Genomic DNA, 72,089 nt, shown 5'->3' with positions numbered 1-72,089 from the left:
TGTCTCGGCCTCCTGCATGCTGAGATTGCAGGCCTGAGTCACCACAACTGGTTTTATATTTTCTTAATGGACACATTGCCTTCCAACCTAAGTGTTCTGTAGGCAGTGCCTTTCTAGTCATAGCAAAGGCATTTCAGTCAAAACTTGGTGGACAGGCTCATACCTAAAATCCCAATACACAGGGGACTGAGGCAGAAAATTAGTTTTCGGCCAGCCTGGGCTACATGTAAAACACAAACAGATAAATGAAAAGTCCCCCCAAAAGCTTGGCTTGGTGGCTCGCATCTATAGTCCCAGCACTCTAAGGCAGAGGCAGAAGGAATGAAAGTCTAGGGTCGTCCTCAGCTACACGGTGAGTTTGATGCCAGTCTGGGTTACACTGAGACACTGTCTCAAGATGAACAGAGCCAGAACAACAAAAGCAGCACGATGAGTGTATTTTAGCCAATCATCTTCCAGTGTTCACTGGGAGCCAGATGCAGGCTGGGAGAAACAAATAGAGAAGAGAACCCACGAGCCTGGAATCAGTAGGAAATAATGGGAAAGTACCACAGCAGATCCTTAATTAAAACACAGACCCAGAGAGATTAATTAAGCATCCCAGGCAAGGGCAGGAGCAGTCAGCCCCACAGCCATGCTCAGACGGAATGACAAGTCATTTTCCTTTCAGTGCTAAAACCTTCAGTCCAATAGAAGGTCCCTGATCTGACTGGCCAGAACCTAAAAATAAGACATGCCCGTTGGTAACAAAAATTTATAATTCTACACTAGAAGCCAAAGTTTGCTAGTTATGTTGGGGAAAATAATTTAATGAGGCAAAATCCAGTGCTGGCTGGCAAGTGGTGGGACTGACCACAGGCAGTACACATGACGCCATGACTCCACGCGCCCCTCCTGAGAGGCAGTGTGACAGCATCCCAAACTTACAGAAATGGTGGCTGGAGAGATGGCTCAGTGGGTAGAGTGTTTGCTATTTAGATACAGAGAAGCCACACCAGTGCCATGTGGGTGAGGAGACTATGTGCAGTCCCAGGCAACAGGATCAGGAGGACAGGGAACCCTGGAGCAAGATGGCTATCCAAATTAGCAGGAAGGGCAAGCTTGGGAGGGACTCAGTGAGCGACCCTGCCTCAAAATGCAGGGTGAAGAGCAACAATGGAGACATCTGACATTAATCTTGGGCTTTTCGAAGGCACATATGTACGCACTTGAATTTACACATGTGCCTACTAAGATTTTGGGGTTGTTTCTATAAATCCCATCTTAACGAATAAATAACTTTCAGTGTATCTAAATACTAGTATCCAAAAGCAACGGCAGGCCAGTGAAAGGAGTAAATCTCTTATCGCCCGATCTTGTCATTACTCAAGCTCTATCCCTAGAACCCATGGTGGAGAAAGAGAATCAGTTCCTGAAAGCTGCTGACTTACTTCAGTGTCGCATGCACACAAACACGACCAGTAAACACACACACACACACACATACACACACACACACACACATACACACACACACACAGAGAGCAATGGATGGCTGGGGAGTTTTCATAGTCAGAGGCAATGCTGCTGTGGCCTCACCCGCCCTCCTCAAGTCCCAGCTTATGAAAACTCCTGTATCTTTCACTGACCCCTTACCCCTCCAGAATGGCACTTCCCCGATCCACACCGGCTCCTTGTCACTGAATTCAGTGGATTCCTCTTAGTCCTGGAGCTTGTCTTCTCAGGGGGAGGCATTATCACCACGTTAATACTCCATCTTGGGCTCCTTGGTCCCGTCCCACTGCCCCATGTGTGGTTTTTTTTTTAGGGACCAGACACAGGTAACCTCCTCCTTTCTCTCAGGTACTAAGAGTGACACCCCCACCCCCAATATTCTTTTCCAAACCAGTTTCGACTTCTATGGCCAAGCCAAAGATTTCCCAATGGATGACTTTGGATCGGTCTCTTCTCAGGACTTCAGGCAGAGCCACCAGCCCGTGGGATGTCTCCATTAGGATCCTGCCCACGTCACCTTCTAAACCTCTAAAACAGAAAGCTGCTCACATAGTCTCTCTTACCCTTTCTACTGGATCCATTCAGCATCTTTTCCTTGCTGGACAAGAGTCACAAGTATCTTAATTCATCCCTTGGTCCCCAGTCTCTGTCTATATTGAATATAGCCGGCAGTTAACTTCCTAAGCACAAGCCCTGACACGCCATGCCCCTGCCTGACGTCCGTCCCTCAGTGGTTCTCTGTCTGCAGGCTTGAGCCCACCTCCTTAGCTGGCATCAGAGTTTGCAAATCAGGTTTCTATGGATACCGCAGCGCCCCTCACACCCTGCCAACCGAGTACCAAAACTCTTGCTTTAGCACACTGAACCCAAAGCATCACCAAGCCTTAAGGGTCTCTGAATGAATCCGAGAACCACTCCTGCAGGTTCCCAGTGAGAGGGCTGCCCTCTGGGATCTCATAACAGCTAACTTAACTTCCTGTCTTTCACCTCACTGATCTTGGTCCCCAGATCAGGGGAGAGCCTGGTACCCAGGGCAGTGAGGTGAGAGGAGAGGTGATACCCACTGACTGCTTGTTTTCCTGTTTTCTTATTTTGTCTTTTTTTTTTTTTTTTTTTCCCAGAGCTGAGGACCGAACCCAGGGCCTTGCGCTTGCTAGGCAAGCGCTCTACCACTGAGCTAAATCCCCAACCCCTCCTGTTTTCTTTCATGTCTAATGTACAGAGTATGCCATCTCTGTACGTTTCAAAATCAAAAGCCAGTAAAGTGGCGCACACCTTTAATCCCAGCACTCGGGAGGCGGAGGCAGGTGGATGTCTGTGAGTTGGAGACCAGGCTGATCTACAGAGTTGCAGGACAGCCAGGGCTACACAGAGAAGCCTTATCTCAAACAATAACAACAACAACAACAACAGAGTCCTGCTGCCCAAGGGCTGGCCTAGCTCAAGTTCTTCTCTCTCAGGAACCCTCTGGCTCCTCAAGATCACACTTGAACTCCACAAATTCAAGACTGGGCAAAGCAGGAAGGCTTGCTCCACCGTTTTCGGCAGACAGGAGGACCACCCACACATGCTCACATTCCTTGGCTTTAGAAAGGCTACACTGCTCTGGGAGTCTAGTGCCAAAACACATTTTTGAACAAATATTAACCAGGGCTTCCCTGTATTCACAGGCTGAGTACAAAAGAAGACGTACTTTGAAAGACCTTTTTTCAGACTTATAGATAGGAATGGGAGCACCCCTCCCCTAACCCCCACATCTAACACCATGTTTCCCTGAGACAAGAGGGAGGGGTGATCCTTGGAAATTCTCCCCTCCCCCACTTTAACCCAAACTTTAATGATCTTTGAAGTTTATGAAAAATAATCCAGTCATACATATAGTGTTCACTTGAACATCCATTATTATTTTTTTCCTTAAAAGAAAAACAAAAACCTGATTAGTTCCAAAAATAAAACCCAAAGGGGGGGGAGCTCAGACAAGAAGCAGGGCTCGTGGCTAAGCAATCGTCACTGTGATTAATGGTGCGCGAGTGTTACCTGCCTCGTGGGCTCCCATCTTAAACATAATTAGCACAATTTCCCTGTGGCTCCCCACCGTCCTTAGCCTTTATGCCAAGTTCTTGAAGCAGCCACTTTAATAGCAATAAACGACAGGAAAGCTCTTGTGGTCTATAGGCAGACTCAGGTCTCAAGCAGGGAGCTCCCCCAGACGGATGCTGTGCCCTGTCAGCTCAGAGTTTCAGGATGGCTTTTCTCTGCCCTCTGAAGTCACCATGAAGCCCATCGTGACAGACGAAGCAAGCAGAGCTGCTCCAGGAAAGCCATGCCAGATGCCACCAGCCAGTGCTTGTACGGATGCGTCTGCTATGCTGCTGAGACCTTGGGAAAGAATTTGTGTACAGGTGGAGAGTGGGGGGTTAGTAATGATGGTGCAGAGAGAATAGAGGTGAGATGGGGGAGAGTCATGGAACTTGTTTGTTAGAACCGCAAGGGCCTAGCAGGCATTCCTGCCACTGGCAGCAGACTGAACACCAGCAACACCGGGAGTATAATTAGCAAGACTTCTGATTCAAATTTGCACACAGTTCATGCCTATATGTATGCATTATCATTAATTGGAATCTAATATTGATCATATTCTTACCATAGAGTAGTAGTGGAAAAAAAAGAGAATACCCATGAGCCTGAGGAACCACGTGACTGGCTCATGGCCACCCAACGACAAAGGCAGTACCATAGCCAGGAGACAACTTTCGAGGGCAGGGCTCAACTCCAGGGTGGCCACCATCTTGCCTGTACAAGGCCGTGGGTCCATCCCCAGTACTGGGACAGGGTCTGCTTTATCCACCAGTCCTTTAGTGCAAAATGAAGCATTAGCTTAGAAGTCAGTCAATCAAGAAGAGACACAGAAGTCAGTCAGCTCAACAGAGTAACGTCCACTGCATATCAAACAAGAGCTGGGTTTCAAAGTCAAGATTTATTAAGTCTTCAAATGTTTAAGCTATACAAATTCTGTTCTGCGGATGTGCATACAACATGTTTACAACAAAACATAGTTGATGTTTAACAAAATATTTATCTCCTTAAGGACTGAAGAGGCCAAAAAGCTTCAACCACGAGTTAAATGCGGGATACACATTTATAGGTATTACCAAAAGTCTGACATAGATACATATGTAACACAGCCATGAGAAACTGTGACCACAGGATCACACACGCTACTACATCTGTATTACAGTATAAAACAAGGTTACATCACGTAGACTAAGCTGATTTAAGTACTCTTTTATCAGGTGACAAAAGCTGTGACCATAAGCCATCATTTCTCTAAGACTTAAGCATACAATTTAATTATCCTAAGTCACACACAGACGATAGCATCCCCTTACCCTCCCTCTATGCCATCTCCTAAACAGGCTGACACAGCACACCTGACCCCTCTTGTGATATCTGCAGTGACCATTAATGGTGGCGGTCGGTCAGTCATGGAAATAACAATATTGGGCACATGCCCATTCTACCTCGCCACTGCCATTAAGGAAAGAGTCGATTAAAACTGACTCAAACCAACGCCTCCTCTAATCTGCTTGATCACTTTAAACAATAAAAGCTAAAAGCACACAAGGGTCGCCTCTTCCATACAATCTTTACACGGTGAAGTATTTAATCCAGGTTTAGATCACCCAAAGTCAGACAGTGATTCTCTCCTGCATGCATGGATTCTGTCGGGCCTGACTCATGAGGCACACGGAGAGATGAGTCATGGGCAAGCCTATTTGACCATATGAGGCTATTTTAAGGCAAGTTCTCTCTCTCTCTCTCTCTCACTCACTCACACACACACACACACACACACACACACACACGCCATTCATCCACCTATGGACTTTATCATATGACAGTCCTAGGTAGGAAGCTGAGGTACAACGTACTCAACGTAAATACAGATATCAAACTGCAGAGACGTTCATGGCTACATCCCTCCCATAACTAAATGAGAACCCTTCCAGATGTTTGTATATGACCCCAAATACCCGAGTCTGAATTCTAGAAAAAGTACTTTAAATTAAATTCTCCAATATCTTTGCAATAAGGCTTTCCACACAAGGCTAATTTTACTATAAGGTTACTTTGACAGAATTCTATAAAATAACACAAATGTGCACCAAACCTCAAGCTATTCTGTACTAAAGAGAGAGGCCTCGGTCTTATAAGGGATGGCAGGGTGATTCATCGAAATTATTCTTACTCCAAAATAAAAATTGAAATACATAGAATTAAATGATTATTTTTTTTAAGCTTAAAAGCTGAACTATCATGTTACAGATGGCCAAACGTATAAAGCACTTTATTTAGTGCAGACAGACACACACTTTACCCTTACATACATAATTCAACTAGAACACGATTCATAACATATAGTTTACAAAATTTTAAAAAATCTGTATAATGCAAACTTTGCAGAAGTCAATCTAGTCTTTACTTTCAAGTTAGAAAAGGCCTGACGGGTTCTCTTTGGGCATTTCCAGGCGATGGCTTTCTGAGATAAAGAGTAACACAGATCTGAATCACAGGGCATTTGGTGCGTTCACATGCGAGCTATCAATCTGGAGCCCTGGAGGCTAAGCACGATGGCTGCTATACACTGCAGAAGAAAAACCAAGAGATTTCTGCTCTAAACCGAGACTTAGTCTCTGTAGTTTTTAATTACTGGATAGACTGATGGAATGCCAGTCAGTAAAAATTTGATTACCAACTAGAGTCACATTCAAAATGTTTTCCTTAAAAATGGAAGGAGCTCCACAATGTTCCCAATACAAAGATAAACTGGTAAGTAAATAAACTAGTGATAGGGAGAGCGCTTTAAAGTTAGACAGTTACCACACTCATTTCCTCGACCAAACTCTCGCTGACATTAAGAGAGAAAAATTCTAATGATTTTTTGCCCAATAATTTAATCATGTACTATGGAAAAACGTTGCTTTAGGGGTAGGTTTGGCAGGAATCGCTTATTACGCTTCCAGATTAGATTAAAATAAGAGAAACAAAACAGGATTAAAAAAAAATTAAGGCTACCTAACTGAACAAATAAAAATGATGATGGTGGTGATGATGATGGTGGTGGTGATGCTGCTGCTGCTGTTAGCAAATGCTAAAAGAGCTGCTCACTGAGCAACTGTAGAGATTCACAACCCAAATTCCCCTCGTGCAGGATGCCAGCTGCCATCAGGTTGTGAGGTCCCTGCTCATTCTGTTGTAGGAAGATGTAAAAGCATCCTTGGGGGCTGGCGAGATGGCTCAGCGGGTAAGAGCCACTGCTCTTCCGAAGGTCCTGAGTTCAAATCTCAGCAACCACGTGGTGGCTCACAACCACCCATAATGAGATCTGATGCCCTCTTCTGGTATGTCTGAAGTCAGCTACAGTGAACTTATGTATAATAATAAATAAATCTTTGGGCTGGAGCAAGCAGGGACTGAGTGATCGGAGTTGACAGGAGCAAATGGGGCCAACTGGAGCTAGCAGGGTTGACCAGAGTGAGCAGAGCTGCCCGGAGCAAGCAGAGCCAACCAGAGAGAGCGGGGCCGACCTGGGCGAGCAGAGGTTCTAAAAATTCAACTCCCAACAACCACATGAAGGCTCACAACCATCCGTAACAGCTACAGTGTATTCATATACATTAAATAAATAAATAAATAATCTTTTTTTAAAAAGCCTTGGTGGGTAGCACTGGTGCCAATCCCAGAGCTGTTCCTAGCTGTTCCGAGGCTGGAATGTGCTAACCGTGAAGGTGGGTGAGGCCAATTACAGTGTATGTTCTCCGCTAGCTGGAAAGATCTGAAGTCTACTTATTTAGTAATTAAATAAACAGCCTCCACTTCAATTCAAGCACACTTGCACTTCCAGACACAGATACCAACCAGCCACACCTTCTGCCCATGGAATGAGTCATGCTTCTTCTCGGAAGGAGAACAATTAGGAGACTTGAATAAAACCCACTTTCCACTCTGGGATATGGCAGGTGGGTCACCTGTTATGACATCTAAGTAACTGGCTGCTTCCTGTTCCTCTCTGCCCAGGGTCACGTGCTATCAGTGCGGAGGCCAGGTTTCAGGCGTATGCAGTGCCACATCATGGTACTCCCTACATATCCTTGCAAAGGAAACCATCCATAGTGACTTTCTCATCCCTCTAAAACTGCCTGGCTGGGAAAACCTCTTCCCCAACTGAGGCGATGGTAAGGCCAAATTGATGTCCCTGGCCATCAGAACGGGAAGAGGGCAATCACCCAGGAGAATCCAAAGGGTGACGATACTGAGGATGCCACGTGGGACAGGATCATGGCATCCCTGATCCCTGACCCCGAGGGAAAGGAGGAGACATGCTCAGCCAGGTGGCTGCTCCAAGTTCTTACAGTAACATCTGTGTCCCTGGACCTAATGAGTTTGTAAATATAGGGTTATAGATATTGCCACTACATGCACACACGCAAGCATGCACAGCGGTAAGTAACACTTCCCTGAGACCTCGGCATTTGGAAGGCTGAAGCAAGAGGAAGGATTTCAAGCGTGAGGTCAGACTGGGCTCTCTAACCTCAGATTTGAGACCGTCTCTGGAACAAAAGCAGGGAGACAGAGCTAACCAAGGAGCTGGTGTTGCACGGTACAACAGTGCTAAGCCCCAGCGCAAACGATGCTCTTTAATAGTTATTTGTTTTTATTCTGTTTGTTTCTTACGTGTGTGGGTGTTTTGCCTTCATATGTGTATGTGTACTACATGTGTGTGGTCCCCAGAAGAAGGTGTTGGGTCCCCTAGAGTTGGAGTTACAGACAGCTGTGAGTAGCCCTGTGGATGCTAAGAATCAAAACCTGATCCTCTGGAAGTGCAGCCAGAGCTCTTAACTGCAGTCGTTTCTCCAGCCCCCAAAAGATGTGTCTCTAAGACTTTTGGCTAGAATAATCTTTTCTCTACACAAATTTTATTAGAACAGTAAGTAGGGTCAGATATTTGTTTTCAGAATACTCATGAATATTAAACAAAAAATAATAAAACATCAGTACATTATTTTTTATTTTAAAAAGTTGCTGTAATTTTCATTACTCTCTAAATGCTAGGAATTGTAGTCATTAAACAAGCATTTGGTAACTAAGAATTGGGGAATCTATTGATTTTACAGACAATTGTTATAAACAGTACTGAATGCATTTATCCTACTGTTGCAGCAAAGTATATCTGTATGAATGCTTTTTCCACGAAACTCGTCTTATAAATATATTGCCCGTCAGTGTAACCCAAATCTAGGTATAAGACCCCACTTGGTTTGCTATCCATGTTTGCACTGGAGATCAGTAATATTTACTCAGCATATTCATAAGATTTATTAAAAAATATAGCCATCAGCCAAAGCCCTTCGGGACATATGAATGAAATTAGAGAAATGTGGTGTTCAGTCAAATACGACATTAGCCATGTCACTCGTGAAGATTTGTAGGGGGGTGGCTCTGATGATCTGATCGGGAATCTGTTTATTCACTCTGAAGGTCTTCACCCCCCCCCCACCCTTAGGCTTTTTTAATAAAGATGCCATTGACCAATGGCTGGGTGGAAAGAAAGAGGCGGGACTTCCGGGTTCCCACGAGCTAGGAGAGGGGAAGAGAATGGACAAACCTGGGGGAGAGAGAAAGTGGACAGACTTGGACCTACAGGGGAGATCTTTCAAACTGCAGGTGACAAGGGAAAGAGGCGGGGAAAGCGTCCTGGGCTGCAAGAGCAATGGGCTTCACTGAAGGTACCCGAGCCACAGAGCTGGTTTAGAGGAGTTGGGCTGGAAGTGAAGGTAAGGGCATGTTAATCTTGGGATGCTTACAAGTGCCCGGCCACTGAGCTAAAAAGTATATTAAAAATAAGTTAAATGTATATGTGTGTTCATTTCATCCGCAGATCCGAGATAGCTCCTGGGCTGGTGTGCACATGCGACTCCACCAGTAGCTCAAAGCGGTGTAGACAAAACTAACTACAACAAAGACTGTCAGCAGGAACCTATTATAAGTCTGTCATGCTAACACACCTACAAGTGGCCTTCAGACATCTGAATAGCTGTTATGTGCAGATAATAGAAATGTTTCCTTTACTTCTTTCTTTTCTTTTTTATTTTTTTAAAGATTTATTTATTTTATTTATATGAGTACACTGTAGCTGTCTTCAGACACACCAGAAGAGGGCATCAGATCCCATTACAGATGGTTGTGAGCCACCATGTGGTTGCCGGGAATTGAACTCAGGACCTCTGGAAGAGCAGTCGGTGCTCTTCACTGCTGAGCCATCTCTCCAGCCCCCTTTACTTCTTTCTTAAAGGGATTTCAGGATGATTAAATTCATGATGAATGACAACAATTTAAAAAAATCTAGACTTAGTATTTATATTTTAAAAAGCCTTAAACCAATGAACAGATGATTATAAAATGTTTAAGATAAAGAAAATAACTATGGGGTGGGTTGTACACATGAATGAAGGTGTCTGCAGAGACCAGATGAGGGCATCAGATCCTCTGGAGATGGAGTTATAGGTGGCTGTAACTCTTCTGATGTGGGTGCTGGGAGCTCAACTTGGCTCCTCTGCAAGAACTTAAGAACTGAGGCCATCTCTCTAAGCTCTTTAGACTAAACCAGGAAGAGGGCTTTTCAAGGTTCACAGCTTTCTTAGACAGTATCTGCTAGTGTGAGGGCAGGTAAGAGTCAGTTTTGTGCACCCCCACAGGCATAACGGTGGCTACACTCTTCATGGCTTGAGATAAAGACTGTCTATGTAGACCAGACTGCTCTCAAATTTGGAATCCTGCTGTCTTAGTCTTTTGAGTATTGGGAGTATTGCGTAGAATGGCTGCATATGGTAGCAACACCCATTAAGCAAAGGCCCCTACTGTGAACACACGACTAAAAGAATTAAAGAAAAAAAAAATTAGCCAGATACCTGTGAACACATTTAGCTCAATTTTCTTCTAAGGCGGGTTAACTATTAAGTCTCATTTTTGAGACACTTCTTCCTTTAGAACTCAGCAACATGTTTCCTAAATAGAAATCTATTACGGATAGATACAGGCTTTAGTTCTACCAGGAAACTCAATTTTCAAGCTTTGCTATGGTGGCATCCCTAAAACATGCAGAGAGATAGAGAAAAGAGGGAGGGAGGGAAGGAGAGGGAGGGGAGGGGGAAGGGGAAGGGGAAGGGACTCACTACCACTACTTCAAGGGTGACAAGAGGCATCTCAATTGTCTGAATCTTTGAGAATCCAAGGTCAGGTAATAAAGACGTACTCAAAGGAAGCAGCCGATAGAAACAAGTCATCTTGTATCCATGTTCTTGTGTCTCTGTATCCTTAGGCAAGTGAACACAACCTCAAATTAACTTGAGTTAATGAAGAGAGTCAGCTTAAGAGACTCAGAAAGCATTCAATGTATATCAATTGTGGAGCTGTTTAATGCCATTAGTGAGCACTTGTACGTCTTCCCACTTGATTTGTACCTTGTAAGGGACATAGGGACTCATCAGCAAAATGTTTCTTGACACGGGCGGCACAGCTCAACTGCCCATAAAGCCTTCCCATCTGTTCCTGAAAACACAGTTAGGAGCTGATATCCTGTCACAATAAAAACACCATTTATCTAGGAATACAAAGAAAATTCCCCAATCTGAAGGGTTCCAATGCCAATATTACACCAAGGGTAAAGAGCGGAAACTTCCCTTAGGGAACCGGAGTAAGAAGAGAATGTCACACTAGCCACTTATATTTGAGACATTGTACTGGAAGTCCCAACAGAGGCAATTAGGCAAGAGAAAGAATCAGGAAATGTCTAGATTGCAAAGAAAGAAATAAAATTACCACACTGAGGATGTCATGACCACGATAGCAGAGAAAAACCCAAAAACCCTTCAGAAGCTGTGAGAGTTAACAGGAATTCAGCTAGGCTGGAAGAGCCGACAGTGCTCTAACCACTGAGCCCCTTGAAAAGATACTTACTTCCTGATTTCTAAACTTACTAAAAGCTGTTACCTTCTGTATCTTTCTACTGTAGAAATAACTGGAAAGGATGTACTTCAACAACCATAAAAGAAACACTTGGCTTGGATATGAATTTAGCATTTGAAACTGGGACTATTACTTTTCCCTATTGGAGGTGAAATTATCCAGACAACTGGCTCATACAGGAGGAAAGTGGACTCCCACTGGAATGACAAGACATAAACAAAAATGTATATTTACTAACTCATTGTATATTAGTATAAAAAAAAATAATCAATCTGTCACTATGTGTCCAGTCCTGGTTGGTTTCGTCAACTTGACACAAGCTAGAGTCATCAGAGAGGAAGGAACCTCAGATGATGAAATGCCTCCATGAGATCCAGCTGTAAGGCATTTTCTCAATTAGTGATCGGTGAGGGGAGGGCCCAGCCTATTGTGGGTGATGCCATCCCTGGGCTGGTGGTCCTGGGTTCTATAAGAAAGCCGGCTGAACTATCTATGTAAACAGCACTCCTCCATGGCCTCTGCATCAGCTCCTGCCTCCAGGTTCCTCCCCTGTCCCTTCTTCCTTCGATGATAAACAGTGCTGTGAAAGTGTAAGCCCAGTAAACCCTTTCCTCTCCAGCTTGCTTTTTGGTCATGGAGTTTCATCCAGAGAGACAGAAACTCTAAGACATATCCTTTCGCCAGGCGTGGTGGTGCACGCCTTTAATCCCAGCACTTGGGAGGCAGAGGCAGGCGGATTTCTGAGTTCGAGTTCGAGGTCATCCTGGTCTACACAGTGAGTTCCAGGAGACAGCCAGGGCTACCCAGAGAAACCCTGTCTCGAAAAACCAAAAAAAAAAAAAAAAAAAAAAGAAGACATATCCTTTCTTACAAAACAGATAAGCACTTTGACATTCACGCTCTGCAAATGCCTCTGTTCTGTTATGTGCAGAACTGTAGACATGGAAAACAATACCAGTAATTGAAACCTAACAATAGGCATCTCTCTTTATGGCAGCATTATGGGGAGTGGTGGTTTTAACGGAGCAGGCATAAGTGAGGACATGGCGTCGTCATTGCTTGGAAGTGAACGTCAAATAGCATTCTCCATGGCTTTTACCCACTAAATGTTGCTTATTCTTTGACTTGGGTTATGCAGTTGGATTCACGGTGATATTTCTAAATACCCACCAGAGCTACTAAATGAAATCTGGGCATAAGAATGGGTGTGGTGGTGGGCGTCTATAAATCCCAACAACAGGAGCATTGCTACACAATCGAGGCCAGCCTGGGTTACAGGCAAGACTGTCTCAAAAAATTCCCGAAAACATGATAAACTAAAGGGCACTATAAATGCAGATTATCACATTCCATTCCCTAAACTGCCCATTAAGCCTACACAAAAGGCCAAAAGCTAAAGTGCACTTCTGGGAAATGTAGCTCAGAGGGAGTGCGCTTGAGGTCCTAGGTTCAGTCCCCAGGAAGAGAAACAAGGGTTAAAGTGCTCCGTGGGAATGCCTGAGAGAACTAGGAAATCTAAAAGTGTCCCTGTGAAGCTGTCACCTACCTAGTGGAGCATCATCACCATACTTAGTGGCACTTCACAGGTCTAGGGAACATTCCACAACAAACAGGACAGTAAAGCACTACTTTTCTTTCTGAAAAAAAAAAGAAAAAAAAAAAGAAAAAAAAAAGAACTGCTGTGCCCATTCCCAGGGGTACAGACGGGTTCTTGAAAGGCAGGAAGCAAACACCATATGAATGCTTGCTGAACAAACAGAGCAGTGTAGGCAACCTTCCTCACCAACTGGAGCCTGTCCAGAGTTCTTGATTAAAGCTTCCTGCTCAGCTGTGACTCTCCTAAACAATGCAATGACAGTAACCAACTGCCTGTAGCACACATGTACAACACACACACACCCCACATGCTCATAGGCATGCATTTTTTTGAAAATTCTACTGACGGGCTAGAAGGGTGGCTCTGTGGTAAGAGTGTTTGCTTAGCATATATAAGGTCATTTTCCAGCACTGGGGGTGACAGTGGGATAAGAGATCATGAGAAAGAAAAAGACAAAACATCTCTTAAAAGTATGAATTCCTTCTGTACATTGTAGCACATGCCAGTAATCTAAACATTTGGGAGGTAGAGACCTGAAAAAAATCACTAGTTCAAGACCAGCTTGAGGCCAGGAGGCAAAGACAGACAGATCTTTGTAAATTTAAAGGCAGCCTGGTCTACACAGTGAGTTCCAGGATAGCCAGGGCTACATAATGAGACGAGATAGATAGATAGATAGATAGATAGATAGATAGATAGATAGATAGATAGCGCTGACTAGGATATGTGGAATCCTATTTCATAAATTCCAAACAAAATCAATAAACAAAATAAAAAATTGAGTTTCCTAAAGCACGGCATAATTCCAAATTTTTAAGGCCTCTAAAAATAATAACTGTGTTTAATTAGAACTAAAAGTGAGGAAGGAATCTCTAAAGCATTGAAGAAAAATGTTTTAGAGTATGTATGTATGTACGTATGTATGTATGTGTGGCTGGTACCCTTGGAGGCCAGAAGAAAGAATCGGGTCCCCTAGAACGAGAGTTAGGAAGGGCTGTGGGCCACGAAGGGGACGGTAGAAAACTGAACCCAACTGGTAAGAGCAGCCAGTGGTCTTAACTGATGAGCCATCTCTCTAGCCACTAAAAGCATCAGCAGTCTGGAATCAACTTTCCGTTGCCTATCCTAGCCTGACACAATTAAAACCATTCCTAACTCATACCCCAGTGGAGCAGACTTAGCTGCTCCTAGAATCTGGGTGGGATAAATGGTGTAGAACCTGCGGTGAGGTAGACCAGAAGGCTGCCCATATCTGTTCAGCCTTGACTTCCTGTAACCCTGTAGATACTTACTGCAGGTCTGACTGGGAGATCAGTCTGCTGTGTTACACAAAGAACACATACCTATGTCAGGTCAGAGGGGTAACGAAGGGATACTTTGCCACTGTGTGTTAAGTTAAAGTTGCAAAGCTTAGCTGTATAACAGAACTAGAAGTTTTCAGTTGTTTATTCTCATGTCTATAGAGAAAAAGGAAAACAAGCTTTTTCTAGGAAATATCCAACCAAGTAAGATAATTAATTCTCCTCACATGAACATTCAGATCTATCCCACTTCCACTCTGCAGGATCACAGAGATGTAAGCAAGACATGCGCCCAAAGATTTAGAAGGGCTGATGAGATGGCTCTGCAGGTAAAAGGTGATTGTTTCCAAGCCATAGAATTACAGGTACAAGTTCAATCCCCAGAAACCACCTGGTGGATGTATTGGGTTGTCCTCTGACCTCGACACACATACAAGCATGCACACACGCACACATGCATGCATATGCACACGTGTACTATAAACACATAAAATAAATAAATGTACTTTAAAAAAAAGAATATTTTGACATACCGACAACTACTATGAGTGAATCGATTTTAACATTTTAAAATAAGAATTTGCAAATGTGCAATCACATGTAACCCCAAGAATAAATAGAAGTGTGTAAACCAGCAACTCAATAACAGTAATAAAAAAAAATCAATAAAGGGGGTTTGGGGAGCATTGGGCATGGTGGCCCATGCCTTTAATCCCAGTATTTGGGAGGCAGAGATAGGTGGATCTCTGAATTCAAGGCCAGTCGGGCATCTAGAGCAGTTCCAGGACAGCTAGGGATACACTGAGAACCCCTGTCTCAAACAAACAAACAAACAAACAAACAAACAAACAAACAGAATTTATTAAGTTATACACTCAGTTTTACATATGCTCCCTAAATTTTGTTCCCCTATCTTCCTACTCTCTTGTTTCAGAGAATACGAATCAAGTCATGTGTAAGAGGAAGGGATCTGATACGCTCAAACAAAGTACACTCAAAATAAAGATTCGGGCGTCCTTCCTTCTTCAGTGTTCTGAGGATAGCTGACTCCCTGGGGTGGGGGTGGGAGAGCATTTCTGCCATGAAGATCAGAGTGTGAAGACTGATAGAGTGCATCTCAGAAGGAGGCTCCACCTCAGCAATTAAAAAAAATATATCATTTCTGTGGTGTGAGTGAGTGTGTATGTGTGTGCTGTGTGTGTAAAAGTGCCGTGCAGAAGCTCACAGAGACCAGAAGGGGGCATCAGATCCCCAGGGTCTGGAGTTCTCAACAGTTGAGAGCTAACACGGGTGATGAGAACTAACTCCAGTCTTCTACAAGAACAGGAAGTGCTCTTAAACACTGAGCCATCTGTCCTAGGGTTTTGTTTTTTAGAGCAGCTGGGTGTTGTAACTTGTACCTGTAATTCTAGCACTTGGGAGGCACGAGGCAGGAGGAGTGTCACAAGTTTACGGTCAGCTTTATCTACACAGCAGAGACCCTTAACTCAACAAACAAACAAACAAACACAACACCAAAATAAGCAAATATATACAATGAAATGAAATTAGTAACATTCAGAGAAAGCTGCTTCTAAGAAGCTCCAGCGTTCTAAAGGACAAAACACTCTGTTGTATTTTCTCATTTACAAACGAACCAGTTCATCATGTCTCATCCCCTTGCTTACAAACAGGTAGCTCACTGCTGTTACCAACACCCAAGACGCTTCTTAATGAACGCCAGCCCCCACGAACAGTCCAGCATCATCACCTGCTACCTCAGAGCAACTCAGAGCTCGCGTGGCTTCCCACGTGTGGCTCTCCATGCGCATGTTCACACGTGTCCGTCTCCTCGTCTACCTCAGGCCCCTCTGTAACGGACACTGTGAGGACCTGGTGACCTGTGTGTGCCCTCGAGGGTCCCAGCTCAGTGGAGTATGAAGTTGCTTAGGGATGGAATACATATTCACACGGAGAGTCACTCAGTGCCAGAAAAATTAAAGGCTACCATATCCTTACTAATAATATAGATGAGCTATCATTTGCATACGATTTGCATAAATCACAAAGCTTAAAAATAAATAACACCAGGCCATATGCTCAGTTAAAACGAAACAAAAAGTATATAAATATCAATCTAGTGTGTAAAGCTATACCAGCGAGGGTACTAGGAAAAAAATGGTGAGGTTTTTTTTTTTTTTTTTTTAAATGGGCAGTATCACATGAATTTAAAGAAGGGAACTGGGGTAAAAGGAAAAGGTTTTGCTATTATTGCCTGATCATGGCAACGAGAATGAAATGTGGCCTATGCTAGTTTCTGCCAAAGCTAGAGGCATGTGCGGAGCAAACTGCTGGGCCTGCTTAAAGGAGGCTAAGATTCCAGCCCCAACTGCACAGTCACCGCACACTCTCGTGCCTTGGCTTTTCTACCCGTAATGATAAACGCTGGACTGATGGCTAAGGTTCCTTTAATGGACACTTCTGGCGAGTCTTTCTTTGAAAAGTATATCCCAGTCCCTAACCCGTTCCCTTCAACCCTGATAACCACAGTGCACATACTAACGTGTTCATGAATCAGTAACTCTGATCTGTGTGTGTGTGTGGGGGGGCTGTTCAAGTGTTATTATGAGTTATTGAAAAAGCAATATTCTAATTCATACTGTAGAAACGTAGCAGTGAACAGCCAGCACTTTTGCACACCAGCATTCTGGACGGAGTAGCAGTGTCTGATAACTTTACAAGAAGAGACCCAGTGTATCCGTGCTTCACAATGGTGAGGAGTCAGGCCAGAGAACTACATCTGCCCTGCTTAGCAACACTGGACTAAGACAACAACGTTTCTCCTTTTACGACAACCTAGTGGCAGCGTGTTAAGTATGGCTGTTGTGCCAAAAAAAAGCTCAAGAAGTATCGTGTCTTCTTTACGAGCCTCGTGGCACTAAGGGAGAAGAGCTACAGCCGAGGACTCCGGCTCGAACCCTGAAATATCACAGCACTTCTCTCGTCGTTTTATGCTAGCAATGCTCTTGGCAATCTGAATGCTAGGACTCTGAGTCACGGCAACCGACTCTAACATCACCCGACAGAGCGCTAAACAACACAAGGTCTCTCCGTGACATCATGCACTCTTTGGAAGCTATTTCAGTAAATTGGGGGCCTAACCGGAAATAGAAAACACACTTAAGGGTCCATAAAGTTGTAAGATAAGAGAAGTGACAGGTGTAAAAATTAAGCCAACGGTAGGCTAGAGAAGGGTGCAAAGCTTTTCAAATAATATTTTTGCTTGCCTCTAGTTCCGCGACACAGTTTAGATTTGGGCCAACTTTTTAAAGTATTTGTTAAACAGTTCCCCACGTGTGGCATATGTTTCCAGGATACTTCTGACATTGATATGAGAAATTATAAAACATTTAGAAACGAAAATGTTAGTCTCAAAAATAACACTGTTAAGTTCCAAGCTTCTTCTGAATTCGTTAAGATGGAAAAGCATTTGGGAAATAGTGCCTTTCTGCTTTAAAGTGTTCAAATAATGTGCTTAAGAACAGCCTACAACATTGTAACTGTGCGAGGCAAGGTGGAGGGAGACGAGAGGGAATAAAACCAGGTCCTAGCATTGCCTCTGGTGCTACTGTCCTGTGTGTGTGTGTGCTCCCGGTCCTGACTACTCCGTAAGTGAACCGCTCTAACCCTTGAGATGGGAAGAATCATGTCACCCTTCCAACAGGAGGACACCACCACTGCAGTGCTCACCCAGGGAGAAACACACGAAGAAGAACTAGTGTCAACTCTACCAGATGAAGTGTGCACAAGGACTGGTTTGCAACACATTAATTCAGGAACTCAGCCGAGAGGCTCCTACTATATCTAGCTGATCTAAACTTGAGCTCGTGGTAGCACTGCACAAAGCTATGGTAGATGAAAGTGATGGGTAATGCCAACAGAACAATCCCACTGACAACACAAACTCCTCCAAGAATTCTTCCAGGCACTGTGATAGGATACATATCTCCATAGCCAACTGTAGTCATAGAGATAATCACCCACCAGCAGGCAGCGGGGATGCTGGCGAAATCCTTGTTGGATGTTTCCAGGTCCAACCCATGTTCAAGGAGCTGAGAGAGTGCACTAAAGATTGCCATGGCAACACAGATGAAGACAAGTAACATAACCATCTCTCGGTAGCATCGCTTGAGAGTCAAACCCAATGTCTGCAGACCAATGAAGTGCCGGGCAAGCTTAATCACCCAGAAGATCCGCATCATTCGGAGGACCCTCAAGGTGACCCCAGCCCTCTGGAGTTGAGAGTTCTCGCCTGTAAACACTGTCATTAGCACAGAGATGTAATAGGGTGTGATTGCCAGCAAGTCAATGATGTTCAGGGGTCTCTTGACAAACTCACACTTGTTTTTGGAGACGATGAACCGCACGATGCACTCCGCGGTGAACCACCCTATGCAGATAGCTTCAATTATCCTGTCAAGAGAACAAAGGGGAGGATTGATCATTTTATTTTTAAGCATTTTAATAGCTCTTTGGATTCTTCGGATAGTACTACACTGACATATTAATTCAGTCACAGTTCCAGAAAACACGAAGAACAGACAGTGTTAACATCACCAGAGCCACCAGGACGCAACGGGACAATAAGGACTCAAGTTCAGGTGGTAACTGAATTCCAAAAGGGTGTTAAACATTAGCCTATATGAGATACTGTTAAAAATGAGTACCCCCCACCCATTAGCTCTTGGGGGAAAAAAAAACTGTCCTATTTAGTGGTGTGAATTTAGCTCGAGCTGATCTAACCACAAAGTAAGATGTCACATATTCTTTGAGGACAGTGGTTCCCAACCATGAGTTTACAGTGGAGGGTGGGACAGAAGGGATGTGTCCCCACAAGGTGAAACACATCCTATAATGTGACTCTTCTCTACCCTGCAGTAGGCCTGTGTGGGAGGCGCTGTGTTGGGGAAAGCTTTAGAAACTGCATGGATGGATGCCCACTGCAGGGGAGTACCAGGCCCACTTCCCTCAGCCTGGAAAACAGGCTAAGGATGCCTGGGCTGGTCCGAACCATTACTGCCATCTTCCCCAAAGACCACAACTACTTGGTTTGTTACTTTCACAATGACGTTGATGTAGCATATAATTTACTTTCAGATATATTTATTTTTATCTTGAGTGTATGGGTGTTTGCCTGCATGCATGCATGTGCACCACATGTGTGCAGTACCCACATGCTCCTGAAGAGGGCGACAGACCTCCTGGAACTGAAGTTATAGACAGTTATGAGTTGCTATGTGGGTGCTGGGTACCCAGCATGAATCCTCTGGAAGAGCAGCCAGTGCTCTTGGCACCTCACCTGTGCAGTGTAGCTCTACAATACAAACAGTTCCGCACAGAGTCACTATTCCTCATGTGGCTGCCCATGATGAAAATAATATTTGTAGAGCATCCTACAGCTAAGGGGCAGGCTCCTTAGAAGAGGGTGCTACCTGAAGGCTTTGGACACCCTCACATTCACCCTGATCTACACTCTAAGGTTGAAGAAATCCAATCTTAGCATACTGGTTAGGAAGCCTAACTTGGAAGGACAGCTAATCCAGATGTAACTGTAAATCGACTTAAACATCTGTAGTGGCTATTCCTGGCTATCAACTTGACTATATCTGGAATGAACTACAATCCAGAAGTGGAAGGCTCACCAGTGATCCTAATCTAGAGGCTGGGAGAGAGAAGTTTCTGACCTGGATCTTGGTATGGAGATCTTGAGGCACAGTGGCTATGAATTCCAGAAGATTAAGACAGGGAGATCTTTGAGTTCAAGGTCATCTGGGATTAAAGGCGTGGTGGCACACACCTTTAATCTGGGCTACACCTTCTGCTGGAGACCTACATAAGAACACTGGAAGAAGGAAGTCTCTCTCCTTTGCTTGTCATGTGGGACTGAACAACTGCTAGATCCTTGGACTTCCATTCACAGCTGCTACTGACCACTGTTGGGAGTTGGACTACAGACTGTAAGTCATCAACAAATCCCCTTACTATATAGAGACTACCCGTAAGTTCTGTGACTCTAGAGAACCCTGACTAAGACAACATCCTAATTCCAAGTTAAAGTTATCATTGGTATTCCATCCCTCACATAATCAAGGCAGTGGATGGAAGCAGGCAGACAACACTGTAAAAGGAATCACTCTGCCGGGCGTGGTGGCGCACACCTTTAATCCCAGCACTTGGGAGGCAGAGGCAGGCGGATTTCTGAGTTCGAGGTCAGCATGGTCTACAGAGTGAGTTCCAGGACAGTCAGGGCTATACAGAGAAACCCTGTCTCAACACCCCCCCCCCCCGGCAAAAAAAGAAAAGAAAAAAAAAAAGGAATCACTCTAAGACCACTCCTCAGAACCCAAGCTGCCCTGATGCCACTTGAAAATATGTAAATACAACTAACCAGGTTTTTCCTTATTAGGAGGCTTTCCAGGGCCACAAACATCAACTTTAGTAATCTTTACTTTTTTTGAACAAGTATTTATATTCACCTGGTTCAAAATTACAAAGCTGTCCAGGCATGCTGGCACATGACTGTAGTCTCAGTATTTGTGGGGTGGACACAAGAAGAGCGGGAGTTCAGGACTAGCCTCTGCCACATGTAAGTTAAAAACCATACCTCCAAAAACATGGAACTATACCCCCAAATCAAAAGCACAAACCAAAAGACTACAGAGAGAAAAATCTCAGCCAGGAATACTGTTGTGTGCCTGTAGACCCTGCAGCCATGGTAATGTGTGCCTGTAGACCCTGCAGCCATGGTGGTGTGTGCCTGTAGACCCTGCAGCCATAGTGATGTGTACCTGTAGACCCTGCAGCCATGGTGATGTGTGCCTGTAGACCCTGCAGCCATGGTGGTGTGTGCCTGTAGACCCTGCAGACATAGTGATGTGTACCTGTAGACCCTGCAGCCATGGTGGTGTGTGCCTGTAGACTCTGAAGCCATGGTGGTGTGTGCCTATAGACCCTGCAGCCATGGTGATGTGTGCCTATAGACCCTGCAGCCATGGTGATGTGTGCCTGTAGACCCTGCAGACATAGTGATGTATGCCTGTAGACTCTGTGGCCATGGTGGTATGTGCCTGTAGACTCTGCAGCCATGGTGGGTGTATGCCTGTAGACCCTGCGGCCATGGTGATGTATGCCTGTAGACCCTGCAGTGTGGAGGCTGAAGGAGAATCATTATAGCTCACAAGTTAGGGACCAGCCACAGGAAGACTCTTAAAACAGGGGGTCTTAGTCTCATCCTGTTTCCAAGCCACCCATTTACTCTCCCTGGAGGCAAGAAATCAAGTAGTTTCTTACGAATCCTTACAGAGCTATTTTATGTGCAATATAGACAAATAATATTTGTAGTGTGTGTGTCCCCATCATCTCTTGGGGATCATTTCTTTTTGTTCTGTGAATAAAAAGTTTTCTGATGGGGGGATGGGCAAGGCACAGGTATACATGGAGGTGGGTGGGTATTCACATGGGCTGTGTATTCACAGATAATGGGAGGGGTACATTTACATATATTACTCTCTACCTATATTCCCTTGAGACACCATCTCTTGATGAACGTAGAGAAAAGCCTGAGGTACGATCAGCTTGTTACATGTGTGTTGGGGATTTGAACTCAGGTCCCCACACGTTCACAGCAAATGAGCTTACCCACTAACCCAGAGGTTCTCAACCTGTGGGGTCAAGACCCCCTCTCACAGGGGTGACCTATCAGATACCCTACATATCAGATATCTACATGCAATTCATCGCAGTAGCAAAGTTACCAACGGAGCGGTTTTATGGTTGGGGGCCAGCACACCATGAGGAACTGCAATAAAGGGTGGCAGCATCAGGAAGGCTGAGAATGACTGGGCTAAACCATCTCCCCAGCAACTGAGCTTTCTCAATTACTATCAGGTATGATGGCATATGCAGAAAATACATGCTGAGACCTTGCCTCCAAAATAAAAGACAATAAATAAATACATAAGTAAATGAATGGAGGAGAGAAGGTGGGAAGAAAGAGAAGGATGGGCTGGAGGGGGGGCAGGGCACACACGCTTGGGGAAGAGCAATCTGGGCACACTAATGTCAGCAGCTGGGAGGCAGAAGGGTCAGAAGGAGTCTAAGGGCTTCAAACTAAAATATTTTTTTAAAAAGCTTCCTTATTTTTTAAACATGGCTCCACGGAATACCTGAATGTCTGTTTATGACTAGTTCAGACAGTCTCCTTGGACATCAGGCAGTGTCTGATCCCCGGCTCCCAAAACAAGTTCTGTGTCTAGTCAGGCTCTCATGGACTGGCTTTAACCGCACAGTAATCCTGTCACGGCTTCCTTCATCCTGGGATGACAAGTAGAGGCGACTAGGCACAGCTGAGTGTCTCTGCCTCTACGCCAGCTCACGGTTTTGCAAGTATAACTGTAGGTTAAATCCTGGACTTGGGAGACATTTTTGGTAGACCTTGCCCAACTATTCCCACAGTGACTATACTAACCTCTCCTCCCACCAGCAACACGGACAGTGCCCACAGCACCCCAGAGTGAGACAGCATGAGACCCGGAGACTTCTGCCATGCTCACCCAGAAGCCATGGTCTTGTCTGAAAGGATGCAGAGGATATTTTCACGTGCCAACAAGTCTGCTCCGTGACCTATGCCACTCGCTCCAGGTCTTTCATCTACTCGCACACATGACAGAGACACCTCAGGGCACAGAGACTGTCAGATCAAGTCTGCTGACTTCTCAGTCTTGGAAACCTGCCCACGGGCTTTGCCTATAAATCTGTCATAGGCAGACAGCGAGTTCTACGGCCTGTGGTCTAAATACTTCCGGCAGTCTTTTTTCTTTTTGGAGGGGGTGGGGGGAGAGATGACATTTTTGAATGGTTGGAGGGAAAAAAAAAAACAAAACAAAAGAAAAAGAATTGGATTCCATGCCATGTACTAACTCTCTGAGGCTGTAATTTCTGTGGCCATAGTCTCACTGGGACACAGCCGGTCTAGCTTGCATCAGCTCATGCTCCTTGCACGCTACACTGGCCAAGCAGAGTGATCATGACAGAATGAAGATGGCTCTGTAAGGTCCCAGCCTGGGCATCGGGACCTTCACTGTCTCTTCTGGGTTGGGTGACTGTTTTCAGCCCACCACACACTGTCACCAGGACAGTGTAAGTAACCTTATGTTCCTGTGAGGGAGCCAAGCAGATGACCGTCACAGCAGGTGACATTTCTCTTCTGTTGATCTATCTGTTGGACTCACGGACTGTTTGATCGACTGAAGCATCCTTGTCCACACCAGACTAATGGAAGCTGCCGCCGCCAAGGCTTTGGTAAATCTGGGGGCTTAGAAAACTGGGCAGGTTCATAAATCTTGGAAGAGATGAGAATCCCCAAAGTAGAGTTTTCAAAGAGTCTTTTTTAACAAGTATAACATAACATTATGTCTACCTGGTTACAGTCGTTAAATATCCCACAGCTTCCCCATGTTTCTACGCCTCGAGGCTGGGCAGGGTCATGTGACCTGCTCTAACCAGTGGGCAATGAGGACCAGTGGTGTGAATGTCCATTCTTGCCCGCTGTGGTAACCTGAGAGCCAGGCACTCTGATTGGTCAGTGCAGGATGGTGGGACCTCTACCAGCTCCACTCTCTGACTCTCGGTGCACTGCAGAGCACAGGCACTGTCCACCCCACCCAGACCGGACACTGCATGTGATCAATTACTGAACCTTCCCCATGCCGAGCCTCTGGGACCTCAACCTTGCTTGCTATCTGTACTGGCTAGTTGTGTGTCAACTTGACACAGCTGGAGTTATCACAGAGAAAGGAGCTTCAGTTGAGGAAATGCCTCCATGAGATCCAACGGTAAGGCATTTTCTTAATTAGTGATCAAGGGGGAAAGGCCCCTTGTGGGTGGGACCATCTCTGGGCTGGTAGTCTTGGGTTCTATAAGAAAGAAGGCTGAGCAAGCCAGGGGAAGCAAGCCAGTAATGAACATCCCTCCATGGCCTCTGCATCAGCTCCTGCTTTCTGACCTGCCTGAGTTCCAGTCCTGACTTCCTTTGGTGATGAACAGCAATGTGGAAGAGTATAAGCTGAATAAACCCTTTCTACCCCAACTTGTTTAATGGTCATGATGTTTGTGCAGGAATAGAAACCCTGACTAAGACACTATCCTAGGTCGGCAATAAATCGGAGACTCCGGTAACCCAGGCACTCAGAAGGAACTGCAGGAAGACACTGTAGTGCCGGATAACCATCTGTAGCTGAAGAGCCAGAAGCCAGAAATGCCCAAGAATCTGACATTTGGGGAGCGTTGACATGATGCTCAACATGGAAAATCCCACACCTGACTTCATGCGACAGGTTACAGTTAAGATGCAGGGACACTAAAAGTACTGCATTAGATCTCCTCAGGCTATGTGCATATGATACACAGGAAACATAAGTTAATTTGGGATTTATCTGTAGGGAAATATCATGAAATCTGAAATCCCAACCATTTCCGGTCTTGAGCATCTTGGATAAGGGATAACTGATGAACTGTATCTTCTCCCACCAGCTCTGCACTTGACAGCAAGAAGCCCATGTATGCTCTTCTCTTTGATGGGTGAGTCCCATCCACCAAGTACCAGCGTGTGGACGGTCCTGGGGCCCCATCAGCTCTAAAATCCTATGATCTATTACTGCCAGAGGAGCAATATTCTTAATTGTGCCCAAAGAACCAGAACACTTTCTGACTAATTATTTCCACCAGCAGCCAAAGTTGCTTTAGATTAAAACGGAGGAAATTCCAAGAGGCAAGCTTGTCTGTAATGAGGTCCTGGGGGCTTCACTGTCTGCCCCCCAAGTCAGATGAACTCTCTAGATTCACTCTGAAGGGATGAATCAGCCAGGAACCCCAAGCTCCCAAGACTATGCCAAGGCAACCTCCATCAACAAACACCTGAAGCCTGCCAAAATCCCCCAGCTTCCAAAGGCTTCCAAACGGCTCTCACCAACACACCAACTGTGGGGAACGCAGGCAGGCACTGTTTGCTGAGCATGGTGGCAAACAATGACACACTTCTGAATGCTACGTCCATCAAATGCAAACAGAACTGAGATGCTACTGGGACGCGTAGGCCTTGGGAGCCTGTTCTAACTGCGTTGCTAATAAAAACCGTTTCCAACTTACTGAGGCCCTTCAGCTGGGTACTGGTCTAAGCACTGTACAGACATCTTGGGAAATCCTTTCCAGGATTATTCCGCCTATATCCCTGTTAGGGATGGCAAACCCGAAATTGGCTGGGTATCCATGTCTTCCAACATCACACCATCAGAGACTACTGCGGCACAGGCAACCGAGCCCAGACCTACAGGCCTTTAGAGCTGTATGAACATTTTATGACAGTGCTCACTGTTAATACAGAATGGTTTCCATATCTTCATTTCTATAGTGTCTTAGTTCGAGTTTCTATTGCCTAAGACCAAACTACATAGCTATTCATCAGCAAAGGAAGTCAGGACAGGAACCTGGAGGCAGGAGCTGACAGAGGCTATGGAGTGCTGCTTACTGGCTTGCTTCCCATGGCTTGCTCAGCCTGCTTTCTTTTTTTTTTTTTTTTAAAGATTTATTTATTTATTATATGTAAGTACACTGTAGCTGTCTTCAGACACTCCAGAAGAGGGCACCAGATCTCGTTAAGGATGGTTGTGAGCCACCATGTGGTTGCTGGGATTTGAACTCTGGACCTTCGGAAGAGCAGTCGGGTGCTCTTACCCACTGAGCCATCTCACCAGCCCCTCAGCCTGCTTTCTTATAGAACCCAGGACTGCTAGCCCAGGGATGCCACCACCTACCATGGCTTAGCCCTCCCCCATTGACTACTAATTGAGAAAATGCCCTACAGCTGGATCTCTTGAAGGCGTTCCCTCAACTGAGGCTCCTTTCTCTCTGATGACTGTACATTGTGTCAAGTTGACACAGAAAACCAAGCCACACATGGTTTCTCAGCTCATTAGCAGTTCGTTATCTCAAGAGTGGGCCCTTGATGAGAGGAGAAGAATGGGCCAATTTTCTGTCTTGGCCTCTACCTCCTTGAGCAGAAGCTTGAAGGTCTCTGATACATTGGCCCTACGTTTTTGGAATTCCCTACTAAAAACTTAAGAGCCAAGTGAATGTCTGTCTGATACTCTGTAACAACAGTATTAGAAAGCACTGCCACAGCTACAATGTAAAGTCTTCCTCTCTCTGGTCCCAGAGGACTTTAGTCACTACCAGCAAACACCAGCTTTTACTAGTTCGGTCCATCTTTCATGACAGAAGGCACTTCTGGGAATGATTCAGAGGCCCTCTCATCAAGACAAGAAAAAAGCGCTCCTCTGCGTTAACCAGAACCTGTCTCCATCCTATTAGGGAACAAACAGAGACCACTGCCTATGCCAGTCAGGTGGAAGGTCAAGGCCTATGGTCCATCCGGAACATTTTATTACCCAAAACTTTCAAACACACAGAATTCAAGCAGACTCATCAATGTTTTCCTTACGCATCTGTGTGTTGATTTTGGCAGTGTAGGGCCTTGCACATGCTTGCAAGCGTTCTAACGCTAAGCTCAAGGTTCAGTGACTATCTTAAATATGTTGACGCTGCTTACTGCCAATCCTCTAACTAGTCATTAATCTCTTAGATTTTTGGTTGTGAGCCTAGTCACTAATGGCTGAGCCATCTCTCCAGCCCATTTTTAAATTTTTCTCTGTGTTTTCTAAAAATTAAATTATTTTACTTATTTACATTTCAAATGTTTCACCCTTACTGGTCCCTGCTCCCTGAGTTCTTCACCCCCTTGTGGCCCCCTGCCATGGAGAGGGTACTCCCTGACCTGTCCACCCACCCTCACCAGCATCCCCCTTCCCTGGGGCACCAAATTTCCACAGGACTAAGTGCATCCTCTTCCACTGAGGCCAGACAAGAGAGTCTTCTGCTACACAGGTGCCTGGGGCCATGGACCAGCCCGTGTATGCTCCTTGGTTGCTGACTTAGTCTCTGGGGGCTCTGAGGAATCTGGGTCAGTTGACACTAATCTCATTTTTTTTAAAGATTTATTTATTTATTTATTTATTTATTTATTATATGTAAGCACACTGTAGCTGTCTTCAGACACTCCAGAAGAGGGCATCAGATTTTTGTTATGGATGGTTATGAGCCACCATGTGGTTGCTAGGATTTGAACTCAGGACCTTTGGAAGAACAATCGGTGCTCTTACCCGCCAAGCCTTCTCACCAGCCCCACTAATCTCATTTTTAATGTCGTTCAATTGCAGACGTCAATTCACTCCCCCACCCACCCACCCACAAAACTCAGTGTTATTGGAGTCAGTATTCAATTTTTTTTCTTTTAATATAAACTTCACACCGTGAATATTCACATCTTAAGCTACATCGGCTGAGTTCTGACCAACGTTTAATGCATACGCCTACTGGGTCAGAGCTTCCACGTTGCCCAGAGCTCTTTCCTGTGTCCTGTACTGGGGTTAGAAGATAGCACATCACTGTGTTCAGCTCTTACACGGTACTGGAGATCGGAATTCAAATTCTCATGCTTGTATGGCAAGCCCACTAGCTATGGAGCCACCTCTCCAGCCTTGTGCTGCTTTTAAAGGGAAAGAAAATTCTATTCCCTGCTAGCTATACCTTTGCTATACACAAACCTTCGGCACTTTAAGCTGAGTAAGAATAAGCCAACCCCATCGTGGTGGGTTGAATATGCTTGGCCCATGAGACATGGCACTATTAGGAGCTATGGCTTTGTTGGAGGACATGGGTCACTACGCGGGCAGGTTTGGGGGGGTTCCTCGTGCTTAAGCACAAGACTGGAAGTACAATCTCTTTTTGGCTGCTTTCAGACAAGATGTAGAACTCTCCTCATGCCTGCCTGCACGCTGCCATGCTTCCCACCATGATGATAATGAACAGAACTTCCAATGAAATGTTTCCTTTATAAGAGTTTCCATGGTCATGGTGTCTCTTCACAGCAATGAAACCTTAACTAAGATACCCACAAAGATAAACGCTATGTGATTCTGTTGATATGAGGAATCTAAGTCCTTAATTTAAAACAGAAAGTGGAATTGTGGGTAGCCTGAATGGGAGAATTGTCTGATAGGTATATAGTTTCAGATTTATAGGTTGACAAAGTACCGAAAGTCTATTTTATAACCATGAGACTACTTAGCACCACTCAACTGTACACTTAAAAATGCCTTCTAAAAAGCAAAATTTGATATGTGGGCTTTTAAAACCACAATTAAAAAAATATATGGGCAGTAATGGGATTCTAATCCATATTCCGTCACTTAACCTGGAGCCTTAACCTGGCACCTTATTGCAGGGCCACACCGCCTTCGAGAGCGAGACCAAAAATGGTGCTCAGCTTGTCATTAGTTAGTTTATATTATGTTACCTCCAAAAAAAGGTGGGTTTTTTTTTGTGTGTGTATATACAAGAAGCAGAACCTGAATAAAACTCAGTATGACAAAGGCACCTAGCAAAAGTGGGCAAGCAGGTGGGGACATGGCTCAGTGGTGAGCTCTTCCTAACATGCACAGGACAAGAAGCCTGAAAAATGAAAGCCTTGGTACATAGTAGATGCCCAATAAACTGTGGCTATCACAGAGTCCTTACTACAGTTTCTACTGTCACTGTCCCGTGGCCACTCACAGTTGTTTCTCCACTCACCAAAGGAGATCACGTTAATGTTTTCCTGAGTACAAAGAGAAGGAGTCCCAGCTTCCTGCCCGAAACTCCCCTGAACCTGAACTGTCACTGCTATGGTCTCGGGAGACAACCCTTTAGGAGGGATGTGTCACTAGGGCTCTACCTTTGTAAATGGATTAATGCCAACAGAGGCAGGAGAAAGTGGAAAATAACAGAGGAAAATCTCTGGGCTTTACACATATGTAGAGGGGTGCGCACACACACACACACACACACCTCTTCATGTATGTGAAGGGTATCAGCCTGTGTCCTCTATATGCATGTGGAGGGGTGTAAACCTGTACATGTACACACCTCTCTGTGCACACACTGATGTCAGCCTCTTGCCTCTACACACGTGCAGAACAGTCCACACCTGCACACACGCGCACACACACACACACACAAAGCTGGACAACAATCATCAGGGAGTGGGTTCGGCTCTCTGGAAGTACACCCTGTTCTCTCTCTGTCCTTCTGCCTCAAAATGCCTGGTGGGAAAATGCAGCATGAACCAAGGCCCTGACACCATGTGGAGCCCTCTGCCTCGACTTGAGGCTCAGAACTGGAAGCTAATATGTCTCTGTTCATTACTAATTACCTCGTCCATGGCCTCCTGCAACAGCAGCACAAAGCACACTAAGACAGAATTCTTTGAAGGCTTTGGCATACATTCTTACACACTGATAGTTGCAGCATAAATGGTTTAAATGACTTACAGGCGCGGTTGGCAAGCTCTCTCCAGCTGAACACTGTGCAGGAGCACCAGCCTCCCACTCAGGGGTTCATCCTACACACGCACCCACACACGTCCAAGAACATGTATGAGAGCCATTCCTTACAATACCCAAGGAATATATAAACGTCTACCTGCAGGAGACGGATTATGTAAGTATATTTCTAAAAGTTATGATTGGTTCAAACTGTGTGAAATTATCAAAACCCAGTTTTACATCATGCAGTCATGAGTAGGTGCCGTACCTTATACCACGTAATCACAAGGAGGAGAAAGATGTATCAGTGTATGCTGACATGGGATACTCTTTAACTGCAGTTATGTGAGGCGCAGAACAGCACAAATAACACACTCCGAGTGTGTGCATGGGTGTGCACTGGAGACATACTCAAAAGCCAGGTGTGGTAGCACAGGCCTTCATCCAAGCATTCTGGAGGGTTGAAGCAGGAGGATGGTGCCTTTGAAGCCAGCCTAGACTATACAGTGAGACCCAGCCGCTAGGAGCGAGGGAGGGAGGGAGGGAGGGAGGGGGGAGAGGGAACTGTTAAACAACAGTGCCCAAAGGGCACTCCTCAAGCCTGATGCACGTGGAAACTCGCTTGTTGCTCGATTCTTCTTTGCACCATCAAATTCTTTACCAGGTGCGCACATTATTTTTCCAGTTTAAAAACACTTTCAAAAAGAAAAAGCACGGCCAAATAGAAAAGCAATCATCATGATGGAGTTGTCAGCAGGTTGAATCAATGCAGACAACCCTAGGAGAGCCACAGAAGGGAAGGTCGCCCCCCACCCCATCCATCCCCAGCTTTGAATAACATGTGGAGTATTTCCAATCTCTCTTTGTGTGTGTGTGTGTGTGTGTGGTTTTTCAAGGCAGGGTTTTTGTTTTGTTCTGTTTTACTCTGTGTAACTGTGTAGCCCTGGCTGTCCTGGAACTCACTCTGTACATCAGGCTGCCTTTGAACTCAGAGTTCTCTTCCTCCTGAGTGCTGCCACAGTCTGGCTTCCAATCGCATTTTTAACAGGTAGATATAGCATAATAGCATACAGTGTAATAAAAATTCCCAGCCAATACCTCACCAGTATCTGCCATAGTGCCTAGTGTCTTTCCTACATCTTTGTGTTTTCTGTCACAATCAGTTAAGTGGGGATGGATTCTTCTTCTACACTTGATTTTTTTCCTTGACTTTACCTTAAATGAAAAAATAAATCAAATCAAACCTCTGTATCCGTTATCTCTAGACCCACACTCATGGGAATATGGATAAATAGATGTCGATCACTTCCCCAAAGGCAAACTAGTTTTCTCTAAGTGTGTGTGTATGAGTTCATTTAATCCTGACAGCAAATGTACATGACAGGCTTCGTTTTTATCCCCACCCAGAGATGAAAAAACTCAAGCCAAGGGAAGCTACTCCTTCCTGCCACAACAGACCACCATGACCTCATCCAGTGTGTCACACACTACAGTCTGGGAAGCCACTCCTCCCTGTCACAACAGACCACCATGACCTCATCCAGTGTGTCACATACTACAGTCTGGGAAGCCACTCCTTCCTGTCACAACAGACCACCATGACCTCATCCAGTGTGTCACACACTATAGCCTAGTGGGGATTTGTGTTTTCGTTTTGTTATTTTTTTTTTTTCAGTTTTGCTTGTCTTATGTGTATGAATGCTTTGTCCGCCTGGATGTCTGTGCACCTGGTACCCTCTGAGTTCAGAAGAGGATGTCCACTTTGGTGTAACTGGAGTTACAGGTGGTTGTGAGCTGCATTACAGGTGCTGGAAATCCACCCCAGGTCCTCTGTTAGAGCAGCCAGTTACTATAACAAATACCACTCAGGTTACAAAGATGATTGGTTACTATAACAAATCCCACCCAGGTTACAAAGACGATTGGTTACTGTAACAAATCCCACCCAGGTTACAAAGACGATTGGTTACTGTAACAAATCCCACCCAGGTTACAAAGACGATTGGCTACTATAACAAATCCCACCCAGGTTACAAAGACGATTGGTTACTGTAACAAATCCCACCCAGGTTACAAAGACGATTGGTTACTATAACAAATCCCACCCAGGTTACAAAGGTTTATTTTGTCTCGGTTTATGGAGGCCTTGCCCCACCCCCCTTGCTGTCTGGCTCTATTGTTTCTGAGCCTGAAATGAGGCTGGCACCACCAGGGCAGGCAAGGTGCTCACAGAAGAACAAAGCTGCTCGATTCACAGCTAGGAATTAAAAATAAGAAACAGGAAGGACATGCCCCACTACCCCCATTCAAGCGAAGACCTTGGTCCTCTACCAGATCTTAAATTTCCTAACACCTCCCAAGCTGGGACCAAAGCTGTAACAGTAACTATAGTACCTGTGGGTGGGCCGGCACTTCTGAAGATCTGAGGCAGGAGTAGGGTAAGGGTCAATTTAAAAGCTATACTTCCAAAGCGGGGGGTGGAGGGGAGGAGGATATGGCTGTGGCCATGGGGCTCCTTATGCAGAGGCTTAAGGGGCTGAACCTTTTCCTTCTTATATCCACCTCCAATGGCTGCCCTTGTCTCCTTAGACAGAAACACTCTGCTGACTCCCTGGGGAAGCTAGGCTCCACCTCCCAACTGCAGATTTCCCTATGGTCTCTCTGTTCTGTCTTTTGACAACATAAACTCGGGGTGGGGGTGGGACTCACACTCTCTACTGGCAAATGGGGATTGATGGCCCTCTGCAAAGGGACAGCTGAGTTCTTGCCTGTATACCCAAAGACTCTAGCTACAGCCCTCCCAGAGTGGGGCTACCCATCTGTGACAGTTTGTATATACTCAGCTCAGGGAGTGGTACTATTAGAAAGCATGGGGCCCTGTTGGAATAGGTGTGTCACTGTGGGTGTGGGCTTTAAGACCTTCATCCTAGCTGCCTGGAAGCCAGTATTCTGCTAGCAGCCTTCACATGAAGATGTAGAACTCTCAGCTCCTCCAGTGCCATACCTGACTAAATTCTCCCCTGCTCCCACCTTGATGATAATGGACTGAACCTCTGAACCTGTAGGCCAGCCCCAATTAAATGTTGTTCTTATAAGAGTTGCCTTGATCATGGTGTCTTCTCACAGCAGTAAAACCCAAACTAAGACAGAAGTTGGTACCAGGGACTGGGGTATTGCTGTGATAGGCCTGACCATACTTTTGTTTGGAAGAATGTTGATTTGGGAACTTTGGAAAGCAGTGGAATGCTTTAAGTTGGGCTTAATGGGCTCTCCTGGTAGGAATATGGACGACTTTGTTACTGAGTATGATTTGAGCTGTGCAGACCTGGCCTGAGAGGTTTCAGTGGAGAATGTTCAGTTCAGAATGTGGCCTAGCTATGTAAAATTCAAAGTAAATTCAAGACCACCTAGCCCCTTCCCCCTCTGAAGGGACTTTCCAAACTAGTGGTCAAAATGACCAGACTAAGCCTGCAACTGCCAAGATTAGCAGTTCCCAGAAAAATTCCCCTGCCCCGCCTTGCACTAAATCCCGAGAAAGACCACAAACCTGGCCTTGCTAGAATTCCCTGTGACATTAACAGCTGTGACATTAATAGCTGACCCATAAGTTCAAAATGAACTGCTGCTTTGCTGACCAATCATAACAACCCACCATAAAAAGAGTATAAAAGAGCTGTGCTTTTTGAATTCGGGGTTGACTCTCCCTGCGATGCTGAGAAACCCCATGCCCGTTGGAAGGATAAACCTTTTGCAGTTTTCAGCGATGCCAGTCTCTGTGGTCTTTGTGAGTGAGGGTCTTTTGGTGGACTCCCAACAGAGACTGTTCTGTAGCATACACCTTTAATCCTAGGAGATAAAGTCAATCAGGTCTCTGAGTTCAAGGCCAGCCTGGGACAGAGCAAGTTCTACATGAAGATCTTAAATCCAGGCATGGTGGAATACACCTTTAACCTTGGGAGACAGGCATGCAGATACCCGAGTTCAAGGTCAATCTACAGAGCAAGATTCAGGACAGCCAAGCTTAGGCAGTGAAGGAGTTGGAAAAGGGGAAGCTAGTGATAATACAACAAGGGGACCATGTTTCAGCCCCAGCAAGTAGCAGAACTTGACAGCTTAGGCCAAGTGGCTCTGACTTTATAGTCAAGAGGAGAAAAGAGACTATTGGGACAACTCATGCTGGTTAGCTGGAGCTAAGAAATTAGTGGTGATTAAGAAGAGACTAGCGGGCTGGAGAGATGGCTCAGTTGTTAAGAGCACTGACTGCTCTTCCAGAGGTCCTGGAGTTCAATTCCCAGCAACCACATGGTGGCTCACAAGCATCTGTAATGGGATCTGATGCCCTCTTCTGGAGACTGAAGACAGCTACAGTGTATTCATTCACATTCATAAAACAAACAAATCTTGAGAGAGGTTGGGGGGATTTTCTGGGAAGTCTTTTCTGAAAGCACAAAGCAGCTGTGTTCCAGAGATAGTCAAGGTTGTACCTTGTGCTGCAGCTGTACTTGGTAATGTGTAGGACTCACCCAAGTGGTACAGGTTTTGAAGACATGAAGGGGTCATGAGCAGCTGAGGCTTGGCACTGTGAGAGGCCATGGAAGGCCATTGGTGAAGGTGCAGCCTCAGTTGCAGTTGACAGCCCAGGACTGAAGGGGTCATGCAAAGGAGTTGAGGCTTGGCACCATGAAGAGAACCTATGAGAGGCTATTGGTGAAGCCTAGTTGCAGCAGAAGACCCCAGTGTACTGGAAATGCCAGTACCATGAGATGATCACCAAGAACAGCAGCAGCAGTGGAATGGATCAACCTGAGCTTAGAATGCTACAGAGGGCAGAGCTGGAGAAGTGACTGCAGCCCTTCAGAGGAGCCCAGAAGATCATGTGTGGACCCCAGACATTGAAACAAGAAGTTGTAACATTGAAGTTGCCTTGGAGCCCCAAAATGTTTGAGACGACAGAGCCGTGGGCTAGCTGCTGAGGAAAGCTAACAGGGAGTGGGACACCAAGATGTCTGAGACGACAGAGCCGTGGGCTATCTGCTGAGGAAATCTAACTGGGAGTGGGACCGGCCCAGGAAAAGAAGCTTGTTGCAGTCAATAAAGACGAAAAGGAAGTTGGAGATCTGAAGACCACTTTGATATCAGACATGGAGATGTAGAATTTGGAGTTTCCCCAGCAGTTTTTTTGTCTTGCTTTGGGGATTACAGTTAAGTGATTTGATAAATCTCAGAAGAAACCTTAAACTTTGGACTTTTAATATTGTTGAGACTGCTATAGACTATGGGAACTCTGGAAGTTGAACTAAATGTATTTTGCATTATGCTATGTTTAGTTGTGACCCCCATAGACTCATATGTTTGAACGAGCCTATAGGGGCCAGGGAGTGGAATGTGATGGTTTGTATATGCTCAGCCCAGGGAGTGGCACTATGAGAAGATGTGGCCCTGTTGGAGTAGGTGTGTTACTGTGGGTGTGGGCTTTAAGACCCTCGTCCTAGCTGCCTGGAAGTCAGTATTCTGCTAGCAGCCTTCAGATGAAGATGTAGAATTCTCAGTTCCTCTAGCACCATGCCTGCCTAAATGCTGACCTGCTCCCACCTTGATGATGATGGACTGAACCTCTGAACCTGTAAGTCAGCCCCAATTAAATGCTGTCCTTATAAGAGTTGACTTGGGCCGGGTGTGGTGGTGCATGCCTTTAATCCCAGCACTCGGGAGGCAGAGGCAGGTGGACTTTTGAGTTCAAGGCCAGCCTGGTCTACAGAGTGAGTTCCAGGACAGCCAAGGCTACACAGAGAAACCCTGTCTGGAAAAACAAACAAACAACAACAACAAAAAAAAGCCCCCCCCACCCCAAAAAAAAGAGTTGCCTTGGTCATAGTCTATTCACAGCAGTAAAACCCCAACTAGGACACCATCTAACATCTAATAGTGTGTTCCAAGAAAAACTGCAGGCAGATAGCTACTAAGAAACCTCCCTCTCCTCCCTCTCCTTTTGGGATAAATAATTCCATCGTCAACCCAAACATATGACCTGCATGTGGGCACACAGACAGTGCCGGAGGAAGTTTCTTACTAGAGACTCTGGCCTGCTGGTGCGACTTAGAGATGGACTCCATGCTTCAGAAAAGGGCTGGTTTTAATTCTCTCGTGGCATGGGCTTTATTTTTTCTCCAAGCTTCTTGAAGTGGAGAAACTCAACACACAACCAAAAGGAAGAACAATATCGTGACCCTCTAAATACCCAGCCCCGTTCACCCAAGACTACACTGCTTTGCTCCGTCCACTACACCTGTTTCCCTCTTCGTAAATTATTTTAAGTAAATACCTACCCATGGGAACGTTATTATTCATGGTAACATTGGCACGAATATGTGCGAGAGAAGGCCTTTCCACCTCAAAAAGGTAGATTCCCTCCCTCAACCCCCCCAAAGCAAAGAAATAGAGAGAGGAGGAGGTCAGAGTCTCCTTCAAGATCATGCTCTAAGAACCTAGTCTCCTTCCACCAGGCCACACCGGGTACTTGTCTCTATACCTTCTCATAGCACTGTAGACTAATGGCCACACCTTCAACACATGAGTCTTTGGGGGACAGGCAGTCAAGATTCAAACAGTAGCATTGGGCAATTATACTAGCATCTTTCCTCACTCTCCCAGCCTAGCAGGTTAATCAAGCATTCACAGAGGAAATGTTCATGATTTAGTCTCCTGAGATGGGTCAGGTGTACCTGGTGTGTGTGTGTGTGTGTGTGTGTGTGTGTGTGTGTGTGTGTGTATGTGGGGGGAGGGGGATGAAATGTCCAAGAGTGGAGACAGGATGACAATCTACTAACTTGGATATAGTTTCAAGCCCACAGAACACATTAATTCTATCAATCATGCAATAAATTTAGTGAGTATATACAGTGTGCCAACTGCAGGAAATATACTACATAACTACTGTAGTTATGTAAAATGCAAACAAGGGAGGGAGGATGTGTGTGGGGGGAAGGGCACACCAGAACTCTGCTCTAGTTTTGCAACTTCTTGTGAGTATAAAATTATCCCCAAACAAAAAGCCTTTATTTTTATTTTTTAAAAGATTTATTTATTTTACATATATGAGTACACTGTAGCTGTCTTTAGACACACCACAAGAGAGCATCGGATCCCATTACAGATGGTTGTGAGGCACCATGCGATTGCTGGGAGTTAAAATCAAGACTTCTGGAAGAGCAGACACTGCTCTTAGCCACTGAGCCATCTCTCCAGCCCTTTATTTTTAATTAAAGAAAAATATTTAGCTGTATTTACGTGTGTATGTGCACATGTGTGCGGTACCTGATGATGCCAGAAGAGGGCGCTGACCCTCTGGAAGTGGAATCCCAGGTAGTAGTGTGGTACTGGATGTTGGTGCAGGGAAGGGAACTCAAGCTGCTCTTCACCACTGAAACATCTCTCTAGCCTGGTATTTTGGTATTTATATTCTATTTCTTTATTAATTGGAAGGGTTATAGGTGAGTGTGCATCATTGTTGAAGTCGGAGAATATCTTTCAGGAGTCAATTCTCTATGTCCATCATATCTGTCCTGGGGAATGAGTTCAGAAGGTCTCATTTGATATTAAGTACCTCTATCCTTTTCACTTGCCCTATAAAGAGTTTTTAAAAACAGGGGGGAGGAGGCATGGCTCAACAGTTAAGATTACTAGGTTATGCTTGCAGAAGACCTGGGTTCAGTTCCTAGACTCAACAGGCAGCTCACAGTTTCAGGAAATTCAACACCCTATTCTGGCTTCACCCAGTACAAGGTGTGTATGTGGACAAACATGCATATACATAAAAATAAGAACAAATACACCCTTAAAAATAAAAAAGAGGGGGCTGGTGAGATGGGCTCAGCGGGTAAAGGCACTGACTGCTCTTCCGAAGGTCCTGAGTTCAAATCCCAGCAACCACATGGCGGCTCACAACCTCCCGTAATGAGATCTGACACTCTCTTCTGGTGCATCTGAAGACAGTGTACTTATGTATAATAATAAATAAATCTTTGGCTCAGAGCAAGCGGGGCCAACCAGAGCAAGCGGGATTGACTGGAGTGAGCAGAGGTCCTAAAATTCAATTCCCAACAACCACATGAAGGCTCACAACCATCTGTACAGCTACAGTGTACTCACATAAAATAAATAAATCTTAAAAAAAAAATCTTTTAAATAAATAAATAAATAAATAAATAAATAAATAAAAGAGAAAACTCGTTGTGAAAGAACCCATAGAATTGCAAACAAGTCCAGGCACATAAACTCGAGAAAAAATAGCCAGAATGTGCTTCTGTCCTGAGTGACACAGGCTCTTCCTGCAGAACAGACACCATAGGGGTTCAGGAGTGAAGTTGGCTGGTAGTTGGGCAGCTGGCGGTGCTACTTGTCCCAAACCCTTTACTCACTGTCTAAGTGAGAGCTGTCCTTTCTCCTAGAAGCCTGGTGGCTTCCAGACCAGTCTTCAGTGGTGCTGAGGGAAAGCTGTGAAGGATGGATTTGGCTGTGACAGACTTCCGGTCAGAAGGAAACATGCTCTCACCTGGCTAACTTAGTTCCCCTTAGAATTCTTAACCTGAGTGCCACACTAAGAGATGAAACCCCTTACCAATAAAAAATATACCAAAACTGTAATCTAGAATGTAAGCAAACAATAGATACAGAAGTGATAAACTTTGAAGTCACCATACTTGAGCTGAGAAAATAGTAAGTTTCCTTTACTTGGGCAACTAAGAAAAACGTTGAAAATGATGGAATTTATTTAGTTCGGCGTAGGGGCCAGGGCAGCACAGCCTAATTCGGGGAAGAGCCGATATCCTCAGAGAAGTTAAAGTAGTAACACTTTTTTTTCCCCTTTGGTTTTTTTGAGACAGGGTTTCTCTGTGCAGCCCTGGCTGTCCTGGAACTCACTCTGTAGACCAGGCTGGCCTTGAACTCAGAAATCCGCCTGCCTCTGCCTCCCAAGTGCTGGAATTAAAGGCATGTGCCACCACTGCCTGGCTAGTAACACTTTTAAAGTAAGAAAATAAAATAACAATAATAACAATGTCCCTAGGGAAGGTAATAGTAACAAGCAATGGGTAACAGATAGAAAGGGAAAGCTAGAGTGAGTGGTACTCTGGGAGCTGCTCACTGAAACGGCAGCTGATGGAGTGCCTCAAGAAAATCAGGTCATATCTATAGGTAAGTACTAGTCAGAGAATCAGGTCATGTCTATAGTTAAGTACTAGCCAGAGAATCAGGTCATGTCTATAGGTAAGTACTAGCCAGAGAATCAGGTCATGTCTATAGGTAAGTACTAGCCAGAGAATCAGGTCATGTCTATAGGTAAGTACTAGCCAGAGAATCAGGTCATGTCTATAGGTAAGTACTAGCCAGAGAATCAGGTCATGTCTATAGGTAAGTACTAGCCAGAAAATCAAGTCACTAACAGGCTGTGGTGGTTTGAATAAGAATGGCCCCCATTGTCTCATAGATTTGAATACTTGCTTGCTGGGATGGTGCTACTCCCAAAGGGTAAGGAGGTGTGGTCTTGTTGGAGGAAATGTGTCACTGGGGGTGGGATTTGGGGTTTCAAAAGCCCTAGCCAGGCCTATGTCTCTCTCTTCCTCCTGCCTGTGGATCCAGATGTAGAACTCTCAGCTCCTTCTCCAGCACCATGTCTGCCTGCATGCTGCCAGGCTTCCCACCATGATGATCAGACCAACAACAAACCGAACCTGTAAGCCAGCTCCAATGAAATGCTTTCCTTCCTGAGAACTGCCCTGTCCTAGCGTCTCTTCACAGAACAGAATGCTGACTAAGACAGGGTCACTACGTATGGGGCTGGTAGGCAGCGGATTCTAAAGTAAAGGATAGGGATCTAGCTTTTACTGCGTTTGTGAAAAAGTTGAATTTTCAGTTAGAGAGCGAGAAAGAGAGAGAGACAGAGAGAGAGAGACAGAGAGAGAGAGAGAGAGACAGAGAGAGAGAGGACTCCAAAGCATATAATGACCATGGGAAAAGCAAAACATAGGAGCTATGAAGTGAGCGGCGTACCTCAGGGCACCCCCTAGTCCTTGGTGGCCAAGAAAGATGTACAAAAGGAAGACATCAATGCTCGATGCTCAGGGAGACGTGAAGGTCAAGTTGTAGCCTTCCTTAAAGGCACAGGGACTCCATTAAAGATCTGACAGCAGGTGGATCCACCCACTCCCTCAGCATTTCGTCAGTGATTACTATTTGCCAGCCCCGGTGACAGGCCTGTGAGGTGGGAAGCAAGAGGGCTGTGGGGACACTCAGGGTGGGGACAGCTATGGGATGGCTGGCGATGCTGTCAGTCAGGAAGCTCCAGTGCTCACCAGGGAAACTCAAGGCCATACTGGCAGATGCTAGACATGAAGTGGGAGGAGGACACTGAGAGTCTGACAAGACCCTGCCGCTGGCTGGCTGGCGGTGCACACACAGCACAGCCATGCTGTCTTACACCGCCTATGGAGTGGTGAGGGTTGAAAGGAGCCAAGCAGAGAACCCGTGAGGCTTTCTGTAAAGTGCGAGGGCAGTGAGGAGAGCAAAGCCCACTCAGAAAGGTACTTCATGGCACAGCCACTTGGATCATTTTCTCCTCTTCCGAGTGGTTTCCCTCCCTCCTTTACGTGGGTCCTGGGACTCAAGCTCAGGCTCATGTAGCACTTTGCCCATTAAGCCATCTTGCCGGCCTCCCTTGGCTTTTGTAAGAGCTGGGAAAGCAGTAATCATCTTTTAGGAGCAGACCTAACTTAGGAATGTCGTCAACCCCATCCTTTGGCTGGCGTATGACCTTCCCGCAGAAAGCTTGGGTCGTCTTGTCCTTACCTCTGGAGCGGTGCCTAAGAACCAGGAACACTGCGTCTGTCTGACTGACCAAGAATTAGGAGTAATCTTTCAACGAAGCCACAGCCTGGGTTTCAGAAGACTGCCATGTTCTAGGTGGGCAGCCACGGTGCACAAGGATTCCTAGAGAAGCCACAAAAGCCCAGACCACCAGCGAGTGTACTCCCAGACCTCATTCTCCATCCCGCCCAGGAGCAACTTCCCTGCTCCTCCCACGGTGCTCCACATACAGGCATTACCCTCGAGGATGCCAGGATGCCATATGAAACCTTCAAACCAGGACTGCCCCTTCCCTTTCCGTGCCCCCTGTATCTAAATGGCAATTCCTTCCCAAAAGAATCACGACAAGAAGAGACATCACCCACTCCCCTCTTCAAACAAGATCTTTGTAAAAACCAATACCAAGCCGGGCACACGCCTTTAATCCCAGCACTCACTCGGGAGGCAGAGGCAGGCAGATTCTGAGTTTGAGGCCAGCCTGGTCTACAAAGTGAGTTCCAGGACAGCCAGGGCTACACAGAGAAACCCTGTCTTGAAAAACAAAAACAAACAAACAAACAAAAAACAATACCAATGCTTTTCTTTAATAACATCTTACCATTTTGATTCTAACTATAGCTTTATAGCTACAGAGCAACTGCAGAATATGTATGTAGATATAAATACTGTAGCTATAAATGTAGAAAATAAACTTCAAAAGAGTAATTTTTAAAAATGAAGTCATTTTGACTGGTATCACTTGCCATTTTCTAACTACAGATCAATAATGCATCCAGAGTTCAATTCAGAATATTTTCATTTAATTTCTGTATATGAGGTACTCACTATAAACACCAAGACATCAATAATACTTCAGAGGCTGGGGTGGGGAACACTTCTGTACACAGTTCCAATGTGCATATAAAAACAGTTTAAACAGGGCATGAGAATTACAGGTGTCACGTGACCTGTACTTTGGCAGAGGCAGAGGATTGTAAGCGTGAGGCTAGCCTGGACTATGTAGTGAGCTTGTGCATAGTCTGGGCTAGGAAGAGAGGCCCTGACTTGAAGAAGAGGAAGAAGAAGAAGAAGAAGAAGAAGAAGAAGAAGAAGAAGAAGAAGAAGAAGAAGAAGAAGAAGAAGAAGAAGAAGAGGGAAGGGAGGGGGAGGAACAGGAGGGGGAGGGGAGGAGCAGGAGGGGGAGGGACAGGAGGGGGAGAGGGGGAGGGGAGGGGAAGAGGAGGAGGTCCATCAATCAAGCTCTGTATTAGTCCTTTTTTCTCATGGCTGTAATAAAGCAGCATTGATGGTTCAGGGAAGGAGGGTTCATGTGGCTCAGACTGGGGGGAGGCCATACACCACGTGCAGAAGCCATGACGAAGCTCACAGCAGCAAGGTCACGAGGAGGTGGCTCCTCAGTCATCTGACAGACCAGGAACTGGAGCACATGAGAGAAAGGAGCAGGGCTAACACACCCCTAAGGACCCACCCACCCCCGTCACCCCCTTTCTCCAGCGAGGCTGACTTCCTAACATTCTAGTCTCCCCCCCCCCCAAATGAGCATCATCACCTGGGAACCAAGTGTTCAAACACACAAGCCTATTAGGGACTCAAACAGTAAGGTGCTCCCTGCTCAAATGCTCCCTGCCCACGCCCCTCCCCCCCCACTCCCCACCCCAGTTCTGCCCAACCACAGGCCCTGAGCAACGGGACTAAAGCAACAAGGATGGATCTTCTGAAACCACCAGCCAAAATCACAGCACATACAAATAGCAAGATCCGTTTTGAGTGCAGAGTAGAGCTGACACCCAACTGTCACCAGATAAAAGCTAACATCATGATTATAGTCACACTCGCCTGGGCTGCTGTCTACTTGTCCCAGCAAACGTGAAGCAGGGCAGTCTTTGTCATCTGTCTCAAGTCTCCTCCATGCACACATCCACCTTTCTTGGTGACCAACATCAGGCTTTCAGGTCCAGTCCTAAGCATGACCCCTGCAGAGCGTAACTGTTGACCCCCAGCAAGTTTCCTGTGTCTGCAGTCAGCTTGTTCCCACTGTAGACAGCAACTCTGTGTGTGTGTGTGTGTGTGTCTGTCTGTCTGTCTGTCTGTCTGTCCATCTGACTGTGGGCATGTGTTTTTGAATGCAGGTACCTAAGGAAGCCAGAAGTGTTTCAAATCCCATGGAGCTCAAGTTAAGAGGCTGTGTGCTAGGAAACCAAACAGGTTCTCAGCAAGAAAAGCACGGGCCCTTAGCCACTTATTCCCAGTTGCCCCCTTTTAAGAAATTCACTCTTTTGTGTATGTGTGTGTGTGTGTGTGTGTGTGTGTGAGAGAGAGAGAGAGAGAGAGAGAGAGAGAGAGAGAGCTGCTCTTCCAGAGGTCCTGAGTTCAATTCCCAGCAACCACATGGTGGCTCACAAATGGGATTGGACGCCCTCTCCTGGTGTGTCTGAAGACAGCAACAGTATACTCACATAAAATAAATAAATCTTTAAAAAAAAAAAAAAAAAGAAAACATAAAAAAAAAAAAGAAAAAAGCAAGGGTTTCCTGTACTGAAACTTATCCTATAGACCAGGCTAGCCTCAAATTCAGAGATCTCTATGCCCATCTCCCAAGTGCTGGGATTAAAAGCGTGCGCCACCACACCCAGCACTACATTTTCTTATAATGGGATTTAGTAACATATTTAAATACACAAATGCTATAAAAATTTATTACTTGTGAATCTAGCTGTTTTATCAGTCTAGTGAATACTTGGGATGAAATGAAGTGTGTTTGAGGGATCTGGGTGTTATTTAAAAACAATTAAGGGGCTGAAGAGATGGCTCAGCAGTTTAGAGCATGTGTTACTCTTGCATAAGACTCAGGATCTAGTCTCAGCACCATGTGGTGGCTGCACAACCATCCCGAACTCCTGCTCCTGGGATCAGACATCCTCTTCTAAACTCTGTGGGCACCAGGCGTGCACACAGCACACATACATCCATGCAGGGAAAACATTCATACATATAAAATAAAGAAAGACATAGATAAATCTTTAAAAAGGTAAAAAGAAAACAAGAAGAAGCTAAGTACACGCGGCAGGCAGAAGTACTAGGCTTGAGGCTAGCCTGGGCTACACAGCCATAGACAGGCCATCCAGGGCTACATGACAAGACTATCTCAAACAAAAAGCATTTTAGGAAATAAGTAAACAATCAGGCTGGAGATCAGCGAGGAAGGTGCTTGTTCTATAAGCAGCAAAATCGAAATGTGAGCCTCAGCTTTGAGGACAAAGCCAAGCACTGGCGGATTAAAAGGACCCCTGGAGCTCAAGGCTCAGCCATCCTAGCCCTGTCGGTGAGCCCTAGGTTCCTGTGACAGACTTGTCTCCGAAGAACAGGATGGTTTCAACGCCTTTCCCAGGAACAAAGCAAGGTGGACAGCTCCTGAGGGAAGATGTCCAAGGCTGACCTTTAACCTGCACACATGTAAACAGGCCCACACATATGTGTGTGCATGCACATATGAAAATGACTAAGTAAGCCTCTAACGGAGACGAGAAGAAAGAATTTACAGGACATCTGACACAGTATGAACATCCAAAATGTATGAGAAACTCCTAAGACTTAATAATAAATATAAATATACCCATTGCGCAATAGTTTATAGGGGCTAGAGAAATATCTCAGTGGTTAAGAGCACTGACTGCTCTTCCAGAGGACCCAGGTTCAATTCCCAGCAACCGCATGGTAGCTCACAACCTCTAGTTCCAAGAGAATGGATGCCCTCTTCTGGTCTCTTCAAGCACTGCACACATATAGTATAGAGACATACATGTAGCCAAAATAACCATACACACAAAATAGAAATAAATATGTATTTTTAAAAAGCAGGGTAGTTGCCGGGTGTGGTGGCGCACGCTTTTAATCCCAGCACTTGGGAGGCAGAGGCAGGTGGATTTCTGAGTTTGAGGCCAGCCTGGTCTACAGAGTGAGTTCCAGGACAGCCAGGGCTACACAGACAAATCCTGTCTCGAAAACAAAAAAAAAAAAAGCAGGGTAGTTATTTGGACAAGCACTCCACATAGTGAGATTATAAAATGCCAATATGCACATTGAAAAAACATGTTTTGGTTTGTTATTGCTGTTTTGTTTGTTTTTTGAGACAGGATCTCTCTGTGTAGCCTTGACTGCCCTGGAACTCATTCTGTAGACCAGGTTGTCCTCCAACTCAACACTCTTCCCAAGTGCTGGGATTGACGGTGTGTGCCACCTCTGCCTGGCTATGATCAGTACTCTTATCATCAAGAACACTGAAGTTACTTTAGTGTGATGGTTACCATATGAAATGCGAGCACTCAGGAAGCCGAGGTGGGAGAATCAGCGCCAACCTGAGGAAAGCCCTGATTACACAATGTGTTGCAGGCAAACCTGGGATACAGAGAATGATTGGGAATAAAAGAAAGAACAGAAGGACGGAAGGAAGGAAGGAAGGAAGGAAGGAAGGAAGGAAGGAAGGGAAGGTGGATAACAGAGGGAGGGAGGAAAGGAAGGAGGGGAGAAGGGAGGGGAGGAGGGAAAAAGGAGCTAGCCAAATGTAAGAGTGCACACTTTTAGTCCTAGTACTAAGGAGGCCAAGGCAAGGTGGATCTCTGAGTTCAAGGCTAACCTGGTCTACAGAGGGTCTACAGCCAGGGCTACACAGAAAAACCCTATCAAAAATAAAAGATAAAAAATAATAAAAATGAAAAAGAGAGAGAGAAATAAAAAGCACAGAGAACCCCCCACTCTGTAAGAGTGCCACTGCTCACACTGCGTGTGTGCATGCACACATGCACACATGCACAAGCACGTGCATGCGCGCACACACACACATGACACTCACAGTGCGCTTACAGGGCACTCACTCAGCTCTCTCTTCTGGGTCAGCACCGTATAAGGCCGTGGTCTCAGTGTCAGATATGGAATTGATTTTCACGGGACCAAGGATCAAACCCAAGCGAAGTGTCCTACCAATTGATGCCTCTGTGGACCTCTGTTGTCCCAGAATGTAGAAAATGACCAACGAAACGCATTCAAAATCTAAGTCTCTGAAGTGTGTCTTTGTTCTCGGACGTTGTACAGAACTTAGAAACCAAAAGCACGGCGGGGAACGCAGAAAGGAGAAAGAAAACCCAAAAAAGGAATAAAACATCAAATATGTCATAGTAATCAACAAATGAACGGGGTGCCGCTTGTGGGATGCAGTCTGTAATCCCAGCACTTAGGGTGGAGGCAGGAGGCTGGCTGCACACCTTGAGGGAAGGAAGGTGCATTTGCAGGCCAGCAGAAAACAATCTCTGGTTAGTTTTTTGAGGCAAGATTTCACATAGCCCGGGCTGCAGTTCTATTCACTAAACTACGGATTCCCCCTGCCTCGTCCTCTGAGTGCTGGGATCACCAGTGTAAAGCTGGGGAGATCTGTCCTCAGATGGCAGGGGCATCTGTACGAGCCTTGAGTCCTATCTGGGTTCTCCCCAGTGTAGCCACTCTGTCTCTGGAGGAATCTCCAGCCAGACATTTGTCTGATGTCGACAAACTAAAGAAACACTGTCAACTGCATAAATGATATCTCAATAAATTTTATTTCCAAAAGGTATTTCATGTGCACCAAGTCAGCAACATGGATCTGATAACTGGAACCAGCTAGGACGCCGAGCACGGAGACGTTGGTGAAGGCATAAATCAGCCCACCAAAATCAGCAGCCGCCGAGAGAAATACGCATACCTTCCCGTCTACAAATCAGTCCTAGGGAGATAAATTAAAGCCATTTTCCTATCTGCACACTGAGTCATGAACAAAGCTGTTCACTGCAGTACCTGAGTAATGGAAGCTTTTACGAACAGAAGGACAGATACATCTCTGCCTCCTATAGTTAAAGCAAAAGGGTTGCAAGCTATGGAAATCAGCAGCTTCACAACCGGGAGAGCAAGCGGCAGGCTCGCTCTGATGCCTTTCCCACTGCTGTAGAGACACAACTACAGCCCGAGCAGGGGAGATTCCACAGACGCCAACGTTAAAGGTATGGGCGGCCACTTGGTACCATCACTGGGTAGTAGTGGGAACTAACAAGGTGGGGAGGTCTTTAGGTCACTGAGGACATAACCTGGAAGTGGAAAGCAGGACTCTAGACTCTTCCTCTTCCTTTTTTTGTTTTCTAGCTTTGAGGTGAGCAATTTCACTCCACCATATGCTTCTACTGCGACTTACCATCTTACCACAGACACAAAGGAAGAGCCAGGGCCAACCAGGCATAGACTAAAAACCTCTCAGAGCTTACAAAGTTTCTGTGTAAGCTGATTGCCTCTGATAGTTATCACAGTAATCAAAAAGCTAACAGGCACAGACACACATATGTTATGTGAATACATGTATGTGAATACATGCTGTACTGGCTAGTTTTGTGTCAACTTGACACAGGCTGGAGTTATCACAGAGAAAGGAGCTTCAGTTGAGGAAATGCCTCCACAAGATCCAGCTGCAAGGCATTTTCTCAATTAGTGATCAAGGGGGGAAGTCCCCTTGTGGGTGGGACCATCTCTGGGCTGGTAGTCTTGGTTCTATAAGAGAGCAGGCTGAGCAAGCCAGAGGAAGCAAGCCAGTAAAAAAGGCCCTCCATGGCCTCTGCATCAGCTCCTGCTTTCTGACCTGCTTGAGTTCCAGTCCTGACTTCCTTGGTGATGAACAGCAGTGTGGAAGTGTAAGCCGAATAAACCCTTTCCTCCCCAACTTGCTTCTTGGTCATGATGTTTGTGCGGGAATAGAAACCCTGACTAAGACACATGCTACTATTATTATTATTTTAGTCTCACTATATAGCTCAGGTTTGCCTCAATCATCACACACATACACACACACACACACACAATTTACTCATCTGTATGCAAAAAGGGACAAGCACATGATACCTGGAGGAGCTCAGAAAACCACTTGTGGGAGTAAGTTCTCTCCTTCCACCATCTGGGCTCCAGGGTCCAGGGATGGGACTTAGCAGCAAGCGCCTTTGGCCACTGAGCCTCCTCCCCAGCCCTTAAATGTATTTTTAATACACAGAAATAAGAACACTGAAGTCAGAAGCCATTGCTGTGGGTAAGGGAAGGTTTCCAGTAGAGGCTGCCATTAAAGTGACTTAATGGGTGCATGGATGCTCGGTGTACTATAATCTTTACCTTTGTTTGAGCCAGGGGATCTTGCTGTGCATCCCTGGCTGTCCTGAATCTCACTATGTAGATCAGGCTAGCTTTGAACTTGAGGCAATTTCCCTGCCTCCACCTCTGAAGTGCTAGGACACAGCACCAGCTGTATCATCTGTATGTGTCTACACACTCCAGACTTTTATGCACAATTTCCTCCTCCTCCGACTTTTTAAAAGCTTGATCCCCCAACACCCCGCTCCCCACCCCCACTCCACTCCTTTGGAGAAAGAATCCTGAGAAGTACAAGCTGGCCCCCAAACCGGTGTGGCACTACAGTTAAGGGTGACCTTGGCCTCCTGATCCTCTGGTTCCCACCTCCAGTGTGCTGGGATCCCAGACCTGCACTAACCCTCTGCAAAGCACATTTCTTTTATGTCACACACCCATTTGGTCTGCTTAAGTTTTAGTATCTGTAATCCAAAGAAAACACATTTTGACTGGCATAAGAAATTCTACATTAAAAAGAAAAAAGGCCTGAATTTTGTTTTATCTTCAAATCTGTCATATTTAAGAAAAACTCTTCAGGAGACTTACTGTGATGACTTGCTAACAATATTTAAATAAGTTATACAGGTTAGTTGAGAAACTGGAACAATTTAAAAAACAAAAAAACACTGTATATTGTTCTTTTAACTAATAACATTTAATTTGTTATCTTTCTAGGGCCTGAAGAAAACCTTTTTCATTGAACTTAGTTCTTACGTGACATATATGCAATAACTACCAATTAGGTTCATTTTGGTCTTTAATTTGGCTTTTAATGTATGAGTCAAAATTCCCTATGCGTCATTTCTACAACCAAAGACAGAGGGTACTGTGCAGTAAGAATGGGAACTCCAACTAGCACACTCTGGAGCCAGGGGCTGGTGTCCCCAACACTCCCCCACCACGTCACCACCACCACCACCTTCCCTGTGGTCTCCCCTGAACTGAAGACAGTCATTACCTCAGCATATTTTGGGGTAACGGGAAGCTAAGGTAATGCAAGCCACTGCTGGGCGAGTGAGGGAAGTCCTTCCCTCGGTCTGCTTCACACGTACACGGTGCATGGAGCCAAGGTCTTCACATGGTGACATAACAAAAATAGAGCTGTCTGCTCGACTCCAGCGTGTCACATACGATGTCACATACAAGCAGGCCCTTGGCGATCATCTGTGGCCACACACCATACAAAAAGGAACAAAGAATGGGATTTCCATGAAAGGCAAAAGCCCCATGTCTCCTGACTTCTCAGTGGCATCAAAGGCTTCCTTGTTCCTTGCCACAGTGTCTCCACCTATTAAGCCACAGTTACTTAATGCCCACAGTGAACATTATGTAACTTGATGCCCTCGCTGGCCACCCTCACCTTTGGATACTCGTGCTAAACTATCTCACAGTCTTGTTGGCCTCAACGGAGCTAAGGCACGGAGCTCTCAAAGCTGGTCACCCTGGAGAGAACTTAGAAAAATTAGGCCGGGTGTGGTGGCACACACCTTTAATCCCAGTACTTGTGAGGCAGAGGCAGGCGGATTTCTGAGTTCGAGGACAGCATGGTCTACAGAGTGAGTTCCAGGACAGCCAGGGCTACATAGAGAAACTCTGTCTCAAAAAAACAAAAAATAAATAAAAATAAAGAAAAGTTAGCTCTCCCTCCAACAGCTTTATCCTGATAAGAGTGTGTGTGTCTCTGTACACAGATGGAGGCCGGAGGATATGGAGGCCCTGCCTATCTATTACTTTATTCCCTTAAGACAGGGGTCTTCACTGGACCTAAAACTTGCCTTCCTTTTTTAGTTTTGTTTTTTTTAAGTTAGGCTGGATAGTCATCCTGCCAGGGAGTCTCCTGTGCCCCCAACTACAGCACACTGGAGACCCTGGTGTTCACAGTCACGCCTGGTTTTACCTGGGTGCTGGAGATCTGAACACAGGACCTTATGCTTACCCAGCAAATGCCCTTACAGGCCGAGCCTGGGCTGTAGCTCAGCTTGCATTCACAAGGCAGGGTCTTTCATCCCCAGTGCTAAATAAACCAGGCACTGGTGAGATGAAGTCAGGAGGGTCAGGGGTTCAAAGACAGCACAGGTTGATCATCAAGTTCAAGGCCAGTGAGACATATGAAAACATAACCTCAAAAAAAAATTAAAATGCCTGCTTATCAGTGGACAGATGAAAGTGAACATCGGAGCTCTCACCACAAAGACAAGACAAGCACACGAGGTGACAGGCATGTGAGTGAGCCTGACTGATGACTCCACGACGTAGCCAGAGTGTGGTGCCAGAGCCTGCATCTCCAGCACTCTAGAGGGAGGCAGCCTGGTCTACACAAGGAGCTCTACGGTCTAGGAAGACCCTGCCTCAAAACAAAAAGATTCCATAAAGCGAGCACACACGAGGCCAACCGTGCCCTGCAAGAGCAATTATTATTTGTACTTTAGGACATGTTCTCAAGGCCGAGAGTCAAGCCAGGCCTTCCATAGGCCAGGCAAATGTTCTCACTGAGCCTCTGCCTCAGCCCAACGAGAACTTTTTTTAAAAGAAAGCAAACAATGGACTCTAATGCAATCTTCTGCCAAATCAATTTTATTCTTCAACTGCAGTGAAGTCAAAGGCTTGCCAGTCTTCGGGCTTGCAGAGGGATGTGCTGCTGATCATTCATTCTCTCCCTCTGTAGGAAAGGCTGCATGCAAAACTACTTAGCCCAGAGCGTACAATGGCTGTAGCAGTAAGCACTGTGTTCTGCTTGGCGGGGTCAGTGTGAAGTGGACACAGCCCCACAGGTCTGTAATCAACCTGGGGATTGATTACACTGGGGAGCAGAGGCAGGAGGATCACTATGACTTCAACCCCAGCCTGGTCTACACTCCAGGTTTCAGGTACCAGACCCTGGGGAAGAAGGTTCCGTGGGTAAGGAAGGTACTTACTACACAAAAAACGAGGAGCTGAGTTTGGCTCTCCAACACCCACAGAAAATGTCAGGCACGGTGGCTGTACATGCTGCGAGGCAGAGGCAAGAGAAGCCCTGGGGTTTGCTGGCTAGCCAGTCTAGCCAATTGGTAAGTTCCAGGATTAGTGAGACACTCTGCCTCAAAATTAATTAATTAACTAACAATGTGGAGAGAGTTACTGGTCTCTAACTTCCAAACACATACATACTCACACATAAACACATACATACTCACACACACACACACACACACACACACATTTTGAGAAAAGGTCTCACTACATATGGCCCTGGCTGGCCTGGAACTCACAGAGATCCTCTTTCCCCTACCTCCCCAAGTACTGGGATTAAAAAGGTGACAGTCACCATATCCAGCATTAATAACTTGGTTTTTCCTTTTACGTGGATATCATATTATGTGTAAGAGTTGTTCCTCCTGCACACGTGCGTGTGTGTGTGCGTTGTGTGTGTGCGTGCGTGCGTGCGTGTGCACGTGTGTACCACGTGCACACCTGGTTCCTGCAGAGGTCAGAAAAGAGTGACAGAACTCCTGGAATTGGAGTTACAGATGTTGTGAGACTCCATATGAGTGCCAGGAATCGAACCTGGGTCCTCTGCAAGAACAACAAAGGATCTTAACTGCTAAGCCTCTCCGGTCCCACAAATAAATATTTTTATCTTAGGAAGGGTGAACAGAGTGCTTCTGAGGAAAAGCAATTGGAAAAGAGCAACAGCAAGAATTTTCCACTGCTTTTAGAGAACGGGCTTGGATGTCCACGCTAAAACTGAGGTATTACTTGGCTGGTTTCAAGACATTTTTGTTTCATGAAGATTTTATCTATCAATACTTATGTTAGATATGAGGTAGGAAGTTTTGAGTTATTTGTAGTACATAGGTCTGAGGACGTAGTTTAGTTGGTCCTGTGCTTGCCTAGCATGCATGAGTTTCCGAGTTTGCTGCCTTCATTGCACCAACCAGGCCCGTGGTCCTTCCCTATAAACCCAGAGCTGAGGAGGCAGCGGCAGGAAGATCTCTGAGTTACAGGCCAGCTTTGTGTACACCATAAAATCCTGCCTCATAAACAACAATAGGGCAGGAGAGATGGCTCGTCAGACAACAGGCTTACTGCTTTTCCAGAGCACCCAAGTTTAGTTTCTAGAAGCCACGCAAGTCAGCTCACAATTATCTGGAATTTCAGTTCCAGGGCATCTGACGCCCTCTTCTGGCCCCCCACAGCACCTGCACTCATGTGCGTATACCCACAAAGACACATATATACAGAGTTTTACATTTTTTGGTTTATCTATATGTGTATTTGAGTACATGTGCCCATGGAGGTTAGAGATACCCTCCCTTCTCCACTGGAGTTAGAGGTAGTTGGGAGTCAACTAATATGGGTGCTAGGAATCGAACATCAAAGAGGAGCATGAGAGCTGGAGAGATGGCTCAGTGGTTAAGAGCACTGACTGCTCTTCCAAAGGTCCTGAGCTCAATTCCCAGCAACCACATGGTGGCTCTCACAACCATCTGTAACGGGATCTGATGCCCTCTTCTGGTGTGTCTGAAGACAGCTACAGTGTACTCATATAAATAAAATAAGTAAATAAATCTTAAAAAAGAAAAGAAGGAGAAGAAGAAGAGGAGAAGGAGGAGGAGGTGGAGGAGGCGCTTTTAACCAAAGAACCATCTTTCTGGTCCCAGTTTCTAAAAATCTTTAATAAAAAAAAAAAAAATTAAGGAAAAGGAAATTTTACTAACCTTTTTCACATAGCTGCAGGCATTTTTCTTTGTCAATACCAAACCTCAAAAGGTGACAGCTTTTCCCAGAGAGTATCTGGGCAAGCATCTACCTCTAAACTGGGTTCTTTTGCAGCATAATTCTGTGACATCTGGACTGGTCACTTAGGATATACCAACCAGCAAGCTGAGTGGTGTGGATTACAAACTACCGACAGGGCTGTGTGACGTCTTCAGTGCTGTTACTGAGGCTGGCCTAGGACTGACCAGACAGCCCAGGCTGACCTCAACTTCTCAACCCCTCTGCCCGCTGGGTGCCGGGACCACGAGCTCATGCCATGGCCAGGAAATTCGTAGTTACTAAGTTTTACCTTCAAGAATGGATCTGATCAATAGCCACAAATACAGTCCCCTGTTCTCCTTAAACAGATTCACCTGATTCATCTCAGAGAAACATCTGCTTTGCCTTTGACTCTGAACAAATGTGGATTAACAAAGTATCAGTAGTGTCTGGGGAGCTGCTGGTTCAGCCCACAGCTCAGCCACCTGAAGAATGCTCTCCTTGAGACAATCATAGTATGACACCACACACAGAAGTGCTTTCTGCAACCTCCTGCATCTTCACACGAATTGTTTAAAAACATACACCAGGGTTTGGTGTCACCTCGCAGTGGGAGAGCCCATGATTCTAAGTGAAAGCTCTGCATTCTCTGACACTGCAATTTGTTTTTAAATTACAGATAGGGACTAAGGGGCAAATTATGGGGAAAATCAATGGTTTGCTTGCTTTGTCTAGGACACCTTAGATGATCTTTCTGAAAAACCTGAGTCTACGGTGGTGGAGACACAATGCCTGACACAGCTGGTTATTTATGCCACTTTCGTGGCGTCCATGTGCCTGGCGCTGGGGGATGCTGGGGGATGCTGGAGGATGCCACCCTGCCTTGGCTTCCTGAGTGCTGAGATTATAGGACTGAATCACCACAGTAGGTTCCATTTCCTGCTTCTTAAACATGCTTAATATTCATACAAAATCATAAACACGTTCTATTTATTTGTCTCTGTGTGTGTATATTCCAGTGTATGTGTATATACCTGGGTATGTGTATATACGTGTGTGTGTATGTGTGTGTGTGTGCCTCAGCACGCATGTAGGAGCCGGCTCTCTCCTTCCACCATGTGGATTCCAGGGATCCATCTCAGACATTCAGCTCTTAGCAGCACATGCTCTTTTCCCTTTAAGGTAGGGGTTTCCAACCTCTGGGTCATTTTCCCAGGGGTCTACATACAAAACATTTACATTACGATGCATAACAGCAGCATAATTAAAGTTACACAAACTAACAATGAAAATAATTTTACAGTTGGGAGTCACTACAACATGAGGACCTGTATTAAAAAGTCGCAGCATAGCTGGGCAGTGGTGGTGCATGCCTTTAATCCCAGCACTTGGGAGGCAGAGGTAGGCAGATTTCTGAGTTCGAGGCCAGCCTGGTCTACAGAGTGAGTCCAGGACAGCCAGGGCTACACAGAGAAACCCTGTCTTGGAAAAAAAAAAAAAAAAAAAAAAAAGAACAAAAAACCAAACAAACAAACAAAACAAAAAACAAAAGGTCGCAGCATTAGGAAGGCCGAGAACCACCGCTCTAAGCTATGTCAATGGTACCCAAACTCATAAATTTCTAATATGTTGCTAAGGTGCCTGGTTCTGATTTAACAGGACCTAGCTTGTGGATCCAGGTTGGGTCATCCATGCCCTCCCAAGCCAGCACAGGGATTTACCAGTACAGAGTACATGACCGCTGAACTATGGGTGCAGCCTCTAACAGCAACAGAGTCCATTTCTAACTGCACCTACTGCACCCTGAGATCCCACAATCAACTCCCACGCAGGGAACCTCCGAGGTCTCTGAGGTGGATTCCAGGCGTGCACATCTAGACAGAGGAATGTTATAAATGAGGGTGTGAGTGGATACGATCAAAACAGTTTACATACATGGATGAAATTCTAAACTCTAATGTCTACGTTTTAAAAATTGAGAGGGAATGTGTGTATATGTGAAAGAAGGGGAGGTGGTTGTAAATGAGCTGACCATGGTGGCCTATGCAAAAGCCTAAAGCAGGTGGACCATAAGCTTATGGCCTACCTGGGCTACAAAGAAACTTCCAGGCCAACTTAGACAACTAAGAAAGACCTTATCTAAAAATAAACACCGAAACACTGACGTGAAACCGAGCCTAGCAGCACACACTTTTAATCCCAGCACTCGAGAGGCAGACACAAGGAAATCTCTGTGAGTTCAAGTCCAGCCTGAACATAGGGAGTTCCTGGTCAGCCAGGGCCACATAGTGAGACCCCGTCTCTGAAAATATAAAATAAAATAAAATAAAATAAAATAAAATAAAATAAAATAAAATAGACCGATACCCACTCAGTGGTGGAACTCTTCCTCTGCATGCACACGGTCCTGGGAAATCCCCAACCTGTCATTAAATAAATAAATATTAAATGTGAGTTAGATCAGGTGTGATGGCACACACCTTTAATCCTGGCATTCTGGAGGCTAAGGCAGGTGGATCTCTAAGTTTGAGGCCAGCCTAGGTTATATAGTAAGAGCCTGCCTTGAAAAAAAAAAAAGAGGGCTGAAGAGATGGCTCAGCGGTTAAGAGCACTGACTGCTCTTCCAGAGGTCCTGAGTTCAATTCCTAGCAACCACATGGTGGCTCACAGCCATCTGTAACGTGATCTGATGATGTCCTCTTCTGGTGTGTCTGAAGACAGCTACAGTGCTCATATAAATAAAATTAAATAATATAAAAAATGAATGAAAGAAAAAAGAATAAATGTGAACTAGGTACATCTTAGATTAATGAGATAGTTGTTAGCTTATGAAAACTTGATTTCCCCTCCCAAGCACAGATAGTAGTAAAAAAGTTCTCAGTCATAGTCCCCAACAATGACTGGATAGTAAGCTCAGCTAGCAAGAAAGCAGAACTATTTGTGGGTCAGGACAGCATCTAACGTCAGACTCGATAGAAATAACTCACTCATTAATCTTCTCAGACAGCCAAAAGGTAGTGCAATTGCTATGCTAATTTCTACAAAGAGGGAAACTCGAGAGGCCTCTCCACTGGATCAGAGGAATAAAGCTGGCCATACAAGCCTGTTATCCCATGATCACAAGTTCAAGTTCTGAGTAGGCTACGGAGTTGAGTTCAAGACCAGCTGAAGCAACCTAGTAAAACTCTGTGTCAGAATAGAAGGTTTAGAAGGTTTAAAAACTATGGCATGGGCTGGTGAGATGGCTCAGTGGGTAAGAGCACCCGACTGCTCTTCCAAAGGTCCAGAGTTCAAATCCCAGCAACCACATGTTGGCTAACAACCATCCGTAACGAGATCTGGCGCCCTCTTCTGGAGTGTCTGAAGACAGCTACAGTGTACTTACATATAATAAATAAATCTTTTTAAAAAAAAAAAAAAAAAAAACTATGGCATGGGCGAGGAACGGGCCTCCTGAACCACCTAAACGTGTGAGCCCAGATCTGAGGGAGGTATTATACTAGGTCAGGGGCCGGCAAGGCCCTCTCTACCCAGCCAGGCTTTGAGGTACAAACTGTCTCTTTTGGGGGTTACTTTTTTTTTTTTTTTTTTTTTTTTTTGGCTTTTTCGAGACAGAGTTTCTCTGTGTAGCCCTAGCTGTCCTGGAACTCACTCTGTAGACCAGGCTGGCCTCCAACTCAGAAATCCACCTGCCTCTGCCTCCCGAGTGCTGGGATTAAAGGCATGCGTCACCATGCCTCGACTGGGGGTTGCTTTTTAAGACAGTGTCATGTAGCCCAGGTTTGCCTCAGGCTTGAACACCTGATCCTCTTGCCTCTGTCTCCCCAGTGCTGGCACTACAGGCATGGACCACCATGCTCTGCCAAAGGCCACATTACAGCTGCTCGATTCTGTCAGACACTGTGTCAAAGAACCACTGTAGTTGATTTTCAATAAAACCTAACACAGATACCGAAATCTGAATGCCATGTATGGCAAGTATATCAGTTTTGCTTTGGTTCATTTTTTTTAAATTGTTTGGGGGTTTTTCATTTGAGGGCTTGCCTGAAACTTACAAGTTTATATACTACCAGACCTAGTTCTTTTTCTTTTGCTATTTAAAAATCCAACCAGTGAGCTGGTGGTGTGTGGTGAGGCGCACAGACAATTCTGGCACATTTTATACTTCTGTAAACGCCTAACCAAACAGTATGATTAAATAGTATGGATCGTCACTTGCTTATATACATGGGTTCAATCTCCACAGTACAAAACAATCATTCGGTCATTCATTTGTATACATGAAAATGTGTGTGTGTGTGTGTGTGTGTGTGTGTGAGAGAGAGAGAGAGAGAGAGAGAGAGAGAGAGAGAGAGAGAGAGAGAACAGGTAGATAATAAGACAGTGTAACAACACAAAAAAATAAAGCCAAGAAATTTTAAAATCTACTTAAGGGTTTGGTCTACAAACTTATACAGGTGCACACATACACAAACAGACACACACACGATATTACAGTTATTATTTTCTATTGGTGAAGCTGTTCTCAGGCCCACAGGTATTAGGGTCCCTCTGGCATAACCACTCCTATTGAGCAGTGAATACAATTCTCTTCTGTGAGATCTGCCTCCCATGCCAGGGTTTTATGAGAAGTGTGTAGCAGAGAGAACCCCAGGCAGTGGTTGATGGGAGGAGAATTAAAGAGTCCATTTTCCACACTTTACGACGGAAACCATCTTGATGAAACAGTCTCCATACTCTCTAAGTGAATTCTGGCTTATTCACACACTGGGATACTGTGCCGACATTAAGAAGAACAACGGTACCAGGCATTATGTCAAATACCTATAATCCCACTACTAGGGAGGTAGAGAAGAGAAGATTAGAATTTCAGGACAACTTGGGCTCTACAGCCAGATCCTGTTAAGAAAGAGGGGGAAGAGAAAAATGAACTGGAGTTTCAAGATGCCTTGTTACGTGAAGGAAGCAAATTCTTAGGGGCTGAAGAGATGGAGGTTCGAGAGTTCACAGCCATCCTCACCTACACAGCAAGTCGGAGGCCAGGAAGAGAGCCAGGAACCTGCACGGGGTCCGAGGAGAGTGAGCCACACTACAGCTTGACATTCTACATCCCCCGATGAGTGAAGCTTTCATTAAAAATAGACAAATAAAAGGTGCATTTAAAATGACTTCTTTACCAAAATGAGAAAAAAAAAAAAAGCACTTTACTAGAAAAAAAAAGGGGGGGATTGACAAAATAAGTCTTCCACAGAACTGTAAAACTGGCAGCAGACATAAAAAAAATCCCACCTACACTTAAAAGTCCAGTATGAAAGAACAGGGTTTAACTGAGGTCCCAGGTTCCGTCCAATCTTATCAGAGATCTATTAATTACCAACTTCTACAAATAACCACCTTATCTGCCAAGTGAAAGCCCGAAGACCTTTAGCCCATAATTTCAAATGCTGCTCTTATTTTTAACTCACTCCAAAGCCTATTGGGTTTATGTAATATTGAACACAAAGGCAATGGAAATAACACAATTGATTTTAAAATTTCCATCACCTTGCTGCTACGTTTTGATTATTTAAATTTCCTTAACGGCTGCTTAAAATAACACAAGAAAGTTAAACATTTTACATTCTCCTCAAATTCTTATCACCACAACAAAGTAATACAAATTAAAGATCCAAATCCCCATTCGTGACAAAGAACTGCTAAAGAACAGATCAAAATTATCATAAGGCTTTGCACGTCTGATTAAAAACTCAGAAACACTTCTGAGACCAACAGAGAGTACACAAGCCCCCAGGTAAACGATCAAGACACAGCTATTATACCCACCCTGCCTGACAGAAGCCGACCCATGTCACAAGCAGTTATCAAAGGGTACATTTTTCTAAAATAAATAGCAATGTTTAGTAATGTTTCTCCATTTCTTAAAATGGATTGATTTACTTTTATTTTGTTTGTATGAGTGTTTTGCCTCTGTGTATTGCTGGTGTTCCACATACATGCAGTACCACCGGAAACCAAAGGGGGGCGACATATCCCCTGGAACTGGAGTTGTAGATGTTTGTGAGCCTCCATGTGGGTGCTGGGAACAGACTCCGGGTCCTCTTCAAGAGTATCAAGTGGCCGGGCATGGTGGCGCACGCCTTTAATCCCAGCACTCGGGAGGCAGAAGCAGGTGGATTTCTGAGTTCGAGGCCAGCCTGGTCTACAGAGTGAGTTCCAGGACAGCCAGAGCTATACAGAGAAACCCTGTCTCGAAAAACCAAAAAAAAAAAAAAAAGAGTATCAAGTGTTCTTAACCACTGAGCTGTCTCTCCAGCAACCCTCCCCCCCCCCTTTTTTTTGTTTTTTTCAAGACAGGGTTTCTCTGTATAACCCTGGCTATCCTGGAACTTACTCTGTAGACCAGGCTGGCCTGGAACTCAGAAATTGACCAGCTTCTGCCTCCCAAGTACTGGGATTAAAGGCATGCACCACCACTGCCCAGCAGCCCCCTTTAGAGTGGTCTCAAATTTGCAGGCTTCCTGCTTTAGCTGTCCATGTGCCCCCACACCAGACTAATGCTTAGCAATCTTACAAGGCAATCTGTCTGCAAGCTAAAGTTTCAAAAAGAACAGGAATCTCCTTGGTGGTGTCAGGAGACTCTAGGCAGAAGGCACTACAGGACTGGCTCCATAGCCTAGGATACTCATAGAAGCTGCTGGAGAAAGAGCCTATGAAAAAGGAATTAGGACACTAGGGTAGTGGCCTACACAAAGAAATCTGTCTCGAGAAAGGGGGGAAAAAAGACAATAAAACAAAATGGTGGTGTAGGGAGTAATGAATGAGTTCACCTGTCTTCAAGGGCTTTTCATCCACATCACAGTGTTATGAGAAAATGCCCTCGAGGACATCGAATGACATATAAATAGTACAAAGCAGCAATCCCTTAAGTTTGGGAGGAAACATCTCATTTACTAGGGCAGCCCACAAAGACTGGGGACAGGACCTGAGCTGTGCGTGAATGATCCATTTCACTAGGTTAGGAACGCACAGTGAGGGGCACAGAGGTGACTTAGGAACAAGAGAGCAGGGCGTGGAGAGCCCACAGGTGGTTCTTCAATTCTCCCTAGTAGAGACCATACCTGTTACTTAGTATCTATTTTCACAAGCACCGAGCAAGACAACTCAGATCCTGCCCAAAGACTTTCAAAAGCTCATGCTTTTGCAAGGCTGGGAATCCAACCTAAGAGCTTTTGCCCAAGTGCTTTTATTACTGAGCTAACATTCCCAGCCCCTGATTTTTTTTTTTTGGGGGGGGGGGTGTTTACAGGGTCTCACTATGACATAGCTTGGGACTCACTATGTAACACAGGCTCTATCTCTTGACCCTCGGGCATTGAGCCTAAGTTAGCAGAATGACAGGTGTGATCCATGCCCATTCATCTTTCCTGTGCCCCATCTTCTCCCTCTGCCATCACGGGACACACACTTAACACACTCGACTTTCTACGGCTAAGCTTCTCAGTACAAAGGATACAAAGGGGCCAAGAGGTAGCCTGGGCTGCAAAACAGAGTTATTCACATCCTTAGACTCTGCTTTCCAGCTCACGCTACCACCGTTCTCACTCCCTAAACATAACATACAAGTTTCATGCCTGTGCCCACGCTGTTCCTTTTAGTGGAAGACTCTCCTATTTTGCTCTTCAGCAAGACACAGGATTGTGCAGGTTGCATAAACCCGTTTATGTAAGTGACGCCCCCTGCCAGTGTTTGGACAGTGCACAGACTTCTAAGGATGCGGGTTTCCATCCTCCATGACCCTTGAAGGCTTTCTTGGAATAATTCAACTCCTGAAGACCCACTGTGCCTCTGAGTCCTACATCAACTTTTCTTTTCTTTCTTTCCTTTTTTTTTTTTTTTTTTTTTTTTTTTTTTTGGTTTTAGAGCTTTATTGTAGAAAGGCAGAGAACAAGAGAGAAGGAAGAAAGAGAGAGGCCATGGTCACGTAGAGAGAGGGGGGAAAGGAAAGAAAGAGGGCTAGAGAGTAAGAAAGGTGAGAGCTTAAGAGCTTAACTTTTCTTTATGAGAAAAAGTTACAGTGCTTGGAACAATGGACGCTCAGGAAAGACATTCAGAAACTGTGATGAGATGAATCAAGATTGTGAGCTGAGGCTCGGAAGTAAATGGCAAGTAAATTCTTACTCAAATCTCAAAAGGATGTAGACTAGTGTCAGTGGCCACAGGCTGGCAGGAACTGAGCGACTATGAAACGCCAGCTGCCATGTCTCTGTTACAGGAGGCCAGCGAGGGCTTCTTGTGCAACGTGTGACATCCTTAATATTCCACCATGCCATGGTTTATCTGGGATTACAGATACAGGCTTTCTTATACCTACTCATAGAAGGAAGCTTAAAACCGGGCCATTAAGCCAAGAAAAACATGCATATGCCTGAAATATCCGGGTATCTAGGAAACAGGTTGACTTGAATAATTATATACATACTTAAGATACATACATATACACAAACGGAGCCTTACTCTATCTTCTTCACTTCCTCTGCAGCCTCTCTGTTTTATCTGTCTACTCCCTTCGGGGCTTCTTCAGTTTCTCTTTCTATCTAAATTAGTGTTCACCCCAATGCTCCACTCTAACCCTCTTTCTCCCCAAACCCCCTCCCTCCTTCAGAAAGGCTGTCACTCACTTGGTACCCCGTAATCAATTCCCTCACAGTCTAAACCTATCAGTCAGTGCTCCTGTTGCCTTGGCTAATGAGCTCGGTCCATCACTAACCTTCAAATTCTACAGTTACTGACGAGTCCTTTCAAAGCCGGTCACTCGTGGCTCATTTTTCTATGATGCTTTCAAAAAAAATATTATCAAGGCCACTTTATTTATAAAGGAAAGTTAATTTCATCAAGGAAGTACCAAGGAATCGATCCCTCTCTGTGGAGACCCGACCCAACACACAAAACAGGACGACATTCCTAAGTTTCTTCTTTTCAAAGCACAGGTCTGAGATTTCATGCCAAGATGGGATGCTGGCAATGGGCTCTGTGCTTCCAGTCCACTGTAGTTACTGTTAAGATTCATACAGAGAGGAAGAATATTCTGTGGAAGCGATGTACTGCTGCTGGGTCTGCACTTACCACAGTCCCTAGCACACACAGGCCCATCGGGAAAGGATTACAGGGCACGGTCTTGACTTGAAAGTGAAGGGGGAAAAAAAATAGGACAGAAAATGAATGGGTAAAGGCTCCTAGAAGAGTTATCAAACAAAGGGTGAAAGAGAATATACAGTTTGGGTTTTATGCCCAAAATGGCTGTCTGCTCGGAAGGTCCAACTTTAGTCTGCTTATTCCTCCCACCAAATATGCAAAATAAACTCACTTGTTCTAAAAACAGGAGAGTGCTATCACCATTAAGAGGTAAGCATGAGCTCAGGAAAGATTAAAGTGTTTTCTTTTCATCCTAGTAAAGTGGGGGGAAGCGGGGAGACACTTCAATGACCGAATCCTGTTCTTGGGTTTGGGGAAGTTTCGCTTTTTCTTCTCTCCCAAGGTAATATCTGTTTTTGTTTTCTTCTCCACACTGAAGACCCTCAGAATGAAACCCTAAATCCTTAATGCCACACGGAGGAGAGGAATTTGCTAGGTCCACACTTGCTCAGAAGGGAGAAAGGAAAAAGGGTACAGGCACCCATTATTCAGAGTCTATCACTAAATTAGCCTCCTTTATAATACGGCGATTCCATCCCAGCACACATTACGCCAGGGGCAGGGTGTGCAGAATGTGTGGGCACTGAAGCAGACCACATTTCACCGAAATGAGACTTCATCTTTTCAAACACCACCAGTATTGGCACATATTTCAAAGAGCTCTTAGCTCAAACTGAATCATCGTGCAAATTATTGCGTGTTAGCAATAAAAGTTTGGAAAATCTAATTAGCAGGTTGCTATTTGGTCAGAACTAAAATACAAGCCTGGAGGTTTTACTCTAAAAGGTGAGACCCAAGCACACCCACAGGCTGCGCCTGTGAAAAGGGGGCGGGGTTGGGGACCCATAGATTCCTCACACCCCTCGGTTGGAGCGCCAGGGGCCTCCTGGGGCAGGAAAAAAGCCCAGCTGAGCTGCCAGGCAGACAGGACGGAGAACGGCGGACGGACGGACGGACGGCACGGATAGACGGGACTGGACGGACTGGACGGGCAAAAAAAGCAGTGCGTCCTACCCGGAGGGTTCCCTCCCAGGGCTGGCGGAGTACCTGCTCCGGTCATCCAGACTGCGGTTGTCAGCAACCGCCGCACGCCAGTCGGGCAGCGTGCTGGCGCACAGCACCACCATGGACACGATCACGAACACCACGGACACGCTGGCCAGGATCTGCGCGGCCAGCGACGACGTGGGCTCCTCGAAGGTCCGCCGCATGCGCTCCAGCCAGCGCCGGGAGGGGGCCGCCTCGGGTCCGGCGGGACGAGGCTGCTCGCGGCCCAGCTCGTCTGCCGCGTGGAAGGTGTGGGTGTCGGACATGCGGTCGTCTAGGCGGCGCTGGCAGCAGTACTCCAGGTGCGCGCCCTCCAGGCCCCAGTAGATCATCTCGTTGTAGAAGGAGAGCTCGCACATCCGCGGCGCGAAGCGCAGCTTCCCGTGGCCGCGCACGTACAGCAGGATGAAGCCGAAGGCCTCCGAGTGTCGGTCGAAGAAGTACTCGTTGCGCTCCCGGTCGTAGTCGTCGCACACCTCGAGCACGTCGCGCTCCGAGCGGCAGCCGTGCAGCCGGCTCACGCGGCGCAGCGGGAAGTCCTTGAGCAGCTCCCGGGACAGCGAGTACCGGGCGCCGCCCACGTTCAGCACCACCGAGGCCGCCCCGCCGCGCCCGAAGGTCATGGCTGGCCGCCCCGGGGGCCTGCCCGCCGCGCGCACGGGGTGGCCGCGCCGTCGGGGCCCGAGCTCCCCCGGGGCTCGCGCCCCGCACCGCCCGCGTCCCCCGCGGTGTCAGTGCCGCCGCCCCTCGCTCCCGGGTTCGCCCTCCGGAATCCGGGTGGCTGGCCGCAGCTCCAGGTGGCGCCGGTCTCCCAGAGGGCGAGCGTTAGCCGAGGCGCCCTGGGCAGGTCTGCCCGGTCCCCGGCACACGCAGCCCCGCCGCCGTCCAGAGGCGAAAGGTAAAGTGAGCGGGCTCGGCGGCGGCGAGGAGCGGGCTCCGGGAGGCGGGGGCGGGGCCTCCCTCGCCGTCCTCCTCCTCGCCCGCCGGCTCCGCGCGCTCCGCTCCCTCCGCGCGCACCTCCTTGCCCGCCCGCGCCCGCACCTCCCGGCTCGCTCGGGCTGGGATTCCCCGGCGCCCCGCCCCGGACCTCGGGCTCCCCGCCTCGTGACGCCGTGCGCCCCCGCCCGCAGTGGCCGGGAGGGGTGCGCGGGCCGTGATGCGAGCTGCGGGGAGCCCCGGGGCCATCCGGATGATGGACACACCTCTCCCAGGCTCCTTTAAAGAGTCCCCGAAGGGAGGAGACAGGAGGGAAGGAGAGGTGCAGAGGCGAGGACCAAGGTGCGAGGTTTGAAGTAGGGAGCAGACGGCGTCTGGATGAGCCTTTGCCAGAGACTGTTGGAAACCCTGGTCGGCTTCTAAGGCCGCCCCAAAGGATTTCTCAAAGCAGGCAACCCAGTCGCGGCTTTGCCTGCAGACTTTGCGCTTCCTCTCCGCGCGTGGGGCGCCCCACGTGCTGTGCGCTCCGAAGGCGGCCGCGCACCAAGCTCTCCCCACCCCCTGCTCCCTGAGGGATGCCATGGGCCAACGGACTCGCCCTAGTCCCCCATCTTTCCCAGCCTTGGGGTCCTGAGAAGGCACCTACACCGCTCTCACGATGCCTCCGGTGGAGTCGGGTAGCAGTCTGGAGAGAATTTTCTTTCACTGGCAAGACCAGAATGTCTTATTGCCTCGATCTTGCATTCTCCTTTTCATGCTATCTCGATGTCCACTCCTTCCCTCCCCGTAGCACCCCCGTGCGACTGCGACACCGGCCTTCAAATGCAGAGGCAAGGTTAAGGCTTGGTGGAGTGGGGTTCGACTTGGCAGGCATTATTTTAAACATCAGTTTACACATCCGACACCGGCAAACCAGCCCGTCAAAGGCAAGAAACAGGTGAGTTATATATAAGGGAGACGGCGTTAGATGCAAAACAAACACTGGAAATAAAAATGAATAGGGAGGGTGGAGGGGTGAGATGGGCTCCTGTGACCATGGAGTACCTGGGGAAGGGTTTTGCTTTCCCCCTTCACTTTCCTAATTTTGTAGGACTGCCCCGTGCCCGCTAGAGGTCACCATAAGGAGTCATTTGCTCTGCTTCTAGGATAGATGTTAGTGAAAACAGCCGGCTGCAAATTTGAGTTCTCTTTCTGACAAAGTCACCCTGGGTGGTTCTTAGAGAATGAAAATCTCCGTAAGCTGTTTATCCCAAGACTTGGATCATTTTTTTAAAGCACTTAATGTGATTAAAAGCTCAAAAACAAGAGTTATTTATCTGCTAAGTAGCTACTAAGCAAGGAAAACATCCTGAAGGAAGTGAATTCAATACGGAATGGAAGGAGGTGCTGGCAGAAGGAGCCAGGGACTCCCGGGGAGCAAATGCCAGATGTGAAAGATTAGCGACTGTAAAGATAGCTAATGCATTTGTCTGGCTGAAACAACGGGAGTTCCGAAACCTGTGTCCATGCCAGGCTATCTGCAATGGGATCCCTGAAGCTTTAATAACAGAAGTGGCTAGATGAAAGCCTTAGTTTAGGAAGACGCTCTGCCCCGTGGGTTATTCTAAGGAAAAGGCTCTTTCAGCAAGCCAGGAATAGAAACCCTAACCTCGTGTCAGTAAAAATGAAAGCCAGTTATGAGAAACCCAGCCCAGTATCTAGCAGGTCTTGGTAATGGATAGGACACAGTGACCAGAAGAATAAATAAATAAATAAAAGCAGGTGAGAACCATATACCAGCCTGGCTTCACACCAGCAAGAGCCAATTCACCAGCAAGTTGTTAAAAATATTCTAAAAGCAACAAGCAACCGAACAGCCAGTGTGTTGGTGATTTGAACATTACTATATTCATTTCCTGTGTTCTCTATGCAAAAAAAAAAAAAAACCCCTTTGCAGTCTGCTGTTGGAAGCATTTAGAGAAATGTCTCTTTTTAAATTAAATTTGAACTTAAAAAGCAGATTATTTGGTGACAATGCAGCGTAGGCTTCATAAGTATATTTTCATATTTTTCGGCTAGATAGGTTTAAATCATTTTCTTTGTTTCTAATGTAACACTCTTAGTTGATTGTGATATCATTAACCCAACAGCAACACCCGAATCATTTTCTTAAACAAAGTATACAGAGAGGTGCAGAAATGATAGCTTTGTCTCGGTATAACCTGGCTTAGAGAACATTCTTACAAACAATCCTATACCACTGTGTTCTGAGAGGACGCATACAGGGGAATTATTACACTCGGGTTCTCTTCTGGGTTCAGGACAGTATCTGGCGGTGTCTTATCTAAATCCTTAGTACGCATTAACATTTAAAAAGCATCAGGAAGGATTTGAGCTTGAAATAAGGTGGGTTTGTTTGTTTGTTTGTTTTTTGTTTTTCATTCTCAATGTATCAACCCATTTCAGAGAGGTGTAGCAAAGGTTTGTGGCAGATGTGGCTGGAACTTGCTAGAGACCCTCTAACCACAGCAGCAAGGCAGAAAGAAGGCTCAAGCCAGCCCTGGCTCTAGCCACTCCCATCTCTAGCTTCTAGATTATCATTGCAACCTTCTCCCCGTCATTCTTTCATGCCCTAGTGATCCCAAACAATTCCCCAAAGCATTCTCTCCTTTTCACCAAGGCATCCTTCAAACTCTAAATGGAAACCTGGGGCCAACCTGGGCTACATGAAACTATTCTCCAAAATCCTGGCTGGGGATATAGCTTAGTTGATAAAGTGTTGGCATGCACGAAAGCCCAAATCAAATAAACTGGGCTTAGTGGTCCATTCTTGTAATCCCAGCATACAGGAGTTCAGATTGTCCAAGATGGCTTCTGGGCTCATCCTTCAGGGGAAGCAGGCTGCAAAATGCCAAGTGATATCTGACAAATCCTTTAACCTCTAAATCTCAGTCTTTCGTGCATAAGATGGAGTGAGGATGCTTCTCTTAAGAGGGTGCTGTGGGTGTTAAGTGAGACAGATGGCGTCGGGGCAATAGACAGCTCATCCCATCTCATGTATGTTTCCGTCAGTGCAAATATGCCTTGTCATTGTAAATACAATTCATAGAAAAAGTGCACCAGCCCAGAAATGAGTAACGCGAAACATCAAACATTAATGGAAAACTTCTGTTCTTTATACTGCTAGCTCTGGGTTCAGTGTGAATTCCTGCACCCCTGGTGATGAGCAGAAAGGCTGTGCCCTGCCCTAAATTACTCAGGATTGTGCAAAACAGAGGTTTTTCAGCCTACACCGTGCCCTGAGACACTCCATTTTACAAGCAGCTGTTGACTCCCTTTTGAGTGCAGATGTAGAAGCGGGTGAATTTTGCATCATGGTGGACAGAGAATCAGTGCCATCTGTCCAGGCCACTACTGCCAGGAAGCACCTACTGATGAATGGCTTATTCCTACATGCAGAACGGTTCTGCCCTCCAGATTTATCAGTCTACCTGGAACTGCAGAAAACAGATGACCATAGTCACATCATATCGAGGACTGCAAAGGTAGCCCATTGGTTAAAGCACTTGCTATGTAGATGTGAGGAGCCGAGTTTGGATCCCTAGAGCACACATAAAAGCAAACACATTTGTGCATAATCCCAGTGTGCCTATGGTGAGATGGGAGGCAAAACAGGAAAATCTCTGGGAGCTCACAGGCCAGCCAGCCTGGCAGCGTACTGGCTGATTGTGTGTGTTGACTTGACACAAGCTAGGGTCATCAGAGAGAAAGGAGCCTCCGTTGAGGAAATGTCTATGAGATCCAACTATAAGGCATTTTCTCAATTAGTGATCAGTGGGAGAGGGCCCAGCCCCTTGTGGGTGGTGCCATCCGTGGGTGGTGCCATCCCTGAGCAGGTGCTCCCACGTTCTATAAGAAAGCAGGCTGAGCAAGCCAGGGGAAGCAAGCCAGTAAGCAGCCCCACTCCATGGCCTCTGCATCAGCTCCTGCCTCAAGGTTCCAGCCCTGCTTGAGTTCCTGTCCTGACTTCTCCAATGATGGGCTATGATCTAGAAGTGTAAGCTGAATAAACCCTTTCTTCCCCAGCTTGCTTTTTGGTCAAGGTGTTTCATCTCAGCAATAGTAACCCTAACTAGAACACCAGGGGTATATAGCAGCGAAGGTGAGACTGTTTCAAACAAGGTGGAGGTGAGAACCCAGACCGGAGATTCTCTGACCTTGATGAATTTACTATGGCAGGCACGCACCTGGACTCAGACACATGAATATACGTATTTATATATACATACACTGTTGGACCCCCAAAGGGAGACCCTCACTCAAGTCTCAGGGATCGCGAGCCCAGAAAGCCACAACAGTCAAGCTTGCTGCAAACACACGAGGTTTTAATGGCACACAAACCAGCATGCTGAGGTCGAGACCCATACACCACGCAGGAGTAGAGGAGTCTGACCACGACCCTATTTTCCAGCAGGCTTATAAAGGCAAAAAAAACAACCTAGGGGGAGGATTGGAGAGGAAATAGGGGAAGTCTAGGGGCAGATATTTACTTCAAGGCACCTGGGACATTGAAACATTTTGTGGTTGTTTTTCCCAAAAGTTCCGGGGAATTAGGCCATCTGGCCCGGGGCCGGGGCCCATGTTCTCAGGACAGTCAGTATTTTTTTTTTTTAATTCTTCAACACATCTTACATACACATGTATAGAAATAAAAGCATGAAAACAGGCCCAAGAACCTACTGACACCACAGGCTAAAAAGGATGCAGCACCCTCCCCTGGACCCCTGAAGAGAGCATCTAACAGGCCTTTAATCCTGGCACCCTGAAGGCAGAGGCAGGCAGATTTCTGTGAATTCAAGACCAGCCTGGTCTGCATAATGACAACCAGGGCTAAATAGAGAACCCCTGTCTCAAAAGACAAGAATTAAGCAAACACAAAAGTATATTTAACGCTTCATATATGACCCACTCACCTGTCATCCGACCACCTGGTGTGTGACTCTCAGCTCTCCATAGTTGGCCCAGACGGCTAGGATTCCCTCATTGACCCGTCTGGATCTGACCGTTCCTTCTGTGGTCTGGAGTCTGTGGTCTCCATAGACCCACATTGCACTTCTGCAATTTGACCCGAACCTGAGGCTCAACTCAACTTTGACCCAGCAGCTGTTCTGACTCAGCACCTCTGACATATCTCTAACAGGTGAGTTCTCTGCTTCCCCTGCTACCTGCACCCACCCCTCCACAGTTTCCTTTCTCATCTCCCGGATCCCCAGCTCTCTCTCCATCTCTCCTGGCCTCCTTGTAATTCCTGCTACTCTGTCGTAGCCACTTTAAACCCTTGGTGGCCGTTCTGTAACCTACGCACATACATTCAGAGAGAAGTATTTACTGTGTGGTATGTGTGTGGTATGTGATAGGAGAGTTGGAATCTGTAATTAAAATTAGAATAAAAGAACTCGTGTTTGTTTCAGTTGACAGTGAAGGAACTTGGGACTCCCTGACACAATTGCTACCAGTAAAATTAACGTACCTTGTGATTTTATCGTTTTTCAATGAATTTTGACATTGTGGAAGGAAAAATGTGTCCATTTGTATTTCTGGCATACTGTGCTCATGACAACGGGGCACTGTGTAACTTGCTATATTCAAGCACTCTGAAAACCCTGCCTGCCCAAAGCTGTGGACACCGCTTTCTATACAGCTCGCATAGCAATTCTATCTGCTTTTAAAAGCCTCTGCTCTCTAGCCGGACGGGGTGGCGCACGCCTTTAATCCCAGCACTCGGGAGGCAGAGGCAGGCGGATTTCTGAGTTTGAGGCCAGCCTGGTCTACAAAGTGAGCTCCAGGACAGCCAGAGCTATAAAGAGAAACCCTGTCTCAAAAAACCAAAAAAAAAAAAAAAAAAAAGCCTCTGCTCTCTTATTAATTTATATTCCTAGGTATTGCACTATAAAACAGACAACAAAATAAGTTTAAAAAAACAGTTCTGTAAATGAAAATATAGCCTTCAGACTTCGCTGATTTTATGTAATGATAGACCATAATGGCTTGCCCAGTATATACAATTGCCCCTGCATAAATCAATGCTGTAAGTGTTGGGAACAGTGGGTTCTGCCAGACTCCACACAGTCCGCTCCTCTAAAGAGTTCTAGGCTGGGAGCTGGATAGATGCTCAGTGGTTAAGAGCACTGCCTGCTCTTTCAGGGGACCTGGGTTTGGTTCCCAGCACTTCTAAGGCAGCTGATAGCTGTCTAGTTCCAGAAGATCAGGTGCCACCTTCTGGCCATCCAGGGTACTGCAGACATGTGATAAAGCCACAATACTCAGGCAAAACACATAAAAATAAATGAACTATATATACATAAATATAGAGGGAGGGAGGGAGAGAGAATCACTTGATTATTTCTTTAAAAAGAAGGCAGGGCCGGGCGGTGGTGGCGCACGCCTTTAATCCCAGCACTTGGGAGGCAGAGGCAGGCGGATTTCTGAGTTCGAGGCCAGCCTGGTCTACAAAGTGAGTTCCAGGACAGCCAGGGCTACACAGAGAAACCCTGTCTCGAAAAAAAAAAAAAAAAACAAATAAAAAGAAGGCAGTTGGACTGGAGAGATGGCTCAGCGGTTAAAAGAACCGACTGCTCTTCCAGAGGGCCTGAGTTCAATTCCCAGCAATCACATGCTGGCTCACAACCATCTGTAATGGGATCTGGCGCCCTCTTCTGGTGTGTCTGAAGACATTGTACTCATATACTATATATATATACACACATACATACACACACACATATATATATATATACACACACACACATATATATATATTTTTTTTTCTTTTAAAAAAAAAAAAAACAGTTGAACAAGATGTGGAACACTTACAATCCCAGCCATCTGGAGACTGAGGCCAGAGGATTGAAAGTTTGAAGCCAGAGACTGTGTCTTAAAGTGAAGACGATATTGCTGGATGATATTTCTTAAACAATTTCTAGAATGGATGCACAGGCAGTTGTTCCTCGGTCAAGGACTGGGAGGATGGACAAGGCAGGAAGTGTGCTCATTGGCTCCTATTAACATGTGCCCTTCCTAACCATGTGCGATGGCTGTGTTTCTAATTTAAAAGGAGGGAACACCAGGGCTGGTGACATGATTCAACAGGTAAAAATCACTCACCACACAAGCCTAGCGGCTTGAGTTCAATCTCGGGTACCCTCAGTAGAAGGAAGCAACCAGCTCTCAATAGTGTGCCCACGGTTCATATGTATTATACGTGCATATGTGTGTGTGTGTGTGTTACACGAGTGCGTGCACACACAACCACACACACAGTAATACTATAGCAAAGTAAAAATAGTTCAGAAATATGGGCACATATCCTCCTACAAGACTACCCTTTGTTGGCCAGGCATGGTGGCGCACGCCTTTAATCCCAGCACTTGGGAAGCAGAGGCAGGTGGATTTCTGAGTTCGAGGCCAGCCTGGTCTACAAAGTGAGTTCCAGGACAGCCAGGGCTATACAGAGAAACTCTTACAAAACAAACAAACAAACAGACTACCCTTTGTTTTGTTTAGGGCCTCCTTACCCCATCCCAGAGCTGAACATTGAACAGCCTTCCACATGCTAGGTGTGTGCCGTACCACTGCTCTGCACCCCCAGACCCCTCTAGTCCATCCTGCTGTGGCTTCCATGTCAGTCAGTCTAGGCCTCGGCACTTACTGCCTCCCTCTGAAGCATGCTGCCCCAGAGCATATGTGGTTGGCTGTCATTGGAGGTTAGATGCACATGGTGTTTACTTCCTTCCTTGTTCCCTGACCATTAGCACTGTCCGGTGTTTTGTTTTGTTTTGTTTTTTAAACATCCTGGAGTTGGGGAGACAGCTCAGTGGACACAGCAATATTATACAAGCTGGAGGATCAGGATTAAGGTTACCCAGAACCAGGCAGGAGAGATGGCTCAGCGGTTGGTAGAGGTCCTGAGTTCAATTCCCAGCAACCACATGGTGGCTCATAACCATCCGTAATGGAGTCTGATGACTTCTTCCGGTGTGTCTGAAGACAGAAAGCTCATATACATGCAGTTAACTACTAAGAAAAAAAAATTGTCCCTGGGCGGTGGTGGCGCACGCCTTTAATCCCAGCATTTGGGAGACAGAGGCAGGCAGAGTAAAAAAGAAAAAGAAAAAAAAAAAGAAGAAAATCCTAGAACCTAAATAAAAACTTGACTGAACAGTGACTAGCTTTAGCATCCAGTAGGTGGAGACAAGGAGTCCTTGAGGCAAGGTGGCT

At 45.9% G+C, this 72,089-nt stretch overlaps 1 protein-coding gene across 1 annotated transcript; it reads right to left on the bottom strand.

The window, feature by feature from the left end:
• Positions 1-17,754: 17,754 nt before the first annotated feature.
• Kcng3 (potassium voltage-gated channel modifier subfamily G member 3) lies at positions 17,755-63,520 on the bottom strand. Its single transcript, XM_021150022.3, has 2 exons — positions 62,865-63,520; positions 17,755-18,870 (listed from the first exon to the last, which is right to left on the bottom strand). Exons 1-2 carry the CDS (start codon positions 63,518-63,520, stop codon positions 18,225-18,227), a joined length of 1,302 nt encoding a protein of 433 aa, XP_021005681.1. The 3' UTR covers positions 17,755-18,224.
• Positions 63,521-72,089: the final 8,569 nt, after the last annotated feature.

This window comes from Mus caroli, unplaced genomic scaffold, assembly GCF_978045245.1.
Source record: "Mus caroli unplaced genomic scaffold, Mus_caroli_1 scaffold_18, whole genome shotgun sequence".
Lineage (NCBI taxonomy): Eukaryota > Metazoa > Chordata > Mammalia > Rodentia > Muridae > Mus > Mus caroli.
This window is presented reverse-complemented; position numbering and strand designations above follow the sequence as displayed.

Bases quoted from the DNA above. Each gene is read 5' to 3' on its own strand.
- Kcng3 (XM_021150022.3), bottom strand. From the start codon at position 63,520: ATGACCTTCGGGCGCGGCGGGGCGGCCTCGGTGGTGCTGAACGTGGGC. The intron at 18,871-62,864 runs GTAGGACGCACT...TTCTCTTGACAG, and splicing joins CCTGGGAGGGAACCCTCCGG to GATAATTGAAGCTATCTGCA.